Raw genomic sequence first — 72,089 nt, forward strand, 5'->3', positions numbered from 1 at the left:
TGTAATTAATTATAGATGGCTTGTGGATTTCCAAGCTGTCAACCAGTGACATGGCACATTAAAAAAGAAAAAGATTGTAGACCACAGAGATAAGATAATCCAATGGCACAACCTTGCTGAAGAAATAACTGAATCTGGAGAAATTAAGTGACTTGTTCAAGGTCACCCATTAAATGAATAAAACATACAAAACTTCAAATCTATCGACTGCAAGCAGAAAGGACTGAAGAAGGGCTTGTTTTTAATATGTTAAATTCTAGCCTGAAAACGTGGTGAGATCTTCACACTAAGAAACTATACTGGCAGACAAAGCAAATTAGCATCCACAAGGACTGTTTCTTTCTGAACTAGGATTTTGTAGAGATTGCATCTTTACAATGAAGAGCCCCAAAGAGAACCAGATTATAGCTGGTGTGGGGGAGTGATTTAATGCCTATACCCAAGGGAATCCGGGTTTTTTGTGGCTTCACTCAGACCTATGATATTTATCATAAACTAACCCCACCTCCTTCTGGTGCAAATACAGTGATACACATGCGTCATTATGCATTCTCTAAGTATAACCTCTCTGTCCACAAATTTATACTCTTACTTGGTAGAACCAAAGAGATGTTTTATGATGTTGCTGTTGTTGTCAAGTGAAAACAGCTCAGTCAGTACGGAGAGCAGAGTCTAGAAATACAGAGAGTCCCTTGAGAAGAAGCATAAAGTCAATCATGGTGAAGAGAGTTGTATGTAACTAGTAACAACACTGATGTCAATTGTCTTTGTCAGCAGGACAGAGTATGTATACCATTAAATAATCCATTGCCTCCATATTAATATTTCCTTGGAAACACTCTCCGACGCTGCAACGGTTACGTTAGCATCTATACCACCTGAGGCTTCGTAGTGTTTACTATGAACGAGGTGCTAGTTTAATCACTTTGCAGGTGTTATAGAATTGGATCCTTATACCAGCTGTACGAAGTTAGCTACTATCATCATTTTATAGATGGAACATTGAGGTAAAGCAATTAAGGGTAAGGCAAGTAAGTAGAAGAGTTGAGATTTGAACCCGAGCCGCCTGATTCTAGGTTTCACATGTTCAGCCACTATGTCAAACCACCTCTCCATATGACTGAGTCTTTTTGCAATAAACAAAACAAAACACACACACTCCAGAGCATGCTGGCCCTTTAAGGCTGTCATTTGGGAAGTACATACCCCTTTCCTAGTAATGTTGCCATGACTTTATTATTTCTGGAATGGATCCATTGGAATTACCTTTAGAGCCTGAAGCTCATTCTTTGAATATCTCCTGTGGTGGCAAATCTCTCTTTGAAGGAGGATTTTATTTTGGATACAACCAAAGTCCTTTGCAGCCAAATGCAATGACTAAGGTGGGTGTCTAAGCTGGGTGATGCCATTTTTGGTCAAAAATGAAAGACAGCTGGGAGGCAATGAGATCGGTTGCTTTTCTGAATTCACTCTGAGCACTGTTCCAAAGAGGAACTCCAGTCCCTGAGGCCATGGCTGCTCTGGGCCCATGCCTTGTCCAAAGGAATGAGATGTGTGTGTGTGTGGGGGAGGGGTGTCCATTTAGATATATGAGTTTTGGCCTATTTATCTTCAAAGGTCTCATCTCTTGCCCTGGTAACTTGGATTTTTTTAAAAAAAAATATAATATCTAAATATTCAATCATTTCTCTAGGTAATGTTTTAGCAAATTAAGTTGACCTATCTGGTTGAGTGAATTAGGATGAAACTAGAAAGGCCAGAAGTATCTTTCTGGGTATCTTACACACAGATATTATTCTTTGCTCCATGTGGGAATTGTTCCCTGATCTTCACTCTGTTCAGTACAACGTGTGGCTTTATCTATGCTGCTCCTTTTAATTAGAAAAAGCTGGAAGAGACTAGATCACACAGATCAGCCACTTTGTCTACTGCTGTTCCTTCTCCACTATCTGTAACACAGTTGTGATAACTGAAGGTTTATTTCCACCCCAAATTCCTGGGTTGAAATCCTTAGCCTCAGTGTGAAGGGGTGTTCAGGAAGTAATTAGGTCGTGAGGATGGAGCCCTCAGGAGGCGCTTAGTGCCCTTATAAATGGACCCCCAGAGTGTGGTCTTGCCCACTTTCTTCCACGTGAGGATGCAACAGGAAGTTGGCAGTCTGCAGCCCTGAAGCAAGCTCTCACCAGAACCTGACCATCCCACTCTGATCTCAGATCACTGGTTTTCAAGACTGTGAGAAATACATTTTTGTTGTTCATAAACCAAGCAGGGTATGGTACTTTGTCACAGCAGACTGAACTAAGACAATGTGCTCTGCCTGGCTTCACTCCCATTCAATCTTAAGTGTCATGTTTATGTCTCCACTCCTTCCCGAAATCTTTCTGGACCCCTTGCCTTGCAGTAACCTCTCTCTGGTATTTCTGAACCCAGATTATGCCTAGAACTCATTGGATTCACTTCCTTCCTTCACATACATGTGAGATTAACTTTCCACGTGTCTACATTTTCTCTCTCCAGCTGTATTGTAAGACTGAAGGTAACTTTGTTTTTTGTCGTATCTTCCCTGCCTCCCTCTCTTCTCTTCCACCCTTTCATCTTTTCTTTCTTTCTCACTGTTTTCTTTCTTGTGGCTCCTTCTCAGTCCCGAAGACAGTGCTTTGCACAAAATAAGGGCTCAGAGATATTTACTAATTCTTACCTGTATTTGTTACAGCAGCAGAATGATGATCTAATCACTCGTTCTGTAGATTTATCTTTATTCTAATTTTCTGAAGAAGATATTGTTGTCTTTTTTCTTTTTCTTGTGTTTTTGAGCATACTCTTCTTGAAGGTTGTGTAATTATATTTCAGTGAAGGACAGCCCGAATTAAACATTTTTATTGTTTGTTTGAAGTGATGAAGGCCAAATATGTTGCTAAGAATGGACTCTATTGTCTTAACGAGTGATGTTTTTATTAAAGATACGTGTTAAAGTACAATGGCCTCTTCTTGCTCCATAAAACCTTTGGGGCTGATGATTTGATTCTTCAGCAGGCTGTGTCAAAATATTACTTGAAAGTAAGCATTTGTTTTAAAAGTATGAGTTTTAAACATTTGGGTTTGGAATATGAATAAGTGTAATATCCAGCAATCTAAAGACAGATAACTTTATTGTTATCCATGTTCTGGAAATAAAAAAAAAATTCAGATTCTTGATTGCATCTTTTTTGTGATTATTGATTATTTAAATCAGATATGTTAGAAGGAATTAATGATATGGTATTTTCCCCCTAAAATCCCACAGTTATGGATGCCAAAATCCCTCAGAGAGATAAATATTTAATTCCCTAATTCTAGACTCTCAATAATGCCTTTTTTTCTTTTATAAAATATACCTTTTGGCTTCTCTCAGTCATGTTGGGAAATGAATATTACTGTGTTGAAACTGTGCCCACAATTTTTAGTGTATTCCAAAGTGAGATTTTCAGACTATTTACACCTGGGTGGGATCCAAAGCTTTTCCAGGTGTCCAACTTTGTTTACATTTTAATCTTTTAAATGTTTCACAGGCATGTGGTTCTTAAAAGAAAAAAATGCAGAACTATTATGTCTTTTGATAGAAAAGCCAATGGTTTTGTCTTAAGAAAGGAAAAAGACTATATTCAATATCCTCTGATAAACCACAATGGAGAAGAATATGAAAAAGACTATGTGTGTATTACTGCATCTTTTTGCTGTACAGCAGAAATTAACACAACACTGCAAATCAACTATAATTTGATAATTTTTTTTAAAAAAATTAAGAAAAGAACCGAAAAGAGAGTATAAACAAAAAATAGACAGGATATGCTCTGGTTTCTTTAGCGGTCTTGCATAGTTGTATCTTAAAATCAGAGCTCCAGCCTAAGGTCATGCTGAAGGTCCATACAAGATTCCATTGTCACTACTGCCTTCTGACAGGATACTTACAATGCAGAGTGTTAAAATATGAATACTAGTATGAGAGCATTTTAATTAGAAAATCACAGAATTTAAAGAATATCCAACTTCTAAAAGAAACTGTCGCAGTGCTACAGAGAGCACCCCAGAATACTTTGTGCTTTGATAACTGGATATCACCTCTGTGGATCTTTAGGAGAAGACCCTACCCATAGACTTGGAGATCTAGCTTTTGAGATTGTGTCCTTATTGTTTGAGAGGAAGGCCTCCAGCCAACTTCCATTTAGTCAGAATTTGTTTATCTAGTTAATGGATGGTGTATGTCCCTTCCCTTCTTCCCTTTCCCCTCAAGGATCCTTTGGAGTGAGTCCCGTTTTTATCATTCGCGCTGGTATGCTCTGAGAAGATGGAAGATGAAAGCCAAGTCTGACGATTCTACTCTTGTTAACAACTTTGGTAAAAATGTTGAAGGTGAAAGGTTCTGAAACATTCAGGGCTGACTAAACCAAATTGAAATAAGTGAAAAAGCAGAGCAGTATTATAAAGCCCCTGACTCCAGGCAGCTGCTCAGCTCCTGTATCCTTTATTTGGTCCACTTCTCCTCTTTCATGCAAGATGTAGCTCTCTTTAAAGAAGAAAAAAGGAGAGAAACTCTGCCCTCAACTAATATAATACGTCTGGTGAAGAGCTTCAGCTAGAAATCAGAGATCTTTGATCCTCGTTTATTGATCTCATCTTTCAGCCGAGCTGCCTCATCGGCAATTTCAAGATTGCCAAATCCAGCCTCTACCTGGGGCGACCATTGTTTCTGCTTCACCAAGGATGCTTCTTCCTTCAACCGGAGGAACTGAGAACTCCTCTGAGTGCCTTTCTATTAATTCCTTTCTCTTCACTCAGTTTTTCTTTCAAATATATAACATATGTATATAACATATATAGATATACATTTAAAATCTCTTGGTATGTACTTCATTAGCCATAGTAATTTTCATCCTTAATTCTAAGGATGAAAAATGGAGACCTTCCATTTTCATTCTCTTTATTTAGTTTTATTCTTGGTGCAAAACAGAAGTCCTGGAAGTCTATACTAAAAAGCAGGAATACTTTTACAGCCTGTGATAATATTTAAATCAAGCCATTGTAGAAAAAGTGCTAAATTCATAGCCTATTATAACAGAAAACTCATTTACTTGCTCTGTTTTATAGTGCTACAAGTAAAAAGCATGACTTTCTCCCTCCCTCTCCCCACCTTCCCTCTTTCCCTCTTCCTTCCTTTCTTCCTTTCTCTCTCCCTTTCTTTTTTCTTTCTTTCTCTCTCTCTCTCCTTACCTCCCTTCTTTCCTTCTTTCTTACCTTCATTCTTTCTCTTACACGATTTCCTCTTGTGTTCTATACCAAGCTGTCCTAAAAGAGTGCTTCTGTATCTTCAGGTGTGGATAAGTACATTTACTCTTACCCTCAAAACAAGTGAAATAGTAGAAAAAGACATATGCGTCATACTTTAAATTACTTCAAATATTGACATTGATTTTTTCAGTTGAACCAAAGAAATACAACTTTAGTTTTTTGGTTTTACTATTTTCTTTTGCACTAAAGCAGAGAACATGGTGTAATGAGTCTCTCCATCACTCAGCTTTAATTTGATTATCATCATTTTCCTGATCTAGTTTCATCTCTCACCACCTTTTCTATTATTGCTTGAAAATTTTAAAGTAAATTATGGATCTATCATTTTACCCCCAGTTCCTAGCCTGACTTTTTGAAACAAGAGACAATTTAGAAATATCTACACTGGTGATAGTACTTTTCACTGATGTGTTGTTGAAGGCAATAAACACCACGACCTTAATAGGCCATTATTCCATCTTAACATGTCACGGTGTTAGTGCTTTACTGGATACACTTTTTCTCTACTGCTAAGGGAAAAATCTTTCTCTGTCCCTCTGGCAGGTACCATAAGGGAAATGAGGACAACTGGAAAGGAAGGTTGAAGCAACTGTAAAAGTTATTTGCACAAAACTTCTTCAATAAAGGGGAATATCGTTGTCACATCTTGGCTTTATTCTTTGTACACATATCTACAAGGGGAACAAGAGTTTATTGTTTTACTCAGTTTGGGCAAATCCTTTGGTTTAATAGATAATCTCGGATAACTGAGAATGTCAGTGTGGAGCTTGCATCCAGACTTATCTCAATGCTGACCTTTGGCTACTTTTGTGCCCTACGCAGCCAAGGAATTATAGGACTTATAGCACAACGAAACGCATATAAGTAGATACACAATCTCTGTGGGGTTTAAGCCTGATAGGAATCTATGAGTTGGATTCTCCTGGCTCTCCTCTGGTTGCTAGGTACACACTTCTTAAACAAAGTGTCAGTAATTCTAAAGATTTATTGTTGATTCATCCTCTTTGCTGATGAATAGGGACAAAGAGGTAGAAAAATGGAAAATGGTGGAAAACACAGATTTGGATTTGAAATGTGATTTTTAATACTTTCAGTGATATATAGTATACATCTCTTTGGAAAATAATTTATAAACTGAAGTTAGAATAGAAAGTCCTTTAGTAATCAACAGACCAATTTATCCATCTTGACTTCTGTCTCTGTGCTTGGAATGGTCATCACGATACAAATACTCTGAAAACTGACTTTCTTTTATGATATACTGCAAAAATCCTCAGATTTTTAAAGAGCTCTTATTGGGGGCAAACAAAACAAAAAACATAGATTGTTTATAATGTCTGGAAACTACTTCGTGGGAAGAACTCATCCAATGAAAACCACTTTAATTAGGTAATTAGAAATTTTTTTTAAAGTAATGAATTATGTTTAAAGCTATTTTTTTCTGATTATAAAAATGTTATCATTAGGTTTTCGTTAGAAAACTTGGAAAATACATAAAGTTATATAAAGAAGAAAATAAAAATATCTGGGTTATTTTTGTGTATATGTACATACGTGTGTGTGTGTGTATGCGCACAGCATGTTAGCATGATGTGGCTTAATGCTTAAGTTGAGAGAGGATAGTTGGATGCCTGGGTTGGAATCCTTGCTGAACTTCTTGCTAACCTGTCTTACTTCAGCCAAGTGGTATAACTTCTCTTTTTCAGTTTCCTTACACATAAAATAGGAATAAAGATAATGTATACATAATGGTTGTTTTTTTATATTATTAACCGAATTAATTTATGAAAAACATGTGGTGAACTTCCAGGACTGTTTATTTTCATTATTTCTAATCTGAGGTTCAAGTTTTGTTATGTCATAAATAGTCTTCAGTATACTCCTCGAGTGGCTGTGTTTAGATTTATGTAGCATTCAGATATAAATCCTGGTCAACCTTTGGAGTTGACAAAAGATTTATTTAGCACAGAGTCTTAGCAGTAGGACTGTCCATCTGGAATAATTTGACTACTTTTGTGGGTTACCCATTAAACAAAAATGGCATTGCACAGGCATAATTCTAGATCCTGGGAAAATAATACTGAGCCAAACAAATGCAGAGCTAAAAAGAATACATGATTTCTCTGAACAGAGACAAGAAAGGAAAATGCAGGGTGTTTTGAGAACTAATCTAGCCTGAGGATTTTAGGAAGGGTTTCCCTGGAAAAGTGGTATTGACTTTGAACTTTAAGAATGACCAGTTTAGAATCCTGGGATGGCCTTTTGGAATCCTGGGATGAAACCAATGGCCTCTGGGAAAGCTACAAGGCAAGGTTGATTGTCTTTTCTGTTTAATGAAAATACTTTTTTCCCCATATTTTTTTTTAAATGGAGGCATATGGAGGTTCCCAGACTAGCGGTCGAATCAGAACTGTACCGCTGGCCTACGCCGCAGCGACAGCAACACCAGATCTGAGCTGTATTTGCGACCTGCACCCCAGCTCACGCAATGCTGGATCCTTAACCTACTGAGAGAGGCCAAGGATTGAACCTGTGTCTTCATGGATACTAGCCAGATTCATTTCCACTGAGCCACAACAGAAAACACAAGGTTTTTCTGAAACAGAAGTTTAACGTTTTTGAGCCAATGAAATCAATCCATTTCTATGTGTTTGTCTTGGTGGTGTAGTATCTTTCACTGTTTCTGTGCTCAGATGTGCTCTCCCATTCAGAGATCAGATAAATATTTCTTTGTATTTGCTAATACTTCCTAAGGTTTCATTTAAATGTTTTAAATTTTTATATATCTGGAATTTAGGTTGACAAACAGTCTGAAAAAAAAAGGCTGTAAATTTTTTTTCCAAGTACATTTCTAAGGTTTTAATTTGAATTAAATTAAATGTTAGAATGGAATGTTTGGAATGTTTCCTCTTTGCTGGCAGATTTATGTTGCTAACTCCATCATATTCTAATTTTTTATGGTTATTGTTATTAAGGTTTATTTCTGAGCTCTCTTTCTCACACATAAATATACTTGTCAATAATTCTTCAAGCACTACCTTTTTTAAGCTGCAATTTTATGGTGCATTTTCAAATCTTGTTGAATAGGTATCTTACATTACACTGTTTTTCAGTTGCATTTCCTGTTATCTTCACCAACGTATTTCTTCAGATAAACTTGAGAATTATGTTATCAAGTTCCAAAAACTTATGGATAGAAGTTTCATCAACTGTGCTAATTTTTAGGACAAAATTTAAACTTTATGACTTACTGTAAAATAAAGTTCTATGTCTCTTGCTTTGTTCAAGTTTTCTTTTATGACCTTGTAAAGTTTTACCTTTTTTCTTTCCTACATTTTTTGGTCTGCCCTGATCTAGAGAGAGGTTTTAAAGACATAGATTTACCCTTATCTGTTGATTTTTCTTTGTCTTTTTAGTAATTTTAAATCGATATATAGATGTTCTATTATTTAGGACTCTTTTTTTTTTTTTATTGTAGATTCTACCTTAATCCACAAGAAATCTTATTCCTTATTTTGCTTAGTGCTTTTCCATCTTAAATATAATTTTGGCTGCTATCATATTCTATTCCTATTTTTTTCTTATTGTTTGCCCAATAAATCTTTGGATTCCTTTGAATACACGTTATTTTGATTTAGATAGTTTTCTTTTACTTATCATGTCATTGGATTTTATTTTTAAACACATCCTGAAGATATTTGTCATTTTCTAGGAAAGTTTAAACAATGTGATGTCATGACAGTGTGGTTGGAGTTCTGTTACCTTATTTTCTGCTTTCTGTTCTTTTCTCTATGGATTATATTTTACATATATCCTCTTTCCATGAAGAGACATTTTTGGGTCTTTGTTTTCCAGAAATAACATTCATCTATGTTTACCTAATTACTAAATGTAAGAATTAATTGGGGTCCTTTGATAAGTAACACAAGTTAGTCAGACAGTGAAAGACGATCATATGATATCACTTCTATGTGGAATCTAAAAAAAAGCATACAAATAAACTTATTTGCAGAACAGAAACAGACCCACAGACTCTGAAAGACTTGTGGTTACTGAAGGGGACAGGTGATGGGGGAGGGGTGGACTGGGGGGTTGGGACTGGCATTTGCACACTGAGGCATATGGAATGATTGGCCAAGGGGACCTGCTACATAGCACAGAGAACTCTACCCGATATTCTGTGATAACTTATGCGGGAAAAAAAATCTGAAAGGAAATGGATGTGTGTTTATGCATAACCGAATCAGTTTGTTGTATAGCAGTAATTATCACAACCTTGTTAATCAACTATACTTCAATAAAACCTTAAAAAATGAAAAAAATAACAGTACAGAATACACATAACTTACCCAAAAAGATATTTCTATCCTACGGTAATTATTCTGTTCCTATGACATCTAGTTTTTTTATTTATTTATTTTTGTCTTTTTGCCTTTTCTGGAGCCGCTCCAGTGGCATAGGGAGGTTCCCAGGCTAGGGGTCGAATTGGAGCTATAGCCGCCAGCCTACACCAGAGCCACAGCAACGCGGGATACGAGCCGCATCTGCGACCTACATCACAGCTCACGGCAACGCCGGATCCTTAACCCACTGAGCAAGGCCAGGGATCAAACCCGAAACCTCATGGTTCCTAGTCGGATTCGTTAACCACTGCGCCATAACGGGAACTCCATATGACATCTAGTTTTAGACTTGATTTATTATTATTATTAAAATATTGCACATTATATATCTTCTCTTTAACTACTATTTTTATATTTCCTGTTAATTTTGAGACCATATTTTCAACAACTACTTATATTTAGCTATAGGTATAACTGGTTTCAATACTTACTATTGTTCTGTAGGTAGAGTGTAGCCTTGCCCAGAAAATACCTCCCACCAAAAAAAAAAAAAAAAAAAAAAGCAGAGAAGCAAAAACATCTCTGGATTCATCCATGTTATTTTTCCCATTTCACATCTATATCCATCTGCAACTCTCAAAGTCTTGAACAGCAGAGCTGACTTCTTTTACCACCTCCATGGTTATCACCCCAGTTCAGCCCATCATAATCATTCATTGCAATTTTTGCAATAGTTTTCTATCTGGCTCCTGTCTGGTCTCCTTTTTTGGGCTAAAATGTTGTCAGATTATGTTTCTTTGTTGCTCAGTTTTTTTCCACTGGCTCCTCACCTCACTCAGAGAAAAACCCAATCTTACTTCCTACTTCTATAGAGTACATTATCTGCCCTCCACTAACCTCTTCTTTCTCCCCTCTCCTTACTGCTCCAGCCACATTGGCCTCTTGCTCTCCCCTCCAAGAAGGTGAGTTTACTCCTACCTGGGGCAGCCACCTGCCTATTGTAATCTCAGCCCTGGGACAGCTGTCTCCAGGCATCCCTCAGGTTTCCTCCAAAATACTATTGAAGAAAACTTTCCTGGATGATTCTACATAAAATTGTCCTCAATTTCCTTCCCACTCCAGCAAGTAAATGGTTTATTGTCCCTTTTTTAAGCAATGGAAACTAAAACAATAGTAATCCTAAAGAAAAAGAAATTATGAGAGCTAACAAAATATGCTAAATTACTAATAGTTGTTTATAATCATGCAAACTTACCCTAAAATAAGAACAATGTGATGAATACAAAGGGCTGTAAGGAAAAGTTCAGGCTTTTAAATTATGGGCAAAAGAGAACATTGAACACAGACCACTTTAGAAAGTTCCAAAATTGAGACCAAAGAGAGTTAAGTGGCTGAGTAGTCATCCTGTGTAGCAATGTATTCCTATGCGACTTTGCATGTTTATGGGTTTATTGTTTCGTGTTCTGCTGCTCTGAAGAGATGGCACAAAACATTTATTGGCTGGGAAAACTTTTTGACCAAATGTAGCATCTCCTATGTTTTATTGTTTTCATTTCTGCCAAAGTTACATGAGCTCCTTCAGGTCACGGAAATATGCAAATGAAAGAACAGATTGCATTTCTATTGGAGTAGCTTGGGTCAATTTCTTTGTTAGGTTTAGCACCCCAACCCTTATATTAATTTTTCTTTTTCTTTTGGGAAACCAATGAGATTAGCAAATTGTAGTGCATCTATTCTTCCTAAATCACATTAAGATCTCTATGACCCTCTTCTAGAAGACAAAGTAAACAAAAAGCAAAAGTTGGAAATGATTTCTGCTGATTTTTGTGTGAAAGCTCTGACAGAAAAATTGTGCTTGTGTGGTGGTGATTGGAATACTAGAGAAAGTGCCCATTGAAAGCTTTGAAAATTAGGGGTTTGAATTAGTTGGTCAAAATCATCCATCTGTACCTGCAACAGAAGTGAGCACAAAAACTTTTCTGCTTTTAAGCAGTTTCCCGGTCAAGGGCACAGGAACCGGATGGATATTTTAAGATGAACTATCTCGGCTGGAGAAACAGAGTAAACTGCTCAGTTGACTGATAAAAGGAAATCTCACCAGTAGAGGGCTGAAGAAAATAGTGTGGCAACTTAAGAAGTGGTTGGGCATTATCTTGAACTGAGAATGTCGTGGTGGAAAAATCTTTTGGCTGTTTTTCTCTCTTTATATCCTGAAATTCAGTCTCCTTGCAACATCTGCAAATGACCTCTTTTTATTATGTTATCATTCTAAATACATTTATTTCATTTATCAAATTGCTTATATAGTGATAGAGGGTATTTCCTGTGTGTGTGTGTAGTAGCTTCTATGTCACTTACTAGGAGGATTTGTACCATAGTAATACAGGCAAATGAATCATTGTGATAAAGTTTTTTGAAGCCAAGAGCCTGTTAGGCCACTGAATTTCCTGGCCAAATTCTATGTTTAACTGAACTCTATGGGACCAGTGTGACTTGACTTTTTACCTTTCAGTCTGGTGGGAAAAAACTTAATCAGAGGATAACATGACTGTTCGCCCCCTGCTCCACACTCTGCCCCACACTTCTGAGAATCTTATCTTCAGCTGCTCAGGGAGAAAACATTTCGACTAATGTTGAGGGCAAATCAGAATTCGCATTAGAATCTGAAATGAGCACGTCACAGAGAACTACTAGAGAAAACGGTTCTAACAGGGGTGAAAAAGAGGATGAAAGTGTAAAGGCAGAAATATCTGTGGTTAAACACATCATCTGAGTCTTCTAGTAAATAAGCTGTTTCCTGAGAGAAATGCAGTTCCTTTGGAAGCAGCCTGAACGTTTCAAGTCACTCATGTACCTTTTCGTACTTAAGATACAATGACATACAAAAGGCCACCAAGAGAGTGGTCTGGGCGTTCTAGGGTTTCTCCAGAGCTCCCCATATATTCCTGAAGAGCAAATGGGACATTTGGAGGGTTCGCCTCACCAAGCACGTCTTTCCCAAATGTAATTTAGAAGCCGTTGTTTTCTACCCATTAGCTTAAATTCTTGCACATAATTTTACTTATGTGATATACTTAAGGAAGAGACACAAGTTCAAAATGCATCCAGAACCCCACCTTTTTTCATTTGTGTTATCCCTTCAGAGGTCAGCAAACTATGCCCACAGAACAAATTTGGCCCGCTCTTTTGTAAATAAAGTTTTATTGGAACACCACCATGCCCATTCACTTAGATACTGTCTACCCCTATTTTCATGCTACTACTGCATGGTTGAGTAGCTGTGACAGAGAGGGTATGACTCACAAAACCTATATACTATTTGGCTCTTTACAGAAAAAGCTTGCCAACCACTGGTATGTATTATGACATCATTAACAAACCTATCCATCACCAAAGATATAATAGATATCTCTCTTTGTAGCAATCACATATACCAAGGATACACAAAGTACATTTCATTAGAACAACATCTTATTTCTATGAGAATTTAAGAAAATATTCTGTCTTCAGATTCAAGATTTGTATCTCAGATTTCCTTCCCAGGAATCAATTCCCATTAAAAAAAAAATAGACACACATTCAAAAAGTGTCCTTTTATTATTTCTAGTAACATATATTGTATAAATACTCTATTCTTACATGACCTTTTACAAAAGCGATATAACTTAAAAGTTTTATCATTAGAAAGAAATGTATAAAAATAAATATGTTATTATAGGCATTTATTACAAACTAGAGTCCTTCTTAGAAGGAACACACAAACCAATACTTATAAAGTACATAGAATTTATAGTAAGATATTTTACTATATACATATGGAAAAAGTCATTCTCTTTAATAGTAGAAGAGCTGAACAGACATTCACCAGGATATGACTGTTGGACCAGCTGCTGGGGATGGACCTGCTACCCCTCAGTAGCCTCCCCACTGCGAGACAAGTGACTTCAATGTCCCCAAACACTGGGGACCCTGTTGTACACACCCCATTCTTGTTCTGGCATTACATCCTTTTTGTGTGATCTTACTGACTTCAGATGCAAACTGCTTTGTTTTGTTTTCACATCCACATTCCTTAAGCAGGCTTACATCAGGAGGAAAGAAAGGTAGGAGGGGCCCAGATCATCCGGCCTCCCCTAGCTTTTAACAGCATCTGATACATCACTGCTTTTTTTTTTTTTTTTCCCCTTGTAGACTGAAATGCCGATTTTACAAATACATAGAATTGTTTCTTCATCAAAATGAGCTCACAAATAAAGACACAATAATGACACAAGAAAGGAAGGATGGAGTCAGGTGAGTCATTTCTCATGCTGGACAATCTTGGATTCTTAGCTCTCAATAGAAGCGATGGCATGAACATTCTCTGAAACCACAGCAGCCATGAACAGAGCTGGTTAAAGATCCTATGCAGACTCCTTTCTCACTCCAGCCTTAGTGAAGTAAAGGAAGCCCTATCTTAAGCCCAAAACCTCATCTTCCTCCTGCTTTTCATGTCCCAACCTCCATGATACAAAGCACTTCATCGGTACCAGGAAACAAGGATTACCTTATTTCTTAGTTACTTTGACAATTGTTTCTATTTCTGTAAAAACTTGTCACAGACGTAACAGAAGAAATAATAATGCCCTGGGGCTTTATCATGCTCTATCATTGGTCAGATACGAATAATCCTCAGGAACTACCCTATCAAATTTGTAACTGGCAGGAAATTCTGATGACCTAACTTCTTTTCTACCTACCTCTACCTCGCAACTCATCGCCACACCTCGCTGATCACTGGCAAGGTGCCCTGGATTCCTCCAGCCTTCTTGATTTCAGTGCATCAGCCCTTCCCCACTGCCCTCTGCCCTCAACACAGCCCCTGCTTAACTGCACTCTGCCATCGTGCAGAAATCTATGTAATGTTTAGGTTTCTTTAGAGGATCGCAGCTCTCATGCGCCAACACCCCCCCATCATGGGACAGACACTGCAAGGTTCTCTTTTTGTAACCCTTCCCGCAAGTCTTGGAACATGGCGACCAGTCCCCCAGCTGCCAATGTGGGCATGGCAGGTCCGCGCAAGGTCTGGTGCTGGCTGGCTTCACTTCCTTGGCACACTCGGAAGCAGGCTGCCCATTGATGTCTCGGCACTCCACCAGCCTTCTCTGCACACCTAGTCCGCATGTCTTGGAACACTCGCCCCACTCTTCAATGACCCACTCTGAGAAAGTAGGGATGGCATTGAAAGATTCCTTCTTCTTCTTCACAAAATAAGTGTACTTAATTTTTGGTCGAAGGGCATTGCCCACCGTCAGGACTTGGATGGTTAAGGGCTCCTTGAGGGGGCTAAAGCTTCGAATTCTTTCCAGCGCTGCGGAGGAACCGCTGTATCTCAAGACACTACCTTTGTATGTGATGTCTTGCTCTAAAGTGGACAAAGTGAAGTCGCCATTCAGGATGTATGTGCCATCGGCAGCTTTGATGGCAAGGAAGCTTCCATTATTTCTGGAACCCCTCTGATTTCGCTGTTTCACTTCAATGTTGGTGGCTCCGGTTGGAATTGTGACGATATCATGATAGCCAGGTCTGTAGGTGAGAAACACAGATAAAAAATCTCTCATTTGCAGCCTAATTACATTGCTTAGCTCAAAAACTAGGTAATTTTTAAGAATGTAATTTTTGCTAGAGCTTTAAAAAGTTACATTCAAATGACAGGACTTTTGGGAGGATGGTGTCTTAACACTTACTTTGCACTCGTAACTGATCCTGATATCTTCTTGCATGTAGATCCATTTCCTCCACAAATGCCACATTTATCGAACTTCTTTTTGGAATCTATGATGCGATCACAACCAGCCTTTACACACTGTCCTTGCACGCAGACAGAGGTGGAATCTGGGCTACAAGGAGTACCATCTACCACCTGAAAGAGGAAGAGCATGTACCTGGGGTCACACATTAACAAGAGCAGGAAAACTCTGAAATTAACATTATACTCCATCCTTAACATTAAATCTCTGCTTTCCTGACCATCAAAATTAAAACAGTCCTCAACGCATGTCACACACTACCCTTCTCTTTGCTTTTTTCCCACAGACATCTGGAAAAAAAAAAGGTTAATTTTTTTGGATTATTTATTTACTATCCTATCTCACTTTTAGCTAAAGTCACTGAAAGCAGAGCTTGTTGTCAACCTGTTTACTGCTATATCCTCAGTGTCCAGAATAACATCGGGCAGCAGTAGGTGCTGCTTGTATACGATCATTTGTATGTCGAATCTACAACCGGGGATGTTTTCATAGCCTACAGTGAAAATGACACAGGATAATCTCAACCAGAGTCAATTCTAGTTCTACCTCGGAGCCAGATTTATCCTCTCAGCAAAACAATGCTTCTACTCATTCCATACATGTCGGCAGACACAAGAGTTCAATGCTCAGACGTTCAAAAGGTCCATTTGCACGTGCTACTGCTAGCCACCCAGTAACAAGAACTTTGGATTGTACCTAAATTATTTTCCAAAACCACTGGATGGGTGCCATGTTAATACATAATTTATCCAACCATGCATAAAGGGCTTTTCTTCATAGGTAAAAGTAATACGTCATTGCAAGAATCCTAAGTGCTAGATTCAAGCTTCATTCATAACCTAAAAGAGCACTAAACTCAAAGTGGGCAGTTGCTAAAGTTTTGAGAGGCAAAGCAAGTCTTAACTTAAAATTGAACACATTAAATAAAAGAACGTACAAGAGGGGGTGAATGAAAAGAGCATGAACCTGGTGTCACACATTAACAAGAGCAAGAGAAGATGCTAGGGTAACTCTGAAATTAACCAAGCCAAGGCCTTGGTTCTTAGGCGAAAAGTCACTACCTTGGGCTGCAGAACGAAGAAGTAGCCAATGCCTTTGGCCTGACAGATGAGCTTGCACCTGTCCTTGGGTGAGACTCCAGCGTACTTGGGTGTCCACTCCACAGGTGGCCCACTGCCAAAGGAAGCTTTGGAGAATTCATTGTGTGCCTCACACTGTTCCTCTCTAAAGGTTTTTCCTGGAAGGAGAAGGAGATCATGACAGTGTGAGTTTCCAGTCTTCAGCGGTGCCCGTTTCACAGCACATCCCCTCCGCCCTCTCTCTACTCACCATTATTTTCCGGACAGTCCTCGATGTTGCAGGACCTGTAGCGCACGCGCTTGCCCTCGCAGTACTTCCCTCCGTTCTTGGGGACTGGGTTGTCACACTCCCTCATGGTGTACTGAACTCCTCCACCACACGTTCTGGAACAATCTCCCCAGGGACCCCACGGCCCCCAGCTTCCATGAACAGGAGTCTAAATGAAGACACAGTTGCATCAGAGTTAGAATCCTCATCAAAGACCTTTTAAAGGGAGTTCCCCTTGCGGCTAAGTGGTTAATCAACCCAACTAGTATCCATGAGAAAGTGGATTCGATCCCTGGCCTCACTCAGTGGGTTAAGGATCTGGCATTGCCATGAGCTGTGGGGAACGTTGAGACACAGCTCAGATTCTGCGTTGCTGTGGCTGTGGCACAGCCCAGCAGCTACAGCTCTGATTCGACCCCTAGCCTGGGAACTTCCAAATGCCATGGGTGGGGCCCGAAAAAGACAAAAAAAGAGAGACCTTTTAAGGGATAAGAGACAGTCAGGGGACGAAGAATCAATGATAACAATACTTCATCCTATATCCCTGGCAGGACACAGGTCCAGGTGCTAAATCTAAATCGTTATCAAATGTCTTAGCACCACTTGGTCTCTATCAATTCAGACTTTGGAAGGAGTGTGACTTGTGGTGAAAAACTCACATCAAAATGCTTCTTGTCGGTCTTGTTCACGCACTTGCCGTTGACACACCATTTCCCTTCTCCACAGCTGGTGCCGTCAGCCCAGGGGAAGTGTTTGGTTTGGCACACCAGCAATCCACCTGAGGTGCCCGTGCACCAGAGGGTCGTGCAAGTGCTGGCTGGGTCAGGGCAGTGTTTGGACTCCTCCCCAAACGTAAACTGGCACTGCCGGTTGGCATCATACAAGGTCCCGGGGAGGTCAGAGGGGAGCTGTATGGGGCTCTGGGGCTTGTCCATCAAGCATTCTCCTGCAAAGAAAAATGCCAACGAATATTAATAAATAGTAAATTAAAGCATGCAGGAGGAAGACCTGGCTTCAGAAAATACTTCTCCTGAGAGATATGCAGCAAATCAATTTGAAAGCTGTAGAGTTTGGGAGGAACATGCCAAAGAGATTTAAATGATTACTCAGATATTACCCTCAATGGGGTACTTCGGCACTAACAATGACAGGAAATTACTGTCCTGTTAAAGACTCAAGTGAATGTACTGGGAGTTACTTGGCCAGAAGCGCTATCTTTTGTTGGAAAGGAAGACCTAAAAATGGATGTTCTGGACAATGGAAATTTGGAAGGAGAGACAATAAAAAGAACAGAAAAGAAAGAGGTGGTTTCACTGGTAGCCTGCACGTGGATGGTTGGCTAACAGCTAGAAAGAGAATCTGGAGCCTCTTACCGTGACCGTTATCCAGAAATGAGGTAATCATGTAGGCGCTGCAGGGAGACCAGGGCTGGCTGCGGTCCAGATTGGAAAGCATTGACGCCATCATGTGGGAATCCCGGTTGACACCATTCAGGCTTGCACATTGCTTGGCATCATCATGAGGCATGTTAAACACATGGCCTAAGAAGAAATCCAAAACCCGCGTTAAAGTATAGGTCATCTGCAGCAATTGCTTTCTTCCCCAACAAAGACGCATTTGTCTTAAAGTGATATTTCTAGAGGAGAGAAATGTATCTTGGAGACAATCTATCTTAGAGACAATGTCTGCATTCCACAGAATGTGAATAAACTTGTGCATTGCCAAATATGTCCCTAGATCCTGCTATCTTATTTTGAATTTCTAATAAAAATGACCATGTTTAGAACAGTGGGAAAATATTTTCTGCAGTTTCTAGAGAGCTCTGGCAACTACAATAGCAATATAATGTGCAGACTCTCCCTCTGGGATCAATACAGAGTTTATCCGTTTGAATTCAGGAAGTGGATTTAACTCTTCGCTCTGAAACAGACTTACCTAATTCATGGGCTGTGGTGAAGGCAGCTTGTAAGCCATCATCTTCTATAACAGAGCAGCTTCTACTGGGATCACACACAGTTCCAACATCCGCCATCCCAAGAGTATCACACGTCTGGGCCCCACACAGGTCCTAAGAGAAGCAAAGGTATGTGATTATTAGTAGGGACAGAGCATGAACCTTGGGGTCTGGCTTTTTGGCAGGATTTAGCTTCACCTGTGTTTTGGAGCATCTACATTCATTGCTGTTGAGGGTTCTTTTTTTTTTTTTTTTTGTCTTTTTGCCTTTTCTAGGGCCGCTCCCTCTGCAAATGGAGGTTCCCAGGCTAGGGGTCTAATCGGAGCTGTAGCCACCGGCCTACACCAGAGCCACAGCAACGGAGGATCCCAGCCGCGTCTGCAACCTACACCACAACTCACGGCAATGCCAGATCCTTAACCCACTGAGCAAGGCCAGGGATCGAACCAGCAACCGCATGGTTGCTAGTCGGATTCGTTAACCACTGTGCCACGACGGGAACTCCTGAGGGGTTCTTTTAAGAGTACTTTGTGTGACTTTAAGATTTTCCCTAATGCTATTCAAATAGGACTGTGAAAGGTGAGATTAAAATTACAGAAGAAATAAGGAAGATTAACCATGCTAGCCAATGAAAAAAAATGTAAGGGCAACATATGGGTAAAATGCCTTACATGCATTTGTCTGTTGCAAAACCGACTCCCAAGAGAGTCCTATCATAATGGACCATGTCTTCTTCTCACCTGTCTGGTAAAAAGAATTGCAGTGTCGTAGTGCTCTGCGTCCCGGTCACTGGGCGGGTTGTGCTGCTTTTGCCAGTTGCAGAAGTTCCGAAGCGTGAGGGCAGCGTTGGAGGTGATTTCTGGCCCCTTCTGTTCCTCGTAGATGACCAGGATCTTCACCACCACCAGGCTAACTGAATTCCGAATGCTGGGGTGTTTGTATAACCGGGCTGCCACCGAGAACAAGGTGAGAAGGTAATGCTTTAGACCACTGCCGTGGAACTCTGCCATGGACTGGTCGGCCACAAGCATGGTTTCCACATAGCGGGGGCTGGACACAAATCGCTTCTTTCTCAGGCTTCCAGTTCCTGTAAAGACACAAGAAAGATGGTTTGCTCAGGGGCAGTCTTGCCAGGAATAGTTACCTTTCCGGAGTATATAAGGAAAGCCTCCCTAGTCAAAGCAAATAATACCAAAATACATCCGGAGCAATGATAACAAAAATATTTGCATCTCTTTTCACAGAAAATGTTATTTTTAAAGTTTTCTCTTTTACTTTAAATAAACAGGCCATGTGCTCCTGAGGGGCTGGATGTCTTTTTTCTTTTTCTTTTTCTTTTTTTTTTTTTTTTTTTCTGAGCAGGATTTCTTTTTGTCCTTCCTGAAATCATAAAATCTGCAAAAAGCAGTGTGCCAGTGTGCACATCTTTCTCCTCAGCCGTAGTAAAATCTTGGAGCGAGGGGAGCAGGCAGAGCCCCTGAGTCACTCTTTCACAGGCCAGGACTCAAATCCTGAATGAGATCATCGGGCTCCACGTGGAAGGCCCAGGGCAGGGCTGGGGCCTCTGCCAAGGGGCGGGGCCTAAAAGGAATCTCAGCCTGCACTATTTGGCTCTCTCATTCCAGGGGTCCCGGGGGTGCTCTGCTCTTGCCAAATCCAGGCACAAGGACCACCTACTCTGCCCAGCAGCCTACTGCCCCACTCCCTCTGCCCCAGGGGGAAATAAGCTCCAGCCTCGAACACGGGCCAGGGCTGATGATTAAAAAAAAAGAGCCCCGAGACTCCTGATGGAGCCCCAGCCCCTAGAGAAGTCCTAAACTGGGCTTTGACTATGTAACTGCTTCAAGGAGCAGATGTGCTGCGGGAAAACAGAATCCTACCAAGTCAAGAAAGAAAAAAAGGCACCCAAGTGAGAGAACGGAAAGCACTCAAGAGTAAGCGCTGCACACAAATGAGAGAGTCAAGAGGAGGCGTAGCAGGAAGGATCGCGGTGACTAACACTCAACAGGGCTTCAGAGCAGAATTATGGCCGCGAGAGGGAGCGCAAACCAGGAGGCGGGTGGGAGGCACGGAGAGGCGGGGCGCTCCGGGCAGAGACCTCCCAAGCAGGTTCCGCACAGGGCCCCGCCGCCGCCAGCCCGCGGGCTGAGCCTCTTAAAGGGGGAAGGGGACAGAGGCCAGCAGAACCGAGGTCCGAGCGCAGCTGTCCAGGCTCGCGGGCTGCACATTCCGAGGTCGCCACCGCTCCTCCGCCCTCCATCTCCGCCCTTCTCTGGGCTCAGGGTGTTCAAAGTGGCAGCGGTTACAAAACTAAGCGTCAAGTTGCAACCCGACCAACGAACACACGAACAGTGTTTAAGAAGAAATTAACAGCGTGGACAGAAGTCGCACAAGCTCACATTCAACTCAAGTGGGAGGAACGGGGTTAGCAGCTCTCTCTTCCCTATGAAAACGCTTTTCCTTAGTCAGCAGAAAATCATTGATTTGTCTGTCCCCTCTTGATCATTCATTATTAAGGCCAATGGAATTAAGTTTTCTACCCGGATTTGGTTAGTTCAGCAACCCAAACCTTTTAAGCCTCATTGCTCCACGTCTCGTCCTGTCCGCAGACACAGGCTCCTGTGTGCGAACAGGACTTTACCCTCAAGTCGCGCAGCACCGATAAAGGTGGGAGAGTGAGATAAATGGAGAGACAAGTGGGAGGAACTCTTCTGAGACTCGTACCTGTTGACTGTCCAGCGCGCTGTGGCTCCCAGTTCTGCGGCGGCCACTGCGCCGCGGCGTCCTCGCCCTCCGACCCCGCGTCCTTAGCGAGCTGGGTCTCGTCGTCCAGGACCCCGCACTTGGCGCCGCCGCCTCCCCGCCGCCTCCGCCGCAGGAGATGGAATTGGGGCCGCGCGAGCGGCTCCTCCCCGGCGGCGGCGGGGGCGAGGCTCACTGCGGCGGCGGCGGGCGCGGGCTGGATGAAGTACTCCTCACCCTGCAGGTAGAAGGCACCGCGCACGCCCTCGCAGAGGCTAAGAGCAGCGGCGGAACTGGGGTCCCGGTTCACCGTGCCGGAGTAGAAGCAATGCGCCAAATCGCCGGCTGGATCAGAATGCGACGCGTTGGGTCCGGGTCTTCGTCCTACAGTCTGAAGCGTGAAACCGGGTGCTAGGAAGCCACGATCCGGCTGCAGCTCCAGGCGCAGCTGGCTGCCGAAGGCGTCCAGGAGGAGGTGCGTGGTCCCGTGTGCCAGGTCGCGCTCCAATGCCGGCAGCACCAGCTCCTCATCCTCCTCAACTGGGCGCCCGTGCGCGCCCTGCAAGACTAGCAGCGTTGTGGCCGCGGTGAGCAGCAGCAGCGTGGGCGCAGACTGCGAGCCCCAAGACCGTCGCGCCGTGTTCCCCATGTCGCCTCCTGCGGTGCGCCTTCGGAACCCTGCGAGGACCGCTTGCTGCACCAGAGCCCCGGGAGGCACCGCGCGCCGCCGCACGCTCAAAGAAGGGGCTATTGTTCCGGCCCGGAGCACAGAGCCTCGCGCTGGTCAGGCTCAGGATTGTTAAAGTTAATTACTATGATTCTTTAAAAGTGCGCGCGGAGCCGGTCGCGGATAGGGCTCCCTGAGTCACTAAAGAGGAGACGCTGCAGATGTGCCGGCGCGCGGGAAGTTTTTCTTCCAGCAAGAGTTGGAGGCACCGTGCAGCAGGCGCTGACCGGGTGTCTGCTGGGACGTCTCCGGGGCAGGGGCGACGGGCCACACGAGGATCAGTGCCTGGAGCCCCTCTTCGCCCTCCGCCTTGCTCGCGGTGCACCCCGCTCTGCGCTGGGGTCTGTTCTCTCGGCCCTACTGCGCGCCCTAGCTGTGCAACGGACCCAGGCTCTGAGCCGCTTTCCAGCGAGTGCAAGAACCAGGCTGCCCGGCCGCCCTTTTATATCTTCGATAGTCTCCACCCACCCCTTTACCCCCTTCCTCCTCCCTCTTGGCGGCCTTTCTATCCCCAGGACACCGCCCCCTAAACTCTCGGTGCTAAACCTCTCTCAGCGCCGCCGGCGGGGGCGGGGGAGGGGGCGGCCTCCGCGCTGGCTCCGCGCCCCTGGCTCGTCAGTCTCGCGGCGGAAGACGCAAGAGGGGGCTCTGGGACCAGCACTTTGTACGTCTGGGGCTGCAACAGGGAGAAGGTACTCCCTTAAGCCGCCCCTTCCCTGCCACCCTCTCTTTCCGCCGTCCCTCTCGGGCGGGAGCGCAATTCGCGAGCAGGGTTGCACTTTCCAGGAGGGATGGTCGGGGTGGAACGCGGGGTCGCATCTGCAAGATTTCCCTGCCCGGAATCTGTCCCCACGCCTCCTCTTCTCACCCCGCTCCTCCCCGCCGTCAGCCCCCTCCTCTTCCATCTGGGAGGTGAGCCAGGGCTGCCCTTTCTAGAAAAAACTACCCCGCTCCACCTTTTCATCCCCCCTGGCCCGCCACAGGCCGGCTTGTGGCAGCGGGCTCCCTCTCCGTCCCGGCTTTTCTCAGAAAAGCTTGATTGGGCCGGAGCTTCCCCTAGAAAGCGTGCCTGGGTGAGGAGGCCAGGAGCCACTTTCCAGTTACTTGATTTTAACATGGGTTCTCATTCATCTTCACCCCTTTCTCTTACCCCTCCGTCCCCGTCCCCCTCCGCCCTTGGTCTCAGAGACTTCACAGTGGGGACTCGGGTTCACACTTCCGGAATAGGTGGTCTGAAACGCGGTTCAAGTCCCCAGAGCCCAGGGAGGGAACTGCGCATTTTCTCCGTTCGAGAAATGAAATCCACTCCCGCCCAGTCTGCCTTCTTCCATCTACTAGCAGCTGCAGGCCGCAGGCCAGTTTGGCACAAACATCAAGGAACCCCACTTCTTCACCGGGGGAGCGGAGGGATGACTGGGGCTAGAAAGTGTGCAGTGAGAAATTAGGCCGGCGTCTTCCTTCTCCGACCCCGCCTCCCTCTTCCCCCAGGAAAGGAAAAGGCTGCCTCTGCGTTAGGAAATTCCACCTCGATCGAGGTCCCAAAGCCGAGCAGCCGATCCTTCGAAAAAGAGGGAGGGGCTCAATGACACAGAGGAAGGAAATGTTTCATAACGCTTCCCCAGGCGGAAAACCACGGGGACAATGGTGAGAACGACCGCCGCCCCCCATTCCAGGTCAGACCCGTGTCCCTCACACTCGCGAGCTCCCACTTCCTCGTCCGGCCCGGTCCCCTGTCTCGCAGCCCCCGCCCCTCGGTTTTCACCAAGTTTGATCTTGGCCCTTTCCTCACTCCTCCCGAGATCTTCCCGGCGTCATCCTGTTCCAGCCAGAAGCGTCCCCTGCAAGTCCTCCAACGCATAGCTCTTCCAGCTTTTCCTTTGCAAAAAACTTTCCAGCTTCCTCTTTTCTCTCGGATTTCTAGATAGCCCTCTTGAAAAACAAAAGCTTTGCTTTCTACTCTTCAGGAAAGATCACTGGAGAAAGAGCGGCACAGAGAAGCAAAAATGCTTCACTCTTGAAAAGGCTTAAAACCACCTCTGGTGCTCACACACTTAGACATGGATGCTTGCTTAAATGTGATTTTCCTCTCCTAAGGTCATTGTCCTAGACATACACAGGAGTATGTTTGAACAGCAGTGTAAGGTATCTCACTGGCCAGTTATTTCTTTGCTCTTCCAGTGTCCCGCTATCTTACTAATATTTTGGCCCTCTTTCTGTCCATCCTTTTCACCCAATCTCTCATTCCATTCCTTCAGTTTTTTCTTTCAAGTTTATTATTGATATAGACACTCATAAATGGCCCCATTCATTTATACATTGTCTAGCCTAACTCATACTCATCTTTGAACTAACTGCTTCATAAGTTTCATTTCCCAAATATCCCTACTCCAGACCTTAAAAAATATATATATATATATTTATATTTACCTCTTGGGTGGTTTTTTTAATGTTCTGTTTTTATCATTTCAATTGTTCTTTTTCTCCAGCTTGATGAAAGGGTAGTTACTTAGGAGATCGTTTGAGGAAAAGTCATTTTACCCTTACAAGATCTTGACTGTGGAATCATGAAAACATGATGGCAAAGCCATCAATGCATTTTTAAATCCCTTCCTCAGAAGAGGGCTCTGGACAAGACCAAGACTTGGTGACCAGCAGTTAGGGCCTCAGACTAGTTTGGAATGCTGACTTCAGACACTTGAAGTGGCCCAGGGGCTCAGAGGCTTAACAGGTCCGTATAAGAGAAAATGGGATTCCCTTGAATTGGGACAGGATAGGAAATTCAGAAGACCAGCAGAAAACTTGTCATTTTCTAGAAACTCATATAATGCATCCCAATCTTTCAACTTTCCTACATAAGCTTCAGCTTTTAAAATGTACGAATGCGGGTTGGACCTTTAGTTCATTTCTGCTCCTGGTGCATTCTTTTTGGGGGTTTGTTTAAGTCAAGGCATGTATTTCTAATCTTGTATGGCTTACTTCAAATCTACTCTAATTTTTGCACTTTTCACATTGTATATCCAAACGGAGCTGAAAAAACAGAGAGCTCAAGGCAAAAGAATGGCCAGGAACATGGCTTTTTTATTCACTGGGTTCCTCTCCAGATTTCTGTTCTTTTTCATAATGATTCCAATCTGCTGTGCACCTGTAGTTCTGGGAAATGATTCTTTTTTAATCGCTTCAACAGAGGCATGGATGTAGGAGCTGCCAATTACTAAGCTTGAAAAACTTCATGCATGGTCAGAAGAACATTTAATCTACTTTTTTTGTGTGTTTTTTAAAGATCAGCACTGTTTGGGCATTTGTGGTAACACACAAATATATATGTTTATATTTATCAAGAAAATTGTGACTTGAAAAAATAATTTGGTGTAGAAACAAGACCAACAGAACAGCATTTGTACATGGCACTAGTAAAAGTGACATGTACTTCTGGGTCCTTGTAAGTTCCACACTCTTACCCTTGTAAAATACTTGCTCTTTGATTTAAGCATGCACCCAAAAGATCTCACTCTGTCCCAAACTCTGCCAAATTTCTGGTTTTTCTTTTTGTAGAATACATATGTGCATATAAACATAAATCCTGATATGTTTTATTGACCTTGACCAGTTTTTATTATTTGTAGAGATAACAAAACTTTTAATAAAAGTTAAAATGTTTGATATGAAAATAGTCTAACCATGAAGTTTGACTTTTTAAAAGAGTTCTTCTCTGTTAACAGAGAAAAAAAGTTTCATGCATTTTCAAGTAAAACAAACAAATATTATTTTTTATTTTTATATGTTTGTATGTTTCTGTATTACAGATGCAATACACCTCAATTGATAATTCTCAAGAAGCCTATAGCAAATTAAGTATTCAACAAGTGACAATGAGATGAAAGAATCCAGTCGTACACAAGAGCTATTAGCATTGTTTCAGTGTAAACATTCTATACAGAAATGATTGATATATTTATTCCATAAACATGTAATGAATGCTGTTATTCATATTTTCATGCCATAGGATTTACCAACTAGGCATAGAAAAGCTGTTTAGTATTAGTGCTCCTTTTGGGAACATATGTTGTAAAATAATATTGGACAAATGCATATTTTATTTGATTATAAATGGGAAAATAGAAAAAATCTATTTTAAGCAGCTTATATACCCAGAAATAATAACAAATATTGAAGACAGAAAAATGAACATAAATTACATTTGGATTTACAATTGCTGTGATCCCAGAGTCCCACATTTCCAAGAATCTGTCCAAGCCTCAAATGTCCCAGATGGTAAAGCAAAATTGGGGGCTAAGAAATGATTCTGACCCATATTTTTTAATAAAATTCCTTTTGGCATTATAACTGTCTAATTTTTTGATAGGTATGTTGTCACAGACTTGTCACTGCTGTTGTTTCCAATGATGAAATTTTATTTAAATTCTGAATGGGAATTTTCTGTCAATAAAAAATTCCACCTTAAAAGATTCACAGTCTGTAGTGCTTCTTTCGCAGTCCACCAGGTGGCGACAGTCTACAACAAATGATGTACAGTTCTGTGTATAGGATGTTTTTTCTTAGTTTATTGGGAATTTGCAAATTGCACATTTCAATCATATTTAATAAATTTTTAAGAAATTTTAACTTTAGGTATCTTAGGAAGCATATTTTTACTATTATAATGGTAAATGTATTTTCGTTCTTAAAATAATAATAAAATGCCTTAGCCAACTACTTTTCAATCATGTAGCTCTATTAGCTTCAACCAAAGATCAATTAAACTTAAGAAAAAAGAAAGCTAATGCTAAGAAAATAGTGTGGATTATTTTTATTCATCTTTTGAAAGCTTTATTTAAATCAAATGAAAAGATCATAGATATTATAACTCACTAAAACAAATTAAAATTCATTAAGGAAATTTATTAAGTCTTACAGTATGCTTAGCCTAAATTAATGCTTGCCTTCAATGCTAAAGTTTAATACTTAATTGTCAATACTAACATTAACTCATTTTCTTGGTTTAGAGATTTTTCTTAACCAACAAAAAGAAAGAACTTCAAGAGCAAAAAAGACATGATAAAATGTTCTACCACCAGGTGGTGACAAAAGATAAAATTTAAAATGGCTCTTAAAGCATGAGTACTGCTTGTAAATGTGACTACTCTCAATATAAGTGATTTCCTAGTGTCATGTGAATTTAAAACTCTATTCTAGGCATGTTTCATTACTTAAAATGAATTGATACTAATGCAGTATCCCTGGTTTAATAAACTCTAGAATTGGAAGTGAACAACTTCAGTCAGCAGGAGGCATGAGAGACCACAGAATAAGAAATTTGAAACAAACTTTCCCCCTCATCTCCAGACATATTGATTGAGATGGGAGCTGATCCCCTCCCCTGCCACCCCACTAATGCAGCTGTTTGAGCAGAGGCTGAAAGTCATTGCCCATTTTGCAAGTGATTATTGCCAATGGTAAAAGAGCAATATCTGATGATTTCTAAGCTTTCTTCCCACAAGAAGGATTTAAGGATTTAAGTTCCTTTGTATCTTATGGAGAAGCAGTGACAAAATTAAGATTTTTTGCAGTTCAGCGACAATCCACTAGACAATTAGAATGGATAGCTCAGAATTACTGACATTTAAGTATTTTCAATGTTCTAGGTTGTTCTCAATCTTTCTCACCCATAGAAAACTATACTTGCACAGCCCACTCAGGGCACCAGATAAGGATGCCTGCTACCCAAAATTCTGGCTCAGCGAGAGTTCTTGTCCCAGATGGCTCTTCCCTGCAAGCTGAGTAGAGAACTACCTTAGCATACTTGTAAGTAGTTGATGGTGGGCTAGTAGATTCATGCAGTGTCCATTGGGATGCTAAGACCAAGACAGTCTAAGTAATAATTTATTAAGAATAGAGATTTGAAAGTTGTTCTAGAGAAGCATGATGTCAAAATGTGGGAAGCCTTCCTATCCCCCTGTACTTATACATTGAAAGCTGGGATGCAAATTCATGTTGAAAATCTGCATTCTCTCAAGCCGCATTCTTATCTTGTGGCTTCCGGAAATCAATTGTCCCTGAGCCTCAGGGTCCTTATGTGTGAAAACACCCAATGTCCATAGCAGCACTGTCTATTTACAGTATCCAAGGCATGGAAACTACCCAAGTGCACATCTTAAGAAGATGTAGTGTATATATGCAATGGACTATTACCTCACTATAAAAAAGAATGAAATCCTGCCATTTGCAGCAACATGGAAGAACCTGGAGACTATTACATTAGTGAAATAATTCAGACAGTGAAAGCTAAATATTATATGATATCCCTTATATGTGAAATCTAAAAAATAATACAAATGAACATATGAAACAGACAGACTCACAGACATAGCAAACAAACTTATGGTTATCAAAGGGGAGAGGAATGGAAGGAGACAAAAATTAGAGTATGATATTAACAGATACAAACCACTGTATGTAAAAGAGATAAACCAACGAGGATTTAGTGCATAGCACAAGGAGCTATATTCAATATCTTGTAATAACCTATAATGGAAAATAATCTGATAAATATATATGTATAACAGAGTTACTACTGTACACCTGAAACTAAGGCAACTCTGTAAATCAACTAATATCTGTGAGATGCTGATTTGATCCTTGGCCTCACTCAGTGGGTTGGGGACCCAGCGTTGCCCTGAACTGTGGTGTAGGTCACAGACAAGACTGGATCCTGCAGTGCTGTGGGTATGATGTAGGCCAGCAGCTGTAGCTGATTCGACCCCTTAGCCTGGGAACTGCCATATGCTGTGGGTGCCGCCCTAAAAAGCAAAAAAAAAAAAAGATAACAAACTATTACATTTAGAAAAGATAAACAAGAGGTCCTACTGTCCAGCACTATATCCAGTCGCTTGGAGTAGAATATGATGGATGCGAGTATGAAAAACAATGCTGTATATTTATGGATGACTAATTCACATTGCTGGACAGCAGAAATTGACACAACACTGTAAATCAACTATCCCCTAATAAAAATTAAGTTAAAAAAAAAAAAAGCTGAGAGAGGAAAATAAGAGACAACATCCTTGACTCGAAACATTGTTGCAAGAATGAGAGACATGACTGACAGAATTGTCCATGGAAAATGGGACTGATGATGATGCGAGGCTTTGAAAGTGGTGGGGAAGGAACGCCAAAGGCATCAGGGAGGCAGCAGGTAATGAACCCTCACCAAGAGTCTTCTCTCCCTGCCATGGTTCACTCAATACAGAAATGAGCGTGAGGTGGGCACACATTTGTAAGTGAATGAAGCAGGGTAGTCTTCTCCATCTGATTGCTGGGGACACCAAGGCAGAGAAATGGCAGGTGTGTGCAGTTTGAGGATATTTGTGGTGCAATGAGGCAGAATATAAAAGGGAAGTCAAGGATCACTGGGGATGTGGGATAAAAAGCAGAATAAGAAGAACCAAGGCAAGTGGTTTCGAAAGTGCTGGGTTACAGGTTGAAATAAAGAACATACAAGATAGCTTTCTAAAGTTATCTAAGGAGATCTGCTGATGAAATGGCCTCAAATTTGCTGAGGTTTGTATAGATTTTCCATTTTGGGCATTGTTTTTAGGACCTGACGGGTCTCTATACCAACTTACTCCAATGGGTGGACTATTCTGAATACCTGTATCAACATTGCTGCCCTTTTCTCATTTACTCTGCCCAGTGCTGTACTAAATACTTTCAGGCTGGCATCACCTTGTAGTAATTTCCATCAGTTGCGCCCTGTGTCTTGAATGCTTTCTCACTGGGGGGCTCCTTGAAGCAGCAGAATGACAATCCTACAGATGCAACCAGGAAGCTCAGCCAAGTTGATTGATAGCCCTGGGGCAGCCCTTGACCAGAATAGGAACCAGTGGGAAAGGAATCCTTTTCTATCCCTTGGGAAACAGTAGAGAGACCCCTTACACATGTCTCTGCAAAGGATGTTAATAGAATCAAGCTCCAATTGTCCCCAGCAGGGAACAGCTTCCTAGCTTCAGCAAGCCACTTCTCTGTCTTATTCTTGCCAAGCCTCCTCTCCTGTTTCCTAAATTCCCTCATCTGCTCCTTGTGCTTCCTACCTATCCAAGGGCTCTCTGCACACAAGATTTTTCTTCTGGAGTTCCCATTGTGGTTCAGCAGTAAGGAAGCCGACTAGTGCCTATGAAGATGTGGGTTCGATCCCTGACCTTGCTCGGTGGGTTAAGGATCCAGTGTTGCCATTGGCTGAGGTGTAGGTCACAAACACAGTATAGATCCCGAGTTACTATGGCTGTGGTGTAGGCGGGTAGCTACAGCTCTGATTCAGCCCCTAGCATGGCAACTTCCTTATGTCATGCACGCAGTCCTTAAAAGACAAAAAAAAAAAAAAAAAAAAGACTTTGCTTTCTGGGCTTAACTGTGTCTAAATCAGTGACTATCAGATGATCCTTTAGATGGGACAATTCACTGATCCTTTGCTGGTGGTAAGTTGGGGGGGGAATAGCCATGGCATTACATTGAGAAAACTCTTGCTGTGGGATGAAGCTTATGTAGCAGCAATGGTACTTAAAGAGAATGAGGAAAAGAGCACTTGAAAAGTGTATAGCTGGGTGGCTTTTGATAGTTGCTTCAGATCGAGCTTTGGTGAACTATGGGTGGCTAAGCCTGGGAATCCTGAACCCCAGATTCTCCTGAACCCTCTAGATGGTTAAAGAAAAACAATACCCCTTCTTACAGCCTCCCTTTGCCAAGAGACTGTAAAGTTCTCAGCAGAACTAAGAGCTTCACAAAAGCATGCTTGCCCTGTTTAGTACCTGAATGTCCTTGGCCTCTTATGCAAAGTTCAAAACAGTTTTTGGAGAAGTGTTTTAAAGAAACATTGTCCATGCAAATTATGGTCCCCAAATACTTTATAAATTAAAAAAAAAAACCCAGAAATGATAGTAGCCAAAAGCATTGCTGTAATAATAGTAATGTTGTCCACTTATATGTGGTTCAGACAGACTTATGACAGTATAAAATGGTTTATTAGACTGTTGTGAAAATTCTGCCATCGTGCATGAAAACTCCATTGTAAAAATGCAGAACTGCATTATTTTTACGTTTAATGATATGACCTGTTGGAATATGTGCAGTTAGCTAGCAGGAAATTCTGGGGATCTGGACGTGATAACCAAAACAGAACAGTCTCAGCTGTCCTATGAGACTTGGTGGTAGTTGTTCATTCTGGGTTCAGATCAATGCAGATGATTCTTGTCAGCTTCCCAAGCTAGTGTCATGATTCCCAAGAAACTTTCTGTTTGTCCATCTGGCCTAGTAGTTTGGGCTGGGAGAATCCTGAGGGTGGTGTGTGCGTAGAGGTAGAGGGGTAAGTCATACTCTGTATCCCCAGTTCCCTGTTTTCTGAGCCTTTCAGTTCTCCCCTGCAAGGCTGTGCTTCTCTTTCCTGCTGCTCCTAAATTAAGAACTTCAGTCCATTCCAGAGAACTAGGCAATGGAAGGGAGCCAATCATGAATAAGCTTATATCAAATTTCATATCTTTCTAGAATTTTAGAGTGACAGTAAAAATGCCTATTCATTGTGTACTTACTATGACATAGATAAGATAATTAATCCACACATGTAGATTTATTGTTATTAATATCTCTATATCAAAAATGAGGTAATTGAAGCACAGAGAAGTTAAGAAATTTGCCAACCCCACACAGCTTGATGGAGTCAGGTCATCTGATCCTTCAACCTTTACTACCATACGTATATGGGTGTAGAAGAAAAAAGACTGGGTTGAGCTAGGCTAACTAATTTCAGATATGCGACCAGCTGCTAGTGACCTTAATCAGAGATTCTCTGGAATTTAACTTCTAAATCTATAAAATGAGCAGGGCGGACAGCTCCAGTTCAATGTTCTATGCTTTTCAGGGTGATTTTAGCACTTTGCTAAAAACAAATTGCTGTTTGTTTGGGCTAATGGTAGCTCTCTGCTGTATAAGCAATTTATTGTATGCTGAGTCCTTGGTGAGGTAGCTATTTCTCAATGAAATTTTGCCTCCACCAGCAAATTATTTATATTAGAACACCAGATGCACTTTTTTTCTCTTTCTAGAAACCCGCTGTGGCTAATGGTATTATTGTCACTGGGGTCAGAAAACGATGAGGTAAAATATCAAATAAGACTCTTTTGTTTTATGTAATTTAGCCTATAAAAGAGCTGGGAAGGAGTTCCCATCGTGGCTCACTGGTTAACGAATCCTACTAGGAACCATGAAGTTGCAGGTTCAATCTCTGGCCTTGCTCAGTGGGTTAAGGATCCAGCGTTGCCCTGCGCTGTGGTGTAGGTTGCAGACGCGGCTCGGATCCTGCATTGCTGTGGCTCTGGTGTAGGCCGGTGGCTACAACTCCGATTCAACCCCTAGCCTGGGTATCTCCATATGCCGCAGGAGCAGCCCTAGAAAATGGCAAAAAGACAAAAAAAATAAATAAACAAAAAAAGAGCTGGGGAATATGATGGTAGAAAGGGGTTTAGTTTCCAAAAGAGTCAGTACCACGTTTGTAGATTTTATGGTGTAAAAACTCATATATATATATACACACACATACATATATATAATGTTTAAATTATACACACATATAAATATATAATGTTTAAATTATACACATATAAATATATAATGTTTATATTATGCACATATATAAATATATAATGTCTATATTATACACACATATAAATATATAATGTTTATATTATACATATATATTTATATAATATATTGATATAAAATACATATTATATATGTATGAAGGAAAATTGATTTCCAATGTCCGTATTATATCACTGAAGCATGAAATTTAAAATAAAGACTTCAGTTTTATGGCTTTTAAACTCTGAAGTAAGTATATCTGACTTTGAATAGGTAAATATAATACTTTCTGAAACTCATCAATGTCATCTTCACTCTCAAATTTATTGCGCACTTATTATATACTGATAGTGACCTATATATTTCTCATATGTTACAGCTTTGCCAGAAAAATTCCTATGTGTATAAGTGAAAATTTTAACTAAGAAAGGCTAAGTATGTGGCAAACTTTCCATTAGAATAAACAGACTTTTCTACCTTAAAGAAGAATGTGACACTTGCTCAAACTTGCTGAGCAGCTGACATTCATCCACACTCAAGGCAACTGCACAAGCTATATATACTTCTCATTAGAAATTAGAGATGAAATAAAAGGAAGCAAGTGAAGCCAAAGGGACATTACAAGAGATCTGTGGAAACACACGTGTTAAACACAGGAGCTCTGTCCTGAACACCTGTGCAGCAACTGAGGCGTCTAGAGAACTCATGGGGCATAAGGGTGAGAAATACTTCAGTGAGAGAGAGAAGCCTCAAACCAGTTTTGAAATTTGTTTTATTTGATTTGATTTGACAATGTAGGAATTAAGAGGAAATTTGTGACATTATATGAAATAAGCCAAAAGTATAAAGGAAATCCGTGTGGTAATTTTTTAATAGAATAGAAAGAAATTTTAATGAATTAGTGTTCTAACTCAGATGTCATTTCTGAGTAGCTGGGATTCGGGCTTTTGAGAGAAAATTGAGACCGTGAGCCACCGATTCCCTATCTTAGACCCCAATGCCATGGTGAAAAATAACTCCTTTTTTTTCTTTTTTCCTTTTGTTCTTTTTATGCCCAAACCTACGCCATATGGAAGTTTCCAGGCTAGGGGTGGAATCAGAGCTGAACGTGCCAGCAGTTGCCTCATCAATGCCAGATCTGAGCCACATCTGCAACCAACACCACAGCTTTCCCCGATGCCAGATCATTAACCCACTGAGTGAGGCCAAGAATTGAACCTGAATCCTCACGGACACTGTGTCTGGTTCTAAGCCCACTGAGCCATAACGGGAACTCAGAAAAGTAATTCTTAAAGAATAGATTTGATGATTTTAGAGACAGTGGAAAACCCAGATCCTGAGAACCAAAAACAGAGGAAAAAATTAGGGGTTTTGCCCATCAGCTATATGTCAAATCACAAATGTTTCAGTTCACTTAATTTGCACATAGAAAATGAGTGCTCGTAAGAAAAACCTCCCTTGAGATGATAATAGGATTCTTCAGCATTTCTTTTCTGAAATTTAGGATTTTATTATGTGATTTTTTGTCTTTCTTAACATTTTCCAATTGATGGTGTTAGTTATAGCAAAGTACAGCAATCTTGCTTTTTTTGCAGGAATATTCTTTACTGCAGATTCTTGTTGAAGCATCCAGTGATTCGCCATAGGCATAAAATATGTTAAAAAAAATGAGAGGAGAAGAGCATTTGCTACCAACTGAAATGTCTTTTAAACCATTGTATCAAGTTTTCCCTTTGGGGCTTTTTGTCAGTCTTCTTTCCCCATCCCCCGCTTCCTGTCTTTCCTCCTTCGCTTTTCTGTTTTTGTTTGTTTGAGGTTTATTATATACCTCTTTTGCCAGGTGATATACTAGACATTAATGGTATGTATCCTGTGCCCTGAAATTTCACAGTATCATTGAAGATTATTTAAATAATCGCGTTTGAGTCTCTCATACAAATGTATCTAAATCATTGCTCTTGAGTGTGCCTGGGGCTGGGAATAAGGAGGATGGGATGGATAGAGAGGGACCTGCCCAAGGGAAGGAGGTGGGGGCAGTGGTGAAGGCTTCAAAACAGAGAAGTTCTTTGATATGATTTTTCTCTTTGCCTTATTTCGAAACTTCATAGAAACACTGTCTGTGATTAATTTCACCATTTCTGCTCCTTTTCTAAGAATGGGGAAATTCTCTTCTTATGAAAAGGGTCATTTGCTTTAGAAAAGTCTTTTCAGTTTCTTGTCCTTTGGTTTAGTACATTCCATACAGCTTAATTTCTACTTTCTAAGTTATCATTACTTTTTGTAGAATCAACACAGAATTTATATGATAAGGCACATAGATTCACAGATGAAAGAACTTCGTTACAGAGAGGAGAAACACAGTGTAGATCCGTTTATCAGGAAATAAGAAAAAATATGCTAAAATCTAATTTTAAAAGTCTAATGAATAGTTTTTAACTCTTTCATCCTTTCTGCATTTCTATAAAACTTCTCTTTAACATCATTTAAGAGTTTTATCAATGTTTCTTTGTTTTTTGAAAAAAAATTATGGATGCCTATAAAACTAAAGCACTTAAATGTTATTATTTGGTGTAAAGAATGACTCTGGGGCATTATAATAACAAAACAAAACAACTTTAAGCTTGATGCTTTCAATTTAATATTCACAGTGTTAAATATTTAAATATTTAATATTTTCTTTCTAATACATGATGGTTCTTAAAAAGACTAGCTATAAGTAAAAGGAATTGCTTTTTGGACTTCATATATGTTTTCTTTCTCTTGTTAATGTTGCTACAAAATAGTGAAACTCTAAGGTAAATGTTATCTTCCTAAGAAAAACAGATTCCTTTGCATTCTGTTCTCAGATTAGAGGAAAACGGTTATGTTGAGAAGTAAAAATGACAGGTGAACAATAAGTTAATTTTTGTCCTATAATTTCTGATAGGATATTATACACAGATATAATAGAGAAATCATCATATGTCTTCAATCATATTTTTACAAATTGTGGTCATGCAATTTTGAGCATATTGTCTGAATTAGCACTTTGAATAATGTATTTTTCGCATGCAGTTCTTCCTTTGAAAAATTGAAAAGTGCCTTTTAAATGAAATACTTATTCAATAGGGCTCCTTTTCCCTCATTCGCTTGCTGATAGATGCTGAAGTGGACACTGACGTACAGGACTCAAATGGTCCTGAAGTATTCAAAAATAATTGAAACAACTTTATAGTCAAATTTAGGTTTTTCTGATTGATCAAAGAGTCAAAGATGTAAATAATTTCAATTACTGAATAACCCAAGACAAATATATATATATTTATATATATACTTTTTTTTTTTTTTAGGGCTATACCTGCAGCACATGGAAGTTCCCAGGCTAGGGGTCCAATCAGAGCTGCAGCTGCCAGCCTACACCACAGTCACAGCAACTCCAGGTCCAAGCCATGTCTGTGACCTCACCATAGCTCATGACAAAGCCAGAGTGAGGCCACTGAGTGAGGCCAGGGATTAAACCTGCATCCTCGTGGACACTCATTGGGTTCATAACCCATTGAGCCACAGTGAGAATTCCCGTATAAAATATATATTATATCTATAATTTTTTTTTAGGGCCACACGCACAGAATATGGAGATTCCCAGGCTAGGGGTTCAATTGCCACAGCAACACCAGATCGGAGCTGCCTCTGCAACCTACACCAAAGCTCATGGCAACGCCAGAACCTTAACCCAGTGAGTAAGGCCGGGGATCAAACCCTCATCCTCATGGATCCTAGTCGGGCTCATTAACCTCTGATCCATGATGGGAACTCTGCCATATAACATATTTTAAAATCTTGAGTAAAATTGGTAGGCAGGCAAACACGTAATATAGCAGAGTCTCTGATAGTTGAAAGGAAGCAAGAGGGTACATTTTGGCACCTTAGTACCCATAGATTATATTGATGAGAAGGGCCAAAGTAACTTTTCAAAGGACTTTTGGGGTAATCCTAACCAGATTATGCTGGATCATCAGCTGCTGGCCATATTATAGAAATGGAAAGGCCAGTTAAACTTGCCTGTGTGTTTGTAATAAATCATGACACTTATAAAATTTTGTGTGTGTGTGTGTGTGTGTGTGTGTGTGTGTGTGTGTCTTTTTAGGGCCGCACCCACTGGCATATGGAAGTTCCCAGGCTAGGGGTCTAATGAGAGCTGGCTGATGGCCGACACAGCCACACCAGCACCAGGTCCAAGCCACATTTGTAACCTACGCCACAGCTCATGGCAACACCTGATCCTTAACGCACTGAGCGAGGCCAGGGATGGAACCTGCATCCTCCTGGATCCTAGTCAGATTTGTTTCCACTGAGCCATGACAGGACTCCTTATAGCAGTAAACTGAACCCTTGTCAGTAAGGTTTACAATGTCCTGTGAAGTATATCCCTGTTCCATTGTAATCACGATGTCATGCGATGGTCTACAACTTAAAAAACCCAAGAGAATAAAATGAAAAATTCTGTAATTATCAAGGTGGCTTTAAGAAGTTAGGTTTAGGGTAACAAAATGATGACAAAGACATTAAGAATTTTTTTCTGTCCTCACAAAAGAAACTGATTAAAGAGGACCCCTCCATCAGAAACACCAAACCCTTAAATAACAGACAATCCCAACACTGATCCATTAGTAATAAAGGCTTTTAATAAAATATAAAAGATTGATACATTGAAAATATTATGTAGCATTCCTATCCAAATATTAATATCTTTAAAATGAGGAAACAATAGAAGTTAACAATGCAAGAATTCCATCGCTATTATTAATTAACATTTTGTTGGAAGTACTAACCAGTGACATTAGGTATGAGTAATAAATAACAAAGAAAAGTTAAGAACGTAAAGTAACATATTTCACAGTCATTAATTTGCTATTTTACATAAAACTAAGAAAATCAAGTAAAAACTTTTATATAGCATAAGGTAATTTAGCATAGTCTGAATATTCATATATATGCAGAGTTGAAAAATATAATGTAAAAATCACTTTTAAAACCATAAAAATATTAAAATCCTGAAAAGGAATATGATAAAAATAATTCAAGAATTTTGTTAGAAAATAATAAATTTAAAACAATTTTTGAGGTATGCAAAATGATTTGGTCAAATGATATCATTATTTGTCCATGGAAGACTCAAAACCATAAAAAAAAAATTTCCTGACAGCTCATACCTTGAACATATTACAGTGAAAATATTGATAGCAATTTTGTTAAAGGAAACCTAGAAAAATTATGTTAAAACTTATACAGAAAAACAGGCAAGACTAATTCAAAGGAGCACTTCAACTTTGCTTAGGAGTTTGACTTTAGTTGAAAATGTATAAAGTTGCAAGAGAATATCACTCAGAAAAATCTGGATAATCAACAATATCATAACTTTTCTCCAGCTGTTCAAAGAGCTGTAGTCACAAAAGACGAGGTATAGAAGGAAGGATATACCTTTTTTTCCCACTATTGATAGAGCATGGAAAAAAAGAGCTACTGTAAAAATTAATAAGGAAAAAATAGGTGCAATTTTTATAAATTCTTTTTCTGGGAGGGGCCACCCTGGGCATATGGACGTTTCCAGGCTAGGGGTCAAATCAGAGCTGTAGCCACCGGCCTATGCCACAGCCGCAGCAATGCACCAACTTACTGAGCGAGGCCAGGGATCGAACCTGGGTCCTCATGGATACTAGTCAGATTTTTCTGCTGAGCCACAACAGGAACTCCCGATTTTTATACTTTCTTAAAGGACAAATGTTGGCCAGCAGATGAGGGAACCCAACTAGGGGACTTTAGTTCACTTGCACGCTTGGACCCTTCCTCCTTAGTGACTCACATGTGCAAAACCTCACCCACTTGGACTCATCTCTTATACAAAGCCAAAGGAAAAAAAAGAACAATTCTACTGATTCTGGGACATGGAATTATATAAAATCTATTTTCCTTGAGAAGGAAAAGAAGTAATATATCCCACCTCTGGTCCCAGGCCAAAGTAGATTGCCACTGAAGACAGAGTAGAATCAAAAAGTGTGTAGAGGAGTGCCCATCATGGCTCAGGAGTAATGAGCCAGACCAGTATCCATGAGGGTGTGGGTTCAATCCCTGGCCTCACTCAGTGCGTCAGGGATCTGGCGTTGCCATGAGTGAACTGTGGTGTAGGTCAAAGATGCAGCTCAGATTCTGCATTGCTGTGGCATAGACTGGCAGCTGCAACTCCCATTAACCCCCTAGCCTGGGAACCTCCATATGATTTAGGTGTGACCCTTAAAAAAAAAAAAAAAGTATGTAAAGAGAGAGAAACTGCTTTGGACCCAAGATTCTGCACTTGACCCAGAAGCCAGCTTCTAGTAGAGGAGGAGCAGGAAACTCCTTCCCAGCTACAGCCGACACAAATAAGAGTTGGAATTCTGCTGCCATGGAAGGTAGGAATAAGAACTCTAAGGAAACCCCATCTCCGTGACCCAGGCTAACAGGGATTGTTTAAGACAAAAGCTGAATCCAGAGAACAGAAACACCCAACTGAATGTAGATGGTGAATAATAAGCAATAGCAAAATACTGCTTGAGGAGGACAAGAGGATGGAGAGAGACACACCCTGGGGTGCAGATGTGTTGAGATGACTAAGTTTGAAAGATAGAGCAAGGATCTGAAGAAACCCTTGGGCACACCAGGCATCGCCCTGGGTACAAGGAGTGGTGTGTGGTGCACGGAAGGCAACAAAAGCCCACCCACTTTGATTCCCAACTTGCTTGACTCAATCTCCCATGAAATGGCCTGGGCAGAAGGAGAGGTGTACCCATTTCCGAGAATAAATTCTAACTACCACCATTTCTACTCTTCTTTACACATAATGGCCATTGTCCAATCCAAAATTAAAACACTCCCCCAAAAGCCAGGGAAAAGAACATCAAGAGGTAAAAGCCGTCAACAGAACCAAACATTCTGAAAATGATATTCGCATTGTGTAAATTTGTTTTGTCCCTTTGCTGCTTAAAACAATGCTGCTGAGTCACCCAGAGATAGAACTGTAGCTGCTTTCCCATGACCCAAGACAATGGGTGCAGCCTTGGCTCTCCCAAAACTTTCTTGACATTTAAATCCTCCTGGTACCAAACTGTCGTTTCCTGCATGCTCAGTGCTCAATGCTGCTTTCTATCTCTGTACCTTTACCTACTGCATTTTCCCTTCCTGAATCCCAGCACATCCATTACTCTCTTGTGTGCCCAGGAAAATGTTTATTTTGAAGACTCCACTCCTATGACTACTCCATGGTGAAAAAATGCCAGATGATGCCAGTTCCTCCCCCACATTCAAAGAGGCAGGCTGAGGTAATAACAAGCACCTTTCTTCTATTTTTTTGTTGCTGTTTTCATAGTTCATTTAGTTACCTTTTCTATCTATTAAATGGCAGTCATTGTTTGTTTGGTTACTTATGTAATTTTCCCCTGGACTGTAAACTTCTCTAGGGTAGAACTTATCTTACCTTCACCTGCAACTTAAAAAAAAAAAAAAAAATCTAGACAGCTAAATGTTTACTTCAAATCAATTGAACTGAAAATTATTAAGACTCGGAGTTCCCGTTGTGGCTCAGTGGTTAACGAATCCAACGAGGAACCATAAGGTTGCAGGTTCGATCCCTGGCCTTGCTCAGTGGGTTAAGGATCTGGCGTTGCCGTGAGCTGTGGTGTAGGTCGCAGACGCGGCTCAGATCCCGAGTGGCTGTGGCTGTGGCTCTGGAATAGGCCTGGCGGCTACAACTCCGATTCAACCCCTAGCCTGGGAACCTCCATATGCCGCAGGAGCGGCCCAAGAAATGGCAAAAAGACAAAAAAAAAAAAAAAAAAAAAAAAGAAAAAGAAGAAAGAAAAATATTAAGACTAATGTGAAAACAATACTTGCCCATGATGGGATTCAAAGGAGAGTATAATTCTTTTTTTTTTTTTTTTTTCATCTTTTTAGGGCCGCACTCACTGCATGTGGAGGTTCCCAGGCAAGGTGTTGAATCAGATCAGTGGCTGCTGGCCTACACCAGCCACAGCAATGCCAGATTGGAGCCACATCTGCGACCTACACCACAGCTCATGGCAGTGCCAGATCCTTAACCCACTGAGAGAGGCCAGGGATCGTACCTGTGTCCTCATGGATACATTTGTTTCCACTAAGCCACAATGGGAATTCCAAAGGAGAGTATAATTCTTTAAATGAATTTTTTTGTGTGTGATTCAGAAATTTTTTGGAGGCAGATTTTTTTTTTAAATGTTTCCCCGTATGGTTCAGAGTTTAAGATGACAATTGTTATGATTTGTTTTTTATAGATGAATACTCTTTAATAGAAGACTGTGTGATAACTGAGAGTTGGTATTTCAATGTTTAAAAAGGATTTTAAAATGAGCAGGCTTTTATTTCTGTTTCAGGCAATACTATGAACTCAATTGCCTTAAGACCCCTCCTGCTGAAAACAACTAAAAAGCTAGAGGAAATATTAAAAATAAAATCTTCAGGGTTTCATCTATGAACAGACAGGACAGTAAGGTATTAGAAGCCAAGGAATCAACAGAGGGAAAGACAACTGAAAAATCAGTTCCTCCAGAAGGAATTTTCTGTATCGATAAAGTTTGTTTTCAGAGACTGGAGGTGGGAAACCAGATAAATCTCAGGTCTTATTAAACCTTAGATGGAGTCATCTCTCCACATGCCATGGGACATTCACCTCTCAAGAAAGGACAAGAAAAACAGTCTGCTTGAATTTGATATTGTATGGAGGGGAATGAAATGCTTTCCTTCAGACTTTATAACCACAGGCCATCTGATTTCAGTTTTACTAACTGAATTCATACTTCCTGGGTGGTCTCAATATTCAGTATCCAAGTATGCAGTGTGAAGAAGTCCTTGGTTAGTAGTGCCTTGGGATCTGGCAGGACAAAACAAAAGCCCTCTCTCATAAAAATCAACCACAGCTCAGGGCTCAAATAAGACTACTGTAATATGAGCTCACAGTAAAAAAAAAAAAAAAAACAAAGCAAAGGAAAACAAAACAAAATAAGCAAGCCATGTTGAGTGAGAGCCAGCAGAAAACAAACCCAGAATCAATCCTACAGAAATATTAGATATTGGAATTAGGCCCAAAATAGAAAACACTGGTTTGAAAATGAATTTCAAAAGCGAGGGTCTATAAAAACAACCAAGTATGAAATTTGAATAAAATGGTTTATTAGTAGAGTAGACAAAGAGCAAATCTGTGAACTGGAGAGAGATAATGGAGAAATTTTCAAGAATGTAACAGAGTCCATAGGATGGAAAATACAGAAAGCAGGTTAAGAAAAATGCAAGATGGAGTAAGCTTTAAAAAAATAAGAAATTCATACTTAAATATAAGAGTAAAAATTCCGATGACCAAGGATAAGCAGAAAATTTTAAATCCCAGCAAACAGTATAGAGAGATACATCTAGAGGAATGACAATTCTGAGAGATGATTTCTCCGCATTAACAATGAGAAAGAGAAGGACAGGGAATTCCCGTCGTGGCGCAGTGGTTAACGAATCCGACTAGGAACCATGAGGTTGCGGGTTCGGTCCCAGCCCTTGCTCAGTGGGTTAAGGATCCGGCGTTGCCGTGAGCTGTGGTGTAGGTTGCAGACTCGGCTCGGATCCCGCGTTGCTGTGGCTCTGGCGTAGGCCGGTGGCTGCAGCTCCGATTGGACCCTTAGCTTGGGAACCTCCATATGCCACAGGAGTGGCCCAAGAAATAGCAAAAAGACAAAAAAAAAAGACAAAAAAAAAAAAAAAAAAAGAAGGACAAATACCACATGATATCACTTACATGTGGAATCTAACAAATGATACAAATGAACTGATCTACAAAATAGAAACAGACTCACAGACATGGAGAACAGACTCGTGGTTGCCAAGGGGGAGGGAGTGGGATGGATGGGGAGTTTGGGATTAGTAGATGCAAACTTTTATGTTACGAATGGATAAGCAAAGAGGGTCTACTGTATAGCACAGGAAACTGTATCCAATCTTGTGGTATAGACCAGGATGGAAGATAATCTGAAAAATATGTATGTGTATGTATGACTAAATCACTTTGCTGTACAGCAGAGATTGGCACAACATTGTAAATCAACTATACTTTAATAAAAATTTAAAAAAACAGTAAAAGCTTAAAGAAAGTGAAATGATATATTCAATACACATACTGAAAGAAAATACCTGTCAGTAAAGAATGGTAGGCTAGAAAAGTGGCAGGAATGGAAGCAGCATAAGACCTTTTAAAATACATAAAATACATAAAAATACATGAAATACATAAAACCTGAAAGAGTTGCCTACAATAGACACTCACTATGGAAAACCTAAAGTCTGTACTTCAGGAAGAAGGAACATCACCTCAGATGGAAGTTTCTTCTAGGGATTCAATATTTACATCAGTGATTCCAGAATATATAAAAAAGAGAGAATGTTCCAGCTCATTTTATGAGAATAGTGTAAATCTGATACCAAAAGCTCCCCAAAGAGTGAATGATGAGGAAGATCTCAGGCTGTCTTAGTCATGACACTAATGCAAAGCTTTTTAGGCAAATACCAGTGAATCTTACTGAGCAATGTATAAAAAAGAAGATACGTACCTCTTGGTTTAACTCAGAAATGCAGCAGAGTTTGTTAAATTACAAGAAAACCAATGAATATAATGAACCGCATGAACAATTTGAAGGAGAAAAATTGACAACTGTATCAAAAGAAAAATAGTAAGTAAAAATTAGCAACCGTTCATTGTAAATATTTTCTTAGGAAGCCAAAGATAGGAGATGCTTTTGTGACCTGATCAAAGGTTGCCATAAAAATTCTGCAGCATAAATTAGACTTAATGTAGAAACGCTGGAAAGATGCCATATCTGAACTAATCAAGGGTAATTGACCTCACCATTTTTAATGAATGTTCTTTTTTGAGAGTATAAAAAATATAATTATATGCAAATTATGTGATCATTAGGAAAACGTAAAGTAATTTGTAAATCATTAGAATTAATAAGACAGTATAAGTCTTTTGCACATAAAATTAATACACAAAATGATTTGTGTTTCTATACTAATAAACATTAAGAAAATGAAACATGCCGTTTTTAACTATTGAAAACGAAATGTTGGTAGGAATAAATCAAGTATTTTATGGATGTAAAACTTTAGTAAAGACATTAAAGAAGATCTAAATAAATGGAGACGTAACATGTATAGATTTAAAGACACATTTAAAGAAAACAGTAATTGAATTGATCTATAAATGAAATACAACTGAAATAAAAAGTTTAACAGTTTATTAGTGGATTTGACAAAATGGGTCTCAGGTTTATACAGAAGAAGAGAAGGGTACATGCCATTGTGGTAAAATGAAAGCTTATCTGCTAACAAACATTAATACGGAGAATTTCTGATAGGACACAGAAGGTAGAAGCAGACAATTGCTTCCACCTACCAACTGCAAAAACAAAATAAAAATCATCTATTTTTTGAAACAGATTAGAGAAAGTAATAGGAACTACATTCCAAAGAGCAAAAAGTAATTCTTAGATGGGCAGAGATTGGTAGGAATTTTCTTACATGAGGAATACATGGAGACTGCCTATGGGATAAGGTACAGCTTTGACACAGCAAAGAGATTCCCTTGGGTGGAGAGGATAAGAAACAAGCAGAGTTGGAGTTTCTGTCGTGGCGCAGTGGTTAACGAATCCGACTAGGAAGCATGAGGTTGTAGGTTCGGTCCCTGCCCTTGCTCAGTGGGTTAACGATCCAGCATTGCCGTGAGCTGTGGTGTAGGTTGCAGACGCGGCTCGGATCCTGCATTGCTGTGGCTCTGGCGTAGGCCGGTGGCTACAGCTCCGATTTGACCCCTAGCCTGGGAACCTCCATATGCCGCGGGAGCGGCCCAAGAAATAGCAACAACAACAACAAAAAGACAAAAGACAAAAAAAAAAAGAAACAAGCAGAGTGGCTGATAGCTGCCTGGGATATAGAATTGGAGTCTGGAAGAATTCTACATGTTCCCCTTCCAGTTTCCTCCCATGGTACTATTCCTGAGTTCTGGAAGGCTGGAGGGGGGTGGGGAGGGAGAACTTGGAAGCCAAAAACTTTCTAGAAGGAGGACTTATAGTAAACATGGGACGGGTCTTTCCTGAGAGATAAATTAAGCCAGAGGTAATGAGTATAAACAAAACTGCAAGTATGCTCTAATCAAAATCAATTTTTGATTGGATTGAAGTAGTCAATCCCACTTTCTATCTGCCCTACAGAGGAAGGAAAATTGAGAAGAAGAACACTGTAAGTCCTATATATTCCAATAAAATGTATTTAAAAAGGAATGAAAAAATGAGAAGTTCCTACAAGAGAAACAGAATCTATCAAAAGGACCAAATAATTATTATAGAAATGAAAATAATATATCTGAAATTAAAAACAGATTAGCCAAAGCCTAAACACAGAAGAGAGGATTAAGGAAATATAAACCAAGAAAGTATGAATTGTGCAAACTTGAACACTAAAAGAAGAAAGAATGAGAAAAAGGAAAGCAAAACATAAGAAACAGGATAACACAGTAGTAAAATAGTGAAAGCAGAAGAGAAGAAAGGGAGTGGGTGAAAATCAACATTTGAAGAAATCATGGTTGAGAATTTTCTAATATTTAATGTAAGATAGCCACCCAGATATTCATGAAAATTAGGGAAACAAAACAAGATAAATACAAAAATATCCCCACATAATACTTACACAAAAAAGAATATAGTTAAAGAAAAAACCTTAAAAGCTAGAAAGAAAAGATGCATCACTTATAAGATTTATGCATTTCTTTTTATGATTGCGATTGCATATAGGACAGAAAAAAATATGAACAGAAGGATGGGACAAAAAGGAAACAAAGTAAATAATTATATGAGTAGGTACATTAAAATGTAAGTGGACTAAATATTCCCGCTAAAAGACAAAGATTATAACAGTAAAATTATAAAAGAACTACTAGTTATACTTTACATGAAACATCCCTTAATAAACGAGCATAAATATATATACCCTGAAAATAAAGGTTGGCAAAAGATATATACCAAAAACTCTAACCAAATACATGTATTGTGAATATCTTGTCCCATCTATGGCAAACCTTTTAAAATTCTAAATAGTGTCCTTAGAAAACCATTAGTTTTTAATTTAATGAAATACCATTTATCAACTTTTCCTTTTATGTTTTGTGTTTTCTGTGTATTGTTTAAAGAATTTTGCATAATCCCATGTTCTCCAGTGTTATTTCTAGATATTTCATAATTTTGCTTTTTACATTTAGAGCCATAATCCTTTTCCAATTAAAATTCAGATATGTGAAGAATATTAGGGACTAAATTTTATTTCTCCCTGTCATGATTATCTGGGTCAGGGAGGGTCTGAATAGGTGGTTCTTTTATTTTCTTTTTTTTTTCCTCTTTCATTTTTGGTTGTGACCTAAGCCACAGCTGCAGCAACACCAGATCCTTAACCCACTGTACTGGGCCAGGAATCAAATCCTCATCCCAGAGGTGCCAGGATGTCGCCAATCCTGTCGAGCCACAGTGGGAACTCCAAGGTCGTTCTTTTCTGATCTGTGTTATCAGTTAGGGCCCCTGGGACTGAAGGATCTACTTTCAAAATGGCTTCTTTGCGCCTATGTCTGATGAGCAAACTCCTCACCCTCTTCTCTTCCCTCTTTATCCCCACATGGTAACATCTTCTAGGACTTCTCAATGTGGCTTAGGGTTCTCATAGAATGGTGGTCTCAGAGTAGATTGGACCTTTTACATAGTAGGTCGTGGTTTCCAGAGGCCAAGGTGGAAGCCACCAGCTTCCTTATGGCTAAGTCCACGTATGGCTGACATAATGGCACTTCCTGCATACTCTGTTGATGACAGCAGTAACAGGAGAGCTCAGATTCAAGGGGAGGGATACTGACCACACCTTGGTGGAAGGAGGACCAGTAAATTTGCGGCCATCTTTAATCCACCAGAGTCATATCGTAAAGATCATTCATTTCTCCGTTGAAATCCATTAGCACAGCTATCTTTTTTTTTTTTTTTTTGTCTTTTTGCCTTTTCTAGGGCCACTCCTGCAGCATATGGAGATTCCAGGCTAGGGGTTTAATCAGCGCTGTAGCCACTGGCCTATGCCAGAGCCATAGCAATGCAGGATCCGAGCCGAGTCTGCAACCTACACCACAGCTCACGGCAACTCGGGATCCTTAACCCACTGAGCAAGGCCAGGAATCGAACCTGCAACCTCACAGTTCCTGGCTGGATTTATTAACCACTGCACCACGACAGGAACTCCTATCCCTGTATAGTTAAATACATGCTTTATTGTATGACCCAGCAATCCTGTGCTTCAGCATTTTCACAAGATAAATGGAAAACTATGTTAATATAAAAATCTTTCCTGAATGTTTATAGCAACTTTATTAATAATGATCCAAAACTAGAAATAACTCAGATGTCCTTTATCCAATAAATGGATAAACTGTAGTACAGCTATAAAATGAAATATTTATTTGGCAATATAAAGGACAGAATGATTGATACAACATAGATAAATATTAAATACACTTTGCTAAAAAGAAGGCATCAAACACAAAACACTACATATTGTTTGATCCCATTTACATGGTATTATTGAAAAAGAAAAATTATAGGGATGGGAAACAGATCTGTAGTTACCAGGGTTAAGGAGTGAGGGGAAATGTTGACAGCAAAGTCACAGCATGGGAGAATGTTGGGGTGATAAAACTGCTTTGTGTCACAGGTACAGTGGTGGATTCATGACTCTGTCCATTTTTTAAAAGTCTTAGAAGTGTACACTAGGAAGAATAAGTGAATAATTAAAAGCCAAATACAAAAGAACATTATACAAGTACTGCATTGTTATTAGTAAGTTAGTTTCTCGTACAGGTATGGGTTAGTCATTCTGAAACTACTTTTTGTGTATACTATGATTGAAAAAAATAAGTAAATATCTTATAGAACACAAGAGCTGTTTCTTTCTCATCCTCTGAGAAAAATATTACAAATAAGTAAACCCTGTAGTATTGGATTGGAATTAGAGATATCTGTACCAACTTGTGTATATATACTTGGCTCTCATTTTGTACAATATCTTTACTTACATTTTCTATATATATGCACTTAGATAAATAAATATAGACAAATATAATGTGTACATATGCATGGGTTAGTATACCTACACATATCTTCACACAATCTACACTGAGAGGATCTAAAGTCAATGACAGGAGGAGTTCCTATTGTGGCTCAGTGGAAATGAATCTGACTAGCATCCATGAGGACACAGGTTAGATCCCTGGCCTCACTCAGTGGATTAAGGATCAGGCATTGCCATGAGCTGTGGCGTAGGCCACAGATGCTGCTCCTATCCTGTGTTGCTGCGGCTGTGGTATAGGCCAGCAGCTACAGCTCTGATTTGACCCCTAGCCTGAGAACTTCAATATGTTGCAGGTGCAGCCCTAAAAAGACCAAAAAAATAAAAGTAAAAATATAAAGTCAATGACAGTGAATCCCCTCTGTTGAGTCGTGGGTTCATGATCCGGCTTATCTCTGTAGAGGTGCTGGTTTGATCCCTGGCCTGGCACAGTGGGTTAAGGATCCCATGTTGCTGCAGCTGTGGCGTGGGTTGCAGCTCTAGCTCGGATTTGATCCCTGGATGGGACATTTCCACTTGCCATGGGTGTGCTTGCAAAAGAAGAAGAAGAAGAAGAAGAAGAAGAAAAGCAATGACAGCCCAGTGGCAATAAGTACCCTTCGAACCCAAATCTTGATTTCTAAATACCATTCTGTGATGAAAGAAACCAAGGCTTCTTGGTGAAATAATTGATTGGGCAGGAAAATTTGAGATGTGCTAAGAATATCTTCTGGTGCCAGAAAATAATAAGGTAGTTCTTTCAGAAAATACTAACATGGATTAATAATATAAATACACTTTTGAATGAACAAAAGTATATTATAGAATATATGCAGTATCACTCTATAAAAAGTTTAGGAACATCCAGAAATGAACATATTGCTAAAGGATGCAAGCATATGTGGTGATGATCTAAAGAAAATAAAAGACATGAGCAATTTTGTATGCTATTTTTCTTATTTGCTAAAAACAAAAGCACTGTTGAGCTTTCAACAGCTTAATAGCTTCCACAATCAGGAAGACTTTCTTTATCTCATATACATCTTTTCGCTGGTACAATTAATTCCATCTGTTTGAGTTCTGCAGATCCAGTGACTGCATCCTCTGGGTAGGAGCCAAGCTTAAAATTGAAGATTGATTTTAGCTTTCTTTCTCTAGAGCAAATAACTAATAATTCTATGTCTTAAAGTTCATGTTCTCTAATCATTTCACCATATTTTCATTATACCTCTTGTCTTCTTTGAGTTTTCCTAATCATTTGGCTTGAAAACTTTGCTCAGCACAATGCTGTGAAATTGACTACTTCTGAGTATAATGAGTTTCTGACTTCTTAATTCCCATGTGCCATTCCCAGTGTAATATCAATTTGCAAACCCATATTTATTGTTTACTAATTCAGCTTTCAAAAAATGATTAATAAGGTAGCTATCCATTCCACAATTCCTCAGATTTACCCAAGCCTTGTATAGTTGAAATTTCTCATTCTCTCCATTTTCTTAAATATTTCATATATTATTTCTGTTTATGTAGATAGTCTGTTTTTTCTAACCCAGGTAGTTTGTGGTCATGGAAATATCTTCCTACAAAATATGCAAATTTTATAATAGATATATAAAATATAAATTCTGTTTTTTCAGAGCATGTATGAATCCATTATCTTAATATTTTCATATATAATAAACAAAATGTAAATTAGTAGACACTGAAAGCAAGGTAAAAATAACAATTACACTATAGGAGCTAAAATTATTAAAATTAGAGACATATTTAAAAATTTTCTCTAAGTTTTATAAGACCTTCTGGCAAATAAGTATATTAGAACTTCTATTTATGCTATTTATTTTGGTAATAATTCAAATAATGTTTATTATATTACTGATATTTATTTTTTTGTCCAAAATAAATGTAAACATGTTTTATTCAGAATAATACAATGGAACATAACAAGTTATCCTGGATTAGATCATGAGATAGAAAAAAGTTTAGTGAAAAACTGGTAAAATCTGAAGGAAAATTTTAGTGTAATGAATCAATGTCTCAATGTTAATTCATGGTTATGTAAGAAGTTAACATTAAGTAAATCTAAAATTTAGTTCCTGGAGTTCCCGTCGTGGCGCAGCAGAAATGAATCCTACTAGGAACCATGAGATTGTGGGTTCAATCCCTGGCCTCTCTCAGTGGTTTAAGGATCCAGCATTGCTCTGAGCTATGGTGTAGGTTGCAGACACTGTTCAGATCTGCCGTTGCTGTGGCTCTGACATAGGCTGGCAGCTACAGTTCTGATTAAACCCCTAGCCTGGGAACCTCCATATAATATGGGTGTGGCCCTAAAATGTCAAAAGATGAAATAAATAAATAAATAAAATTTAGTTTCTAGGTGAATTATTTAATTCTATAGATCAATGGTAGCTTGCATCTAGAGTTTTTCCTATTGTATAAACTTATCCTTCATATTGTAAGATAATGAATATGCATTTTAAACTTTGAATTAATGGTTAAAAATTGTATTTCCTGAAAATTGGTTGACATTGAATGTAATTTTGTAATTAGAAGTCATACAACGTAAGTGTTTCTTATTGAGCAATACCGAATATATGATTGTCTATGGAGGATATAAATCTACCTTTGATGGAAAACATTTTATATATGATTCCAATTATATATTTAAGATAAAGTTGCCTAAGTATCAACTAGATTCCCTGTTGGGGGCCAAAAAAGCAGTACAGATAACTGTTAATATTCTTCAGGGTGTTAACACACAAATATGTAAAATATAAAAATGCCATATAATTTTAGTGTGATTTCCTAAAGTTTAATAGGTAAGTCAGATTTAAACCAACTTGAGAAAAAGTGAGTAATTTCTGAGGCTGTGTTTCCTTCTATGAAAGAAGATCAACCAAATATATTGGAACTCTCTGATATGCTATGAAGACAAGTCCATGAAATTGTTTAAACACTATAGGAAGATTCTATTTAGGTACAAACAATAAACTAACTGATTTGTAGGATTTGCACATAGGAAAGAGAAACAATACTTTATCAAAGATGCTGTATTTCTATTCTACTATTGGTAGCAATGGTTTCTCAATATACTAAAAAATAAAGAGAGGACAATTAGATTTGCATAGCCTAAACATATGTTTATTTTTCAAATTAATACTGGGCTAGTTGCCTCGTAGTAGGTAGCTAGTCAGTCTCATAAATTAATGCTGCACTGAATTTAAAGCAAATAGGCCTTTGAAATATTGTGAAGTATGTTTTTTCCTTTCCCATGTTTGTGGACATTTGTGTCAATTCATAAACAGAGCTCTTTCCACCCTAAGGAGTGAAATGCATAACACTTCACTGATTGGTTCTAATCTTCATCAATGTACAAATCCCAAAGTGGACAACTTAATACTTGCAGAGGACAAAGCCTTTGAAACAAATCTGTATTTGTGACACCACATGGCACTTGTAAAAGAATCCTAAAGGTGAGAGAAACTAAGGGAACAAGAAGTGGTTCTGTTCTCTTGCATGGAATGCATTCCTTTATATAATGCGTTCCTTTATATAATTAATTAGAGATTTTACTGTTCCTTTTCTGAAGCAGTGCATTTCCCACACTGAAGCAGGGTTCTCAGAAAGAATGGGTTCAGGAGGAAGCACTGGGCCTTTTCTCCAACGCTACCTCTAATCTGGGGAGCCAAGTCTGTACTGCTTCCAGTAAGACATCCTGACTTCACCTTAGTAAATGCTAACTAATCCAGCTTTTCAGTCAGACCCAGGAAGTTTCTCTTAAGACTTTGCTTAAGACATTTTAGTTCTTGTCATATCTCATTGCAAGTTTTCCTGCCTATTAGATCAGCATTTTAAAAAATATTTAAAAGTTCCTTGAAGGTTAGAATCTGGATTTTCTTAGTAGACTTTTGTTGTTTTATAATTCCTAACTGTTCAAACCCTTAAAAAATTCTTTTCCCAATGTTTGCCCATACTACCTCTTAGACTTTTGAGTTCCAAACATATATGTCTCTATCTATCTATCTATCTATCTATCTATCTATCTATCTATCTATCTATCTATCTATCTTTTCTTTTGAATTTGCCTCACTCACTTTCTTTCAGCTTTTTTGGAGTAGGCCAGTCCTCATTAATATCTTTATTCTTCTTAAGGTCACCCTTCCTCTTGATTGCTCTTCTCTGGATATTTTTCATTCCATCTTATATTTCCTGAGGATCAACCAGAACTACAGTCAATTTGGACACACTGTAGCCTTACCTGAAGGTAGAATGTGAGGGTCCTTTTAGTTTTCAATGTCTTTCTTCATTTCCTGGCTTTCCGATATTTTCTTGTTTTCTTCATCTGAAGCAAATTAGATGAAACTCCTCACTAAAGTTTGCGGGGAACTTCTGGGTCCCCTTTTTAGATTAAGAATTATAGTTTATTCATTATAAAAGCAATCTATGTGAGTTCCCATTGCAGCTTAGTGAAAATGAACCCATGGGACACAGGTTTGATCCCCGGCCTTGCTCAGTGGGTTAAGGATCTGGTGTTGCTGTGAGCTGTGATGTAGGTTGCAGACATTGCTCGGATCCAGAGTTTCCGTGGCTGTGGTGTAGGACAGCAGCTGCAGCTCATATTTGAACCCTAGCCTGGGAACTTCCATATGCCACAGGTGCAGCCCTAAAAATCAAATCAAATAAAAAAGCAATCTATGTGTTTTAGAGAAAATTTGGAAACTAAAGAAAGTCAAAAGTTTCATAGTCCAAACAAACAAAACCCATTTTGTGTTTTGGTAAACATCCTTATAGTCTTTTTTTCCCCTCTGTATATTTTTATGTGATTATGTGTTGTTTTTATATCTTACTTTCCTTAAACATAACTTTTTTTCTTGTATCTGCTAATCCCGAATTCCTAATTTATTTCTCTCTCTCCACTTTCCTCTTTCACAACCTTAAGTTTGTTTGCTATATCTCTGAGTCTCTTTCTATTTTATAGATAAGTTCATTTTTATTGTTTTTATACATGCCACATATAAGTGATATCATATAATATTCATCTTTCTCTTTTTGACTTACTTCACCTAGTAGAATAATCTCTAGATCCATCTATGTTGCTGCAGATGGCAATATTTTATTTTATTTTATTTATTTTTTATTTTTATTTATTTATTTATTTTGCTATTTCTTTGGGCCGCTCCTGCGGCATATGGAGGTTCCCAGGCTAGGGGTCGAATCGGAGCTGTAGCCACTGGCCTACGCCAGAGCCACAGCAACGCGGGATCCGAGCCGCGTCTGCAACCTACACCACAGCTCACGGCAACGCTGGATCATTAACCCACTGAGCAAGGGCAGGGACCAAACCCGCAACCTCATGGTTCCTAGTAGGATTCATTAACCACTGCGCCACGACGGGAACTCCCACAGTATTTTATTTTTTGTGGCTGAGTTTTAGATATATATACCACATCTTCTTTCTCCATTCATTTGTCCATGGACATTTAGGTTGCTTCCATGTCTTGGCTATTGTAAATAGTAGATCAGCGTGTTCAGTGCATATCTTCACTCCACTTACTTGCATTTGCTGTCATTTTCTTTTGATTTACCTCTCGGCCAGCAACAGCCTCAGCTAAGACCTGTGAAGTCTTGGAAAGCTCATGAGCAGCTGGCTCTTCCACGTGCTCCCACTTGACACTAGGTCTAGCAACAACAACCTCCTTGTGGGAATTCCTGAATTAATGCCTTACATTTTGGCACTTGAAGTACATGCAAACAAGATTTAAGACAATTTGTAAAAGAAAACATAACATAAGAAAGAACAATTTGGAATGAAAACAGAACAGAGGTCAACAGCAAATTGCAGAAAGGGTAAATATGACCACGTACCTGAGGTGATCTTATTATCATAATTAGGGCACAGAGTTTAATTTGCCTGGAAGCAAAAAGATTTAAGCTAATTTTGTTTTTATAGTCATAATCATTTAAATGATACAGTTTTTTTGGGGGGGAGAAATCAAATGTAGGAGAAGTGCTTGTCTCGGGATTATTAACTTTCAGTGGCAAACTACTATGGTTTTACAAAAATCTCGAAAATCATGCTTAAAGACATGATTTTACTGGCCTGAAGGCTGAACATTATATATAGATCTGTGAAACATTTTTTATGTCCACTAAGTTAAGATTTTTAGGTCTCTTAGTTCTCAATGACCTAATTAGTTATAGGAATAGGACTTTGGGAACCTAGATGAATGGGTGGTAACATGCCAACTAGACTCTAATGAATGATTTACATGAGTCAATGGCAGGTGCTGGATCACAGTAAATGATGTTTTCCAGTTCCAACCGAAAGCAGAGAAATCTTTGCTCTTGATCAAATTCAGAATGTAATTTCAAAATTAACCAGAGGTGAGGGGGCTATTTATACTATTATTTCATTGTGCAGATTTCTCATCTCACCTGGCATTCAACCCAGTTTCTCAAGGTAGGAGTAGCAGGGAATGTTTGTTAGAGCCAATATTTTCTTTGAAGTGGGTAGATGTAATCCTCAGAATTAGAATTATGAGACCCAGGCTTGATTTTAGTTCCACCGTAAATTGTAAGGCATCAGAAAATCTGCTGGCTCTGGCTGGGTTAATGAATGTGGCAGCTTCTGTGAGCATTTTTCCTAAAAGGGAAAGAGTAGACATAATTTAGAGTAAACTTTATCTAAATGTGAACGTTGGGGAAGAGGGATATAAAGGATGAGATGGACAGGGGTTGAACCTCATGATTTCAAAAACTCCCATAAGGAAATGTCACAACTCCTATTTTATTACAGAATATAAGTGAACAAAGTTCTTCTTCAAGAAGCCGCACAATTAGGGTGAAAACCCGAGAGCATATACTTAGTCTGCTATAAGTCAATTCACACACACACACACACACACACACACACACACACACACACACACACACACTAAATTTCCTGTTTTTTCAATTTTGATGTTATGTAATAACAAGACCACCCAAAAGGTGGCACTAAAAAACAGATAGTCAATGTGTGACCTTCAAGTACATGTAATTTAATGAGAAAAAAAAAGAGAGAGAGGATAGATAAACTTCAGTCTTGTTTTGTGTTTAAGCGCATAAGTTGTCTTCTTAGCAATATGTAAATAAGAAGCAACTTTCGGCACAACCTAAAGCAGTTAAAATTGATTTATGTTGTAGCCCTACATGTTTAATTCAATAATTTCCATCTTTTAAGATTAGTAATTTATTTTTTTTTGTCATCAGAAGACGTTGACATTTACAGGCTAATTGGATTTTCTTTGGAGTCATGCGTCTACCATAAACTTCAAATGGACAGATGCTCTTTTCTGAATCCAAATTTATACATTACTGCATTTCTTTGGATTATACAAAATGCTAGTAGAAAATGGTATGTTCATGCTGAGTTTTATTTTTTGCTTTGGTTTTGGGGTTTTGCCTCTGTGTAAACAATCAGGTCATGGTGCAAGAAAATTAAGAATATAATGTATGTATATATTGACACATTTATTTCAAATTGCTAAGAAAATTTTCAATGAAAAAACTGCAGTAGTTACAGTTATAGTTATTACAGTTATTCTAATAACCGAGAAATATTTTAGTATTACTGAATATTAAAATAGTAATTGTAGTATAACGACTGTTAAAAAAACTATTATAAATATTGATGACAAGTAAATTTAAATAAATAGCATAAAACAATATACTACCTTTTGAGGTTATTTGTTATTTGGAAGATGCAATAAATTGTACTCACCTACCCACTCAGATTCCTCATCAGTTAAGAGACACAATAAAGGAGTCAACATATGGGGAACAACAACAAAAGAATCACTCTTAGGAGTTCCTTTGTGGTTCAGTGGGTTAAGAACCTGACCACCGTCCATGAGGGTATGGATTCAATTCCTAGCCTCACTCAGTGGGTTAAGGATCCAGCATTGCAACAAGCTGTGGTGTAGGTCGAAGATGAGATTCAGACCTGGTGTTTCTGTGGCTGTGGTGTAGGCCTCAGTTGCAGCTCCAATTCAACCTCTAGCCTGGGAACTTCCATATCAGCCCTAAAAATAGAAAAAAGTCACATTTATTACAGTTAAAACTGAAATTAGAGAATGTGTTTTGCGTCTGAGGACAATGTCGGGCTTCTGAATGCTGAGCCCCAGATGCATGCAGCCTTCCCTTGTTACAGGAGTGCTTGACTGGGCAGGTTCCACCTGTGACAACAGAGCTGGCCCATAGAGAAGTAAAGCAGAACATGTGGGCAGCTGTTTCTCCAGGGAAAAAGACAAGGAAGATGCTGGCTCCACTTGCCCACACTTAGCAGTTAGATAGGCTGCTGCCATTTAGATAAACTGCGTGGGAATGAATGAGAGGGCGAAGGAAGCTGGGAAAATGACAACAATGGAACACTCTGCCCATTGAAGGTTACACCAGGAGTGATGTATTTCCTACCCATCTGCAAATGGTCTTTCTTTCTTTGTTTTTCTTCTTTTTTCTTATATTTTTAGAGCCGCACAGGTGGCATATGGAAGTTTCCAGGGTAGGGGTCGCCCCACAACCACAGCAACTCATGATTCAAGCCGCATCTGCAATGTCCACCAGAGCTCATGGCAACGCCAGATCCTTAACCCACTGAGTGAGGCCAGGAATTGAACCTGAATCCTCATGGATTCTAGTTGGGTTCATTTCTGCTGAGTCAATGATGGGAACTCCTGCAAATGATCTTTCTAATGTAAAGGTTTTTGTCCACTATGAAATAGCCATGAGGACTCCCTGATAATAAGGTACTGGAGTAGAGGAACAATTTATCTCGTATAATTCCTGATCTCAGAAAACTCTCCAATTAAGAACACATAGGAGTTCCCATTGTGGCTCAGCAGGTTGAAACCTGACATCGTGTCTATGAAGACACAGGTTGGATCCCAGGCCTCGCTCCATGGGTTAAGGAACCAGCCTTGCTGCAAGCTTTGGTGGAGGTCACAAATGCAGCTTGGATCTGGCATTATTGTGATTATGGCATAGGCCTCAGATGCAGCTCTGATGCAACCCCGAGCCTGGGACCCTCCATATACCACAAGTGAGGCCCTAAAAAGAAAGAAAAAAAAAGAACACATAAACACTTGAAGCAATGAAATAGCAAATCAAGACAAGTGCGGGCTCCCATCTCTCAGTGTTCTGAAGTGCAAGGTAATTTGACTACAAACACATCAGATCCATTCTAGGTCATCTTTATTGCTCAAATTAGCTCAACATCAGTAAGTGGCAGCCTTTCATCTAGGATGAACAGGACTCTCCTAGCATCCCTGCATTCTTGGCCTTAGGATTCTTAGATCATGTTTCTAGCTATGCCCTTTTTCACCTGGTCACTGACAGCAGGAGACCTAAGTGGATCTCCTCGGAGAGGCAGTCACAGTTTTCATTTTTTTTCCTATGGGTAGTTATGTTCCACTGTGAAACATCCAATGCTTGAGTGGGGAATTTCTCTTTCCACACAAACTAAGCTGATATTATTAACAGAGATTTTTATGGCCCACTTGCAGAGAGGTAGAATTGTAAGAGCTGAAATGAACTGTGTCACTTATAATCAGAGGCAGTGAAGATCCTCTGTGCAATTTCCTAGTTTCTCTCTTCACCTGCCATCGCAACTGAGGATCCCACAGTACTAAATATTAGAGCCCCTGTTTGCTGAAATACCTGAGAGATTGTTCACTGCAGCTACCTGATAACCCACGTGGGAGTGGGAAATAAACTTAAGTCTCTGAGCTTCAGGGATTGTTTATTACTATAGCATAAATTAGCCTATATTGACTAATAAAGCTATCCAGAATTTTTTTTTCCCCATGCATGCGGTATATGAAGATATGGAGGTTCCCAAGCCCAGGATCAAACCCACACCACAGCAGTGACCAGAGCCACAGCAGTGGCAACATCGGATCCTTAACTGCTACACCACCAGAGAACTCCATCCAGAGATTTTTATAGATAAAAAGAATCCAAGTTCGTTTGCAAGTTTCACTGGAGATACCATTACTTCAGCAGGAAGGATTCAATGGAATCCTTTCTTTATGGTGAAATTATGCAAATCTTCATCAAATTTGCAAATTGCATCTTACATTTGAAATCTGCAAATATGAGATGAGAATAAGCTTTCAGAAGGCAGGTAGACTTTGGGATAAGCTGAGAAAGTCATGAAGGTATATTGAGCAGGGGATGCTAAAACAAAATGTAGTATGGTAAAACTAGCTTAGATATAACAGGGAGTTTTAGTTTATATAATTATACAAGGTGAATTTATAGGTGCGATGGATCTAGAGTGAGAAAACCGTCTTTGAATCTGTATGATGTCTTTGAGGAAGATGAGAAGTGGATATAGACAGCTAGAAGCGGTAGGCAACACGTCTGGAAGATGATGTAGGCAGTGATACAACATCTAGGTAATGTGATATTATAGCTAATTAGCTAGTATCAGAAAAAGATTTGGTTTGTGATGGCTATTTTATAGCTAGACTAATTGATTTCCTGGAACATTCCATGAAGGAAAAAGGAGAGAGAAGGTACAAAGGATTAAAAGACAATTAATGGGATGATACTGGAAAATTAGCCTTTATTTCTACAGAAATAGATGATGACAAGAGGAACTAATATTAGGTCAAAGAAGATTGATTCCCTTGAATAAGTTTTGTTTGAGATAATTGCAAGCACAGTGGACAGTCGAATAGAAAGAATACAAATTTAATTAGAAGTGAGAACAGGAGTTACAGATTTTGGATTCATGTTAAGTGGTGGTAATTAATGCCCTAAGATTATAACTAAGAAAGGGAGAATTATCTTGCCAAGGGACACTATATAGAGAAAAATAGGCAAATGGCTAACAACTGAGGACTAGTAATGGTAGGAGGAAGTCAGGCGATTAAGGACTATATCAAGTGCCTTTTGTGACAAGCATATCTTGCGCTTTTTCATATGTATGATGCCTTTTTTCTTTACAAATACCTATGAAGCCATGTGTTTGCAACTTTTACTCCATTTGACTCCATTCTAGGAGTTAGGGTTACATGTATCATAATAACCCTATCGTTCTCCAGGTTTCTTTTACAACTTTCCATTATTTTTGTGTAAATTCATTTCCTCACAAAATACTGTCCAAAAACACGTATTTCTTCTTTGCTATAGCATACTGGCTTAATCGTCACCCCCTTCTTCTATAAAACCAATTCTGTTGAACTGACTTGTACTTACAAGTATGCTTGATGCATTAATATATGAAGTGTCCCACCATATTCAGAGTTTTCTGGACATTTATGGCTTTTTCAGTGATTCTATAAGATTTTTCCAATTGACTGAGTCAAGAGAAACTTGGCATAAATCTAGAGAGTTTATCTGTTTGTTGTTATAGTTCATTTGTTCTAATTCAGGGCTGACATCTTTAGAGAGTCCTGGAATTCTACAGCATTTTGGTAGAAAGATGGTTCCTGTGTTTACAAATAGAATGCCTTAAAATATAGTCTACCCAAGTCTCTTCTGCTATTTTGGTCTGGTTAAAAGATACCGTATGCATTATCTCCGAGAATATTTTACATGTATTCCGTCAGTTAATAAAACACTTATTGAATGTTTTCAGATGCTCAGTGTTCTAAGCACAAGGAAGACAAAGATGAGTCAGACAAAGTTTCAAACTCAAGGAGAACCTGTCTTGTTGAAGGAAAGGCAGACAGAGGAGTAGAAAATGATAAGATGGAATGATGTATTTTGCGTAGGGGGATGCACTGAGTGAGTACTGTGCAAATTCTAAGGAGGAGCAGCTCCCCTTGGCCCAGAGGGTGAGAGTAGGAGTTTGTCAGGTGAAAAGAGGGCGGGAAGCAGGAAGGGCATTTCAGGCAGAGGACCAGCCTGTGCTCAGGCCAGGAGATGAGATGATGGTGCCCTGGGGGCCTCTGAGGAGCCCAAGATGCTTGTAGCCCAGGGTGGTGAGAGCTGAAGCTAGAGAGATAAGCCAGAGCCAAATCACCATAGACCTTACCTTTTCCATGGTTTGTTCAGTTACAGTTCACTTTGTTCTAGAAGAGTCTTCAAGTGCCTGGAAGGGCCGTGAATACCCTACTAAGACATTTGGAACTTTTCCTGATGTGCTGGCAAGCTTCAGGAAGAAAGCAGTAGGATCAGATTTGCACATTCAGAAGATAATTCTGGCTTCTTAGGGGAGGATGAATCGTGAGAACAAAGTCAGAGGCAGAGAGACCTGTTAGTAAGGTGTTGCAGTGTAAGGGGCAGAGGCTTTGGTGAAAGAAAGAAGAGATATAAAATAAACACAGTCAACACGGTGTGCTAGTAAATATTTTCTCAGTGAATGAAGTGTGACTAATTAGATGTGTGGGGTGAGAAAGAGAGAGAAGTTGAGGATGCATTACAGGTTCAGGCTTGGGAAACTAGGTGGGTGACAAGAAGTCATTGCTTGAATAGTGAATGCATTCCTTCTGAGTTCTTTGTGTGCCTGGGAATCATAATTAGTGCATGTGGATTAATCTTAACTATAGCATAAATCTGCTAAGAGTAATCCAGTGTTTTTAAATATGTATTTTTTAATTTTTATGAGAACTCAGTCTTTTTTTTTCCCCTCTTATAATTTTTCCAGCACCACAAACAGGATTGATCACACAAATGTGATCAGTTATCATCACTGAATTGATTACAATTGAATGAATCCAGTATATGACCTTACGCATCTCAGATTGGCAGGTCTCACTGAATATCAGTTGGGATTTTTGGTTGTACGCAGTGGAACTGACTTTGACTTACATAAACCACAGATAATTGGCTCCAAGCTGAAAGTTCTCATTTTGACATAAAGTCTGGAAAAAAAAAGGCTTGGAAAATAGGCAGATGGAGAAGCAGATGCAGAGAACTAAGCAAGAACCACAGGATAAACCACAATTTTTGGTCTCTTTGTCTATTCAAGATTCAGATTCTAGAGAGCTCTGAATTATTGGCCGTTTTGAATAACATCTCCACTGTGTAGCCAGGAGAAGTCTGGGCCCCTAATTATAGTGCTCCAACAAAAGAATTCCCCCAATATTTGGAAATCATGGTGCTCTTGGGAAGAGAAAAAGGATGCTCGCCAGGCAAATAATCACAAATACCCACTTAAAGATGATTCAAGATTTTATATTTTTCAGTTAAGAAAAATTCTTAAAAGCTAAAACAAAGCTTTGTGAAGTATGGGCATGAGAAGTTCATTTTCTGGCTAAAAGTAACTCAGATATTTTTGAATTTAGCTGCTCTCCTCGACAAAGGATTTAATATACTATTTTGCTTCCAGAAAGTAAAATGTTTTTTAAAAAATAGTAAACAGAAGCCCTAAACTAATGAGACAGAGTAGGGAATTCTAGAATTGGAAGGAAATATATAGATTTTTGCAGGAGAAATTTGAATAGGTGGAGAGTAGAGGGGGAAAGAAAACATGTGAGAAAAAGCAGGAACACACACAGAAGAAAAATCCAGTCCTATTTGGATAAAGTTTAGAACAACATTCAAACCAGATCTCTAACTCTTGAGTGTCTGGAGGGAACACCCGCCACTAATTACAGGACTGAGATATGGAAGAAGCCACTTCAGGCCATGCAACCCAAATCAGTCATCCTGATGGTAGCTTTTAAGATGTGGCTGTGGTTGTTTGTTTGGTGGTGGAAGAGAGTTTAAATTTATTTCCACTGGCCTTGGGAGATGTTGATATTTCTTCCATCTCTAGTCTCACTCCAGCGCTAGGGAGATAGCTCTGCCAACTATGGCTTTGTTTGGTATGCCAGGCAGTGCTGGCGCTCTAAGGTCAAATCACTGGGAAGGATGTTTAAGTCAACGAGGGAACAAGTTTTGCTTAGAGATCAAATCCCTACTGCATCCTTTTGAGAAAATATGTTAAAGGAGCTGGTTTTGTGATTGATTATGAAAACTGTGAGAGTTTGAAGTTGGTCTGTGTTTGAAAGCACAATCTTGATGATGTTTCTAAATTCTTTCATTTCTAATAACTTTTCTAGAAAAGATTATAACAATTTTTCTTTTTGGGAAAACAAGGACAAGCTCAGTCTTGAGAAAGCTCAAATTCCTTTGCAGGGTAAGATAGAGATGAAACATTAGACAGGATGAGTGGAAAGTACTTTTTGAAAACCTAATTTGCGTTTCCTGTGAGAAATATGGTGATTATATTAGACATGTTATAGAATAGACTGGCTTAATTTTCTACATAGTTGATGTTAGAATTTACTCTAGAACTTTCAGTTTTTCTTTTCTTTTCCCAAGCTAGGAAGATGTCCTAGAAAATAATGAATGATAGTTCATTCATTTACTTTTATTATTTTACTTCTCATGTGTGTAATTTTTTTTTCATTCTCTGTGCAGAAAAGATGATTATGGCATAACAGATGGGAAGGAAGCATTCTTCAAAATTTGGAAATCATATAGCAGAGCTGCTGAAGGAGTAAATTTATGCTATTTTAATTTGTCACACAGAAAAAAGATCTGACATATTCCTTCTTCAGAAATATTTTCCTAGCTGTACTGCTAGGAGAATTAATACACTCTCAAGGATTATGCTGAGCACATTAAATATCAGTTTGTGAGTTGGACCGGACGATCTCTTAAATTCACTTTAAACATGAGTCATTCCTAGGTGTCCATAGGGGATTTGTTCCAGAATTTCCAAGGATGCCAAAAATTCATGGATGCTCAGATCCCTCTTATAAAATGGCATAGTACAGGGAGTTCTCATCATAGCTCAGTAGTAATGCATACAACTAGTATCCCACTGGCCTCGCTCAGTGGGTTAAGGATCAGTCATTGCCCTGAGCTGTGGTGAAGTTTGCAGACGTGGCTCAGATCCTGTGTTGCTGTTGGCTGTGGTACAGGCTGGCAGCTGCAGCTCTAATTTGCCCTTAGCCTGGGAACTTCCATATGCTGCAGGTGTGCCCCTAAAAAAAAAATTATAAAATGGCATAGTACAATCAGCTTTCTATATCCATGGTTCTGAATCCACGGATACTGGGGGCCACACTGTATCTATGTTACTGTTATTGTCACAAATGTGGTCAAGGATATGAGCCAGACTGCTTGGATGTGAATGCCAGCTCTCAACTATAGAACAACTACCCTTCAGAAGTTGCAAACAAGTGCTCTTCAGCAGGCCTATGACTATGTATACCAGAAAAACAAGACAAAACAAAACAAAACAAAACAAAAAAAAACCTTGAAATTTCACTTTGTCAGTTGTTTTTTCTTTTGATGGCTCTGGAGAACATTATGAGAGTTTTATCAACTATCTAAGAAGAAAACTTCATTTGGTTTTATTTTTTAGATTTTTTATTTCTTCTATTATAGTTGATTTACAATGTTCTTTCAATTTCTGTTGTACAGCAAAGTGACCCAGTCATATTATATATATATATATACACATTTTTTTCTCACATTATCCTCCATCAGGTTCCATCACAAGTGATTAGATATAGTTCCCTGTGCTATACAGCAGGATCTCATTGCTTATCCACTCCAGATGCAATAGTTTGCACCTACTAACCCCAGACTCCCAGTTCATCCCACTCTCTCCCCCTCTCCCTTGGCAACCACAAGTTTGTTGGTTTTAATAATGTTACTACGCCAACCCATTTCACATGAAATATGGTTATAGCAGAGGAAAACCACTTTGTACAAGCTTCTTTGTATAGCACAGTCCATGTCTTTGTACTACAGCTGAGATAAGCATCTAAGTGGGGGTCAAATAGCATCCAAGATAGATCCTTATTTGTCATATAAATCCTTCTTACAGGCTGAGAAAGGTGGTATGATTGAAGGGAATGTTGAAATATTGCCCGATAAATGGGAATCAAGGTAACTTCTGACATGGGATGCAGAAGGACATGTTGGTGACGAAAACTTGGTAATTCTTCTCCATCAAATTTTTGTAAGGATTTAAACATTTTCTTAGCCATTTCTACCTTCTTTTCAGCTGTCATTAATGGAAGGTGATGAAACGTGTGCTAACTTGGAGAAATTCCTTGAACTACATTAATTCAGACTACTTCTGGCAACACCATTGTGTGGCTTTCTATCCCTTGGGGGATTATTTCAGGAAAGGTTTTACTGGACCTGAAGCCCTTTTGAGGTCTCTACCAAAATCTAAGATTTTGTAGGCTTTTGGAGAAAGGCCTACAAATTTTCACTTTATTCAATTATACTTCTTGATAATGTTTTATGAATGGTAGTTATCCTTGATTTCATAATAGAAGAATAAATTCCCAACTATAGAAAGTTGTTGGTTCCAGCTTTATTCCAGTGCTAAATAAGTTGATTTTGTAAATTCTCTCTCTCTCCCCTTTTTTCTCCAAAGGTGGGTAGAGGAGTAGAAAAGGAATTGTAAGTGACCATAGGAAGGTTTCTAAAATCTCATCTTATTTTTAGAATTTACCTTTCCAGTGTTGCTGTGTCTTGGTTTGGGAGAGAAAAATACCAGTGGAGCTTATTCAGAGTCTGAGAAGTTGACACCACATTTTCACTCTGATGTACATATCAAAGCTCTTTAGAACTCTCGAAATTTTTCTCACGGGTTCATCATCTATTCATGCCACAGTGAGAACATCACTAATATATGGTAGCACATCTGGAAACTGAGAGGCAATATCAAGTTGAAGTCATGGAACATTCCAGAGAGGCCAAAATTCTAAATAAAAGCAGCTTAACTAAGAATGTTCTTCAGTAAGGATGATTGTTTTGGCTTCTGCAGTAGTCTCATTGATGACCTGCCGTTAAGAAGCTTTCAACAAGTAAATTTTTTAAAAAATTTGCCCTTTGGAAAGAAGATTAAGAATATTATTGACTGTAAGCTTTAGATATAGATATGGGTTTTCCTTAAATTCAGAGTGTGGAGGTCCTGTTATGGCTCAGTGGTAACGAATCTGACTAGTATCCATATGGATGAGAGTTTGATCCCTGGCCTCAGTCAGTGGGTTAAGGGTCCCACGTTGCCATGAGCTGTGATTTAGTTCACAGACAAGGTTCAGATCCGGTGTTGCTGTGGCTCTTGTGTAGACCAGCATCTGCAGCTCTGATTCTACCCCTAGTCTGGGAACTTCCATCTGCCATGGGTGTGGCTCTAAAAAAGCCAAAAAAAAAAAAAAAAAAAAAAAAAGTTAGAGTGCTTTTCAGACAGTCTCACATTGTCGTTATTCTTTCGTTCTGGCACTCCATTGCCTGATATGATAGTCATCCACCATTAAGTGCCTGAACACCTGACATGCAGCTAATGAGACAGAAACTGAATAGTCAATGTAATTTATCTTTAATTCCTTTAAATTTACAAATTGAACATAAGTATCTCATGAATATTTTTCTATTAATGATATGTTTAGATGCTAATATTTTGAATGCATTGGATTAAATGAAGCATATTATTTACTAATCATAATCTCGCCAGTTGCTTTATACTTTTTTATTAATGTGACTACCAAAACATGTATAATTACATATGTGGCTTGCATTGTATTTCTATTGGATAGCCCAGTTCTGCCTTGACATTGTTGGTGGCTCAAAGATTTCTAAATTACCTAGATGTACAATCTCTCCTTATTTACTCTCCTATAGAGTGATGATTATATATCTGTTTCTCATTAATTTGTTTTTAGCTGATCTAAGAAGAAATGACTCTTCCATGTAATTTCCAGTTCCTTGGAGAGTATCTATCTTGTTTTTTTCTGAGAACATGTTCACTATTATCAAATGGTCAAAGTCACCAAATATTCCCCAGTGTCTTTCTTCTTGGTGCTCTTTAATTTAAATAACTTCCCATGGTTTCTCAAAATCCTGCTTGCTAAGTAACATCTCTCCGGATTCACGCCCTGATTCTTAGGACCTGGGATCATTTCTGCTGGAGGGAATGGCACTGTTGCCCTCCTATACCACTCTGATACTGCACACAGCTCTGTGGAGACGGCAGGTCTTCTGACCTCATGTGACCCACAGACTAGTGGGAGAGGTACAAAATAAACACTTGCACTTTTTCTGGGCTGCTAGAAACTGCCTTGGCTACAAGCATCAAGTGGGGAAATGCCTGAGAATTTAATTCTTCCTGAGAACAGCTCTCAGTAATAACTGACACATGTGAATAGAAATACTGCCTCCTATCATTGGGTCAAGACTTCAGTGAGGCTACATGGAACGCAGAGTGCCTCTGAGTTTTTTTTAAATAATGATTTTTATTTTTTTCATTATAGCTGATTTACACTGTTCTGTCAATTTTCTACTGCACAGCAAGGTGACCCAGTCAGGCATACATTTATACATTCTTTTTTCTCACATTATCATGCTCCAACACAAGTGACCAGACATAGTTCCTAGTGCTGTACAGCAGGATCCCATGGCTTATCCATTCCAAAGGCAATAGTTTGCATCTATTAACCCCAAACTCCCAGTCCCTCCCACTGCCTCTCCCTCCCTCTTGGCACCCACAAGTCTAGCTTTTGCTGCTGTTTGTTCTGAAGATTTTTTTTTTTTATTAAAGTATAGTTGATTTACAATGTTGTGAGAGTTATTGAATTTAAGTTATGCTCTTTGGGGCTTTTGTTGCTACCACACCCTTCCTTGTCCTCTTTTTCTGGTCCTATGTCACTACTCCTTTACTTGTGTTCTAGAAATATTTCAAATATGTTGCTTTCTAAAAATTCCTCACGTCTGTATTTGCTTCTGGGGAATCCAGCCCTTTGTCAGCAGTCTCAGGTACTAGAACTGGTTCTAGGAAGGTAACTCAGGAAGAGAGTCTGGAATTGGTTCACTCAGTGGTCAGATGGCAGCAAAGATCCTGTTGGTGGGAAGTGAGGGGGTTATAACCTCTGGCCTGATGTAGCATAACATTTGTTGATACTTTTATCTACTGTGAATTGGTAAAGGATGCACGTGAAAGGGGGTTCACTGGATTGTAATTATTGAGTTGGATAGTTACGATAATTATAAGAAAGATGGTGTTGTTTGGTTGCCAATAACTGATGTACTATAAAGAGAAAATACTATTCCTTCATTGGTCAATTACCACTGCATTGGGAGGAGGATATTAAGAATTCTATTTTATAGATGTTTATACTCTATTTTTATTTTTATTTTTTTGTCTTTTTAGAGCCGAACTCACAGCATATGGAGGTTCCCAGGCTAGGGGTTTAATCGCAGTTGGAGCTGCTAGCCTATGCCACAGCCATAGCAATGCTAGATCTGAGCCACGTCTGTGACCTACACCATAGCTCATAGCAATGCTGGATCCTTAACCCACTGAGCAAGGCCAGGGATTGAACCTGCATCCTCATGAATACCAGTCAGACTTGTTTCCACTTAGCCACAGGAACTCCTATGGATGTTTACTTTTAGTCCAGGGAGGAGACTTCAAAGTGGGGTTTATGTGACTGTAGAGGGGGTCAAAGCTAGAGGTTTTGAATTTTCAAATCATCATTTTACACGTGGTTGATGAAATTTGTATTAATTTGAATTCTTAGTAGCAAACAACAAAAACTAGTAAAAACCATTTCAAGAAAATAGTATTGAATGGATGTTGAATAACCCGCAGAATTGCCAGAAGGGCTGAGAAAGAGGCTCAGGAAATTGTCATGAGCCATGGAGGCTAGAGCTGGACAGAAATGCACAGACAAGAATAAAGCCACAGATTCCATCCAGAGAGGACACTGCTACCATCACCATCACTGTACAACTGGGTGTCTCAGATTATATGACCTCCACTCCCAGCTCTGAATCTTGAATGCCACTGTAGGTACCACTGCTTCTGGTGCCCCGGGAAATGGGTGCAGCTGGAGCTGCCATTAGCACAGATTTCCTATCTTCTCTGTTTCTGTATCTCACAAGCTCCAAACTTGAAGATGAGTAGATTCTTCTGATTTGACCAGCCTCAGTCATGTGCCTGTGGATCATGCACCAGTATGGTGTGTATCTTTTGAAACTTGGAAGAGTATTTTTAGCATTCAATTATGCTATTGTATGTATCATGCAAGTTCATCCCCTCTATTGCTGAGTAGTGTTTCACTGCAGTGCGAACAATTTGTTTAGATCTTAAAATATCCTTGGCTTCATCAGGTTCTCAAAGGTCTTTTTCCTATGTTTTCTTTCAGAAGCTTCAAACCTTTACTTTTACATTGAGGTTTATGACCCGTACAAGAAAATTGTCTATATGTAATAAAGTAAGCATTGAAATTCATTGCTTTCCCAAAAAGATGTTTAGTTGTTCAGCCATTGTTTGTTGAAAAACTCCTTTCCCCATTTCATTTCCTTAACACATTTATTAAAGAGCAAATGACTATATGTGTGTGTGTATATTTTTACAATTTCTATTGTATTCCATTGAGCAATATGTTCATAGGTTTGAAAACACGACTCCCGTCTTGGTTACTGAAGCTTTATATTAAGCCTTGAACTCAGTACAATTTCTCCAACTTTGTTCTTCTTCAAATAATTTTTTTGAGTTACCCTGATCCTTTGAAATTTCAAGTAGATTTTTGAATCAGTTTGTTAATTTTTATTTAAAAATAATATCCCAGTTGAAATTTTGATTGGAATTATCAATACATTGACTTGGGAGAACTGACATTTTAATATGGTCCTTTAATCCATAAGCATGTTATGTCTCTCCATTTATTTTTCCTAATTTCTCTCAGTAATGTTTTATAATTTTTACTATAGAAATCTTACATGTCTATATTTATGTCATTAATCAAGTACTTTTTGTTTATGTTACTGAAAATTGTATTTAAAAATATACTTATTCCATTGTTTGTTGCTAGTGCATAGAATTATAATCAATTTTATAATATAAATTTTAATATTGATCTTTATTATATTCAATTTAATATTATTAAAATTAAATTATTAAATATTGTTAATATTTAATAATGGGATTTAACATTTCATAAATTGAACAGGATGTTCTACGTAGATTTTTTTTTTGTAGATTAGGTTTTTTTTAATCTGTGCTACAATATTGTCTTCAAGTAAAGGCAGTTTCCTTTTTATTTTTGGCTGTGCCCATGGCATGCAGAAGTTCCTAAGCCAGGGATCGAACCCACGCCACAGCAGTGGCCCAAGTCTTTGCAATGACAATGCCAGATCCTTAACCCACTGCACCGCAAGAGAACTCCAACACAGTTTCCTTTTATTCTGTTTGATAAGACCATTTATCATGACTAGGTTTTGAATAGTGTCAAATTGTTCTTTTTACATATTTATTGAGATAATATGTTGTTTCCCCCTCTTTTCTGTCAGTATGATGAAATACTTTAATTCCTATTGAACTACTAACCAAAGTTGTATTCCTGTGATAAACCCCATTTGGTCATTCTGTATTATTTATTTATTCATGTATTTATTTATTTATTGATTTTTAGGGCTGCACATGTGGCATATGGAAGTTCCCAAGCTAGGGGTTGATCTGAGCTGCGTCTTCAGCCTCCACCATTGTTCACAGCGATGCCTGATATGTAACTCACTGAGCAAGGCCAGAGATGGAACCCAAATTCTCATACTAGTTGGGCTCATTACTGCTGAGCCACAATGGGAATTCCTGTATTAATTTTTTAATTTTTCTCTTAGATTTGCTAGCCATTGTATGGATTTTTGTGTTTAAAAGAACACTGGTAGTTTCCATGTAAGCATCTCTGTTTTTGGAATCTGAGCAAAACAGGTGGCATAAAACAGTTTAAAAATTGTCCCCTTTTTTCCAAAATTTTGGATTCATGTAAGATTTTTTTTTTCTTCTTTTAATGTTCAAAAGAATTCAGTGAATGTCCAGTGAAGACATTTGAACCAAAGACATTTTTTCCCCTGGATGCTTCTGGTTTTGCACTGGTTTTCAATAATGTGATTCAGATATGCCTTCTGGTGGTTTTATTTGACTTTATTCTGTTTTTTGAATTTTTTGGATCTGTGGGTTTATAGAGATATTAACCAAAGAGCACAAAGTTTCAGGTACACAAGTCCTAGAAATCTGATGTACAGCATTTTGCCTGTAGTTAATAATATTGTATTGTATACTTAAAAGTTTGCTGAGACCATAAATCTTATGCTGGTTCGTGTCACAAAAAATAATAAGACTAAATAAAGAAGGTGGGAGGAACCTTTTGAAGATGATAGATGTATTTATGGCACAGACTCTGGTGGTGATTTATGGGTATATACTAATCTACAAACTCATCAGGTAGCATACATTAAATAGATACCGCTTTTTATCATACCTTTATAAGTGGTTTTAAAAACATTTCAAAGGAATTTTGACCTTTCTTTTTTTCTTCTGTTAATTTGCCCTTTTCTCCTCTTTTTCTGAAAGTGCAATTTTTCTACAGGTAACTGAGGTTCTTTACTTTTCAATCATTTTCCCCCCAATACTTTAGTTTCCATTTCTGTTGTTATGTCTTCACGTTTGCTTATCCTTTATTGCCTGAACTCTAATCAGCTATTAAGTCCATCCAGTTAAATTTTCCTCAGCTATCATGATGGCCAATCCTATAAATTACACATTTTTTTTTCACTCTTCCATTTCTCTTCTCATTAGGTTCTGTTTTCATCTTAATCCTTAAGAGCATTTATAATATTATCTGCCAACTGCATCATCTCTGTCATTTCTCAGTTTATTGCTATTAACAAGCATTTCTCCTGACTATGAGCTACATTTTCTTGCTTCTTTGCATGTTTGGTAATGTTTTATATGATTATAGACATTGTGAATATTATGCTGATAGGTGTATGGGTGTTGCTGTTTTCATTTAAAGAGTACTGAGGTATATTTTGGCAGGAAATTTAACTGCTTATGAATAATTTTGAATTTATCTTTCAGCTTTTTTAGAGTAATACCACAGAAGACCCCTTCTGGGGTCTCTATTAAATGCCTCAGGTGTTCAATAAGTTTTCTCCTGTTTGGATAGTCGATACAAAGCAATCTCTCATCTCTGACTGAGCTTTTGATTTATTCAACTTATAGCTTCCCAGTAGCTTATTATTTTTGACCAGACATATAGGTATTTTACTCTATGCATTGCTTAGTTTTACCCTTCCTATGTTGCACGGTATTCAGCCCAAATCTCAAGAGGCTCATGCAGATTCCTGAACCTATTTCTCTGAGAGTTTCCTCATCTTCTGTATGCTTCCCTGCAAATCCAGCTTTCTCAGCCTCTTCAGACTTTTATCATTACCCCATCAATTCGGCAGGTCTGCCATACTTTGCTTGGACTTCTCTTCCCTGCTTTGAAATTCAGAAAATGCTTTCAGGAAAAAAATTTCAGTGATTATATAGTTCACCTCATTTTTGTTATCTTCTCTCAGGTATCATAGTCCTGGACTGCCAGTAGCCCGATGCCTAAAAATAGCAGTTTTGCCTATTTTGTCATTTCTTATCATTGTTTATAATGAGAAGGCATGTCTAGTTCCTGTGATTGTCATAGGCAGAAGTGGCAGGCCTTTTTCAATCTTTAATCTCTATTTTGAAATTTATTTATTTATTTAGTTTTTTTAGGGCCACACCCATGGCATATGGAGGTTCCGAGGCTAGGGGTCAAATTGAGGCTGTAGCCAGTGGTGGCCTACACCACAGACACAGCAGTGCCAGATCTGAGCCATGCCTGTGACCTGCACCACAGCTCATGGCAATGCTGGATCCTTTATCCACTGAGCAAGGCCAGGGATCAAACCTGTTTCCTCATGGATACTAGTCAGATTAATTTCTGCAGAGCTATAACGGGAATTCCCTCTATTTTGAAATTTAAATCTATGTCAAAACAATTTGGGGTAGTTTATTTCCAAAATCCATATGTTCCTCATATATGCTGGTATTAAGTGGAATTAGTCACAGAAGTTTTGAGAATCCTTAGATATCTCTGGCTGTCAGAATGATAATATGGTGTCAATTTTTAAGATGATTAAAGAAGAATAAAATGTTTAGCAAACGAATTCCAAAAGCAGACTCAAAACAGCTAATGTATCTTGTCTGTTTCAGCTTTCCATGT

At 39.2% G+C, this 72,089-nt stretch overlaps 3 protein-coding genes across 3 annotated transcripts; 2 read left to right on the forward strand and 1 right to left on the reverse strand.

The window, feature by feature from the left end:
• Nucleotides 13,604-22,386, reverse strand: ADAMTS1 (ADAM metallopeptidase with thrombospondin type 1 motif 1). The gene is given in 9 exon segments (NM_001144843.1): nucleotides 13,604-15,233; nucleotides 15,395-15,570; nucleotides 16,519-16,694; nucleotides 16,787-16,973; nucleotides 17,464-17,750; nucleotides 18,178-18,345; nucleotides 18,740-18,872; nucleotides 19,499-19,845; nucleotides 21,483-22,386. Coding segments are annotated over 9 exon segments (2,841 nt in total). The 5' UTR covers nucleotides 22,150-22,386; the 3' UTR covers nucleotides 13,604-14,533.
• LOC110256366 lies at nucleotides 22,148-25,960 on the forward strand. The gene is made up of 4 exons (XM_021069841.1): nucleotides 22,148-22,258; nucleotides 22,330-22,919; nucleotides 23,716-23,871; nucleotides 24,714-25,960. Exons 1-4 carry the CDS (start codon nucleotides 22,148-22,150, stop codon nucleotides 24,727-24,729), a joined length of 873 nt encoding a protein of 290 aa, XP_020925500.1. The 3' UTR covers nucleotides 24,730-25,960.
• On the forward strand, nucleotides 22,929-26,693 carry LOC110256469. The gene is made up of 2 exons (XM_021070863.1): nucleotides 22,929-23,900; nucleotides 26,031-26,693. Exon 1 carries the CDS (start codon nucleotides 23,019-23,021, stop codon nucleotides 23,670-23,672), a length of 654 nt encoding a protein of 217 aa, XP_020926522.1. The 5' UTR covers nucleotides 22,929-23,018; the 3' UTR covers nucleotides 23,673-23,900; nucleotides 26,031-26,693.

Source organism: Sus scrofa, chromosome 13 (assembly GCF_000003025.6).
Source record: "Sus scrofa isolate TJ Tabasco breed Duroc chromosome 13, Sscrofa11.1, whole genome shotgun sequence".
In the NCBI taxonomy this organism is placed as follows: Eukaryota; Metazoa; Chordata; class Mammalia; order Artiodactyla; family Suidae; genus Sus; species Sus scrofa.

Excerpts from the sequence above, each read along its gene's own strand:
- LOC110256366 (XM_021069841.1), top strand. The coding sequence starts at position 22,148 with ATGTCGCCTCCTGCGGTGCGCCTTCGGAACCCTGCGAGGACCGCTTGC. Across the intron at positions 22,259-22,329 it reads AAGAAGGGGCTATTGTTCCG|TGCGCGCGGAGCCGGTCGCG; the intron begins GCCCGGAGCACA and ends ATTCTTTAAAAG. Across the intron at positions 22,920-23,715 it reads GGGGCTGCAACAGGGAGAAG|GAAAGGAAAAGGCTGCCTCT; the intron begins GTACTCCCTTAA and ends CTCTTCCCCCAG.
- LOC110256469 (XM_021070863.1), top strand. The coding sequence starts at position 23,019 with ATGGTCGGGGTGGAACGCGGGGTCGCATCTGCAAGATTTCCCTGCCCG.